The following is a 72,089-nucleotide window of genomic DNA, read 5'->3' as shown; positions in this document are numbered from 1 at the left end:
AGGACACTTCATATTCATCAAAGAAAAAATCCACCAGGATGAACTCTCAATCCTAAATATCTATGCCCCAAATACAAGGGCACCTACATACGTAAAAGAAACATTACTAAAGCTCAAAACACACATTGCAACTCACACAATAATAGTAGGAGATTTCAACACCCCACTCTCTTCAATGGACAGATCATGGAAACAGAAACTGAACAGAGACGTAGACAGACTAAGAGAAGTCATGAGCCAAATCGACTTAACGGATATTTATAGAACATTCTATCCTAAAGCAAAAGGATATAACTTCTTCTCAGCTCCTCATGGTACTTTTTCAAAAATTGACCATATAATTGGACAAAAACCGGGCCTCAACAGGTACAGAAAGATAGAAATAATCCCATGCGTGCTATCGGACCACCACGGCCTAAAACTGGTCTTCAATAACAAGAAGGGAAGAATGCCCACATATACGTGGAAATTGAACAATGCTCTACTCAATGATAACCTGGTCAAGGAAGAAATGAAGAAAGAACTTAAAAGACTTTTTAGAATTTAATGAAAATGAAGGTACAACATACCCAAACCTATGGGACACAATGAAAGCTGTGCTAAGAGGAAAACTCATAGCGCTGAGTGCCTGTAGAAAGAAACAGGAAAGAGCATATGTCAGCAGCTTGACAGCACACCTAAAAGCTCTAGAACAAAAAGAAGCAAATACACCCAGGAGGAGTAGAAGGCAGGAAATAATCAAACTCAGAGCTGAAATCAACCAAGTAGAAACAAAAAGGACCATAGAAAGAATCAAGAGAACCAAAAGTTGGTTCTTTGAGAAAATCAACAAGATAGATAAACCCTTAGCCAGACTAAAGAGAGGACACAGAGAGTGTGTCCAAATTAACAAAATCAGAAATGAAAAGGGAGACATAAGTACAGATTCAGAGGAAATTCAAAAAATCATCAGATCATACTATAAAAACCTATATTAAACAAAACTTGAAAATCTACAGGAAATGGACAATTTCCTAGACAGATACCAGGTACCGAAGTTAAATCAGGAACAGATAAACCAGTTAAACAACCACATAACTCCTAAGGAAATAGAAGCAGTCATTAAAGGTCTCCTAACCAAAAAGAGCCCAGGTCCAGACGGGTTTAGTGCAGAATTCTATCAGACCTTCATAGAAGACCTCATACCAATACTATCCAAACTATTCCACAAAATTGAAACGGATGGAGCCCTACCGAATTCCTTCTATGAAGCCACAATTACACTTATACCTAAACCACACAAAGACCCAACAAAGAAAGCGAACTTCAGACCAATTTCCCTTATGAATATTGACCCAAAAATACTCAATAAAATTTTGGCAAACCGAATCCAAGAGCACATCAAAACAATCATCCACCATGATCAAGTAGGCTTAATCCCAAGCATGCAGGGATGGTTTACTATATGGAAAACCATCAATGAGATCCATTATATAAACAAACTGAAAGAACAAAACCACATGATCATTTCAGTAGATACTGAGAAAGCATTTGACAAAATTCAACACCTGTTTATGATAAAAGTCCTGGAAATAATAGGAATTCGAGGCCCATACCTAAACATAGTAAAAGCCATGTACAGCAAACCAGTTTGTAACATTAAGCTAAATGGAGAGAAACTTGAAGCAATTCCACTAAAATCAGAGACTAGACAAGGCTGCCAACTCTCTCCCTACTTATTCAATATAGTTCTTGAAGTTCTAACCAGAGCAATCAGACAACCTAAGGAGGTCAAGGGGATACAGATCGGAAAAGAAGAAGTCAACATATCACTATTTGCAGATGATATGATAGTATATTTAAGTGATCCCAAAAGTTCCACCAGAGAACTACTACAGCTGATAAACAACTTCAGCAAAGTGGCTGGGTATAAAATTAACTCAAATAAATCAGTAGCCTTCCTCTACACAAAATAGAAACAAGCCGAGAAAGAAATTAGGGAAACGACACCCTTCATAATAGACCCAAATAATATAAAGTACCTCGGTGTGACTTTAACCAAGCAAGTAAAAGATCTGTACAATAAGAACTTCAAGACACTGAAGAAAGAAATTGAAGAAGACCTCAGAAGATGGAAAGATCTCCCATGCTCATGGATTGGCAGGATTAATATAGTAAAAATGGCAATTTTACCAAAAGCAATCTACAGATTCAATGCAATCCCCATCAAAATACCAATCCAATTCTTCAAAGAGTTAGACAGAACAATTTGCAAATTCATCTTGAATAACAAAAAACCCAGGATAGCTAAAGCTATCCTCAACAATAAAAGGACTTGAGGGGGAATCACTATCCCTGAACTCAAGCAGTATTACAGAGCGATAGTGGTAAAAACTGCATGGTATTGGTACAGAGACAGACAGATAGACCAATGGAATAGAATTGAAGACCCAGAAATGAACCCACACACCTATGGTCACTTGATTTTTGACAAAGGAGCCAAAACCATCCAATGGAAAAAAGATAGCATTTTCAGCAAATGGTGCTGGTTCAACTGGAGGTCAACATGTAGAAGAATGCAGATCGATCCATGCTTATCACCCTGTACAAAGCTTAAGTCCAAGTGGATGAAAGACCTCCACATCAAACCAGACACACTCAAACTAATAGAAGAAAAACTAGGGAAGCATCTGGAACACATGGGCACTGGAAAAAAAATTTCCTGAACAAAACACCAATGGCTTATGCTCTAAGATCAAGAATGGACAAATGGGATCTCATAAAACTGCAAAGCTTCTGTAAGGCAAAGGACGCTGTGGTTAGGACAAAACAGCAACCAACAGATTGGGAAAAGATCTTTACCAATCCTACAACAGATAGAGGCCTTATATCCAAAATATACAAAGAACTCAAGAAGTTAGACCGCAGGGAGACAAATAACCCTATTAAAAATGTGGTTCAGGGCCTCAAGATCTCCATGCCAAGATCCAGGTCAGAAACGTGTATCTCCCAGCCTCCAGATCAGGATCAAAGGTGAGCCTTCCAATTCTGGATTGTAGTTCATACCAGATACAGTCAAGTTGACAACCAGGAATAGCCACCACAGGAAGGAAGCAGAGACACTGGATTCCACCCTCTGTAAAGAATAGGAAAAGACCGGAAGTCCCACACCCGCGGATCCCGGCCCGCAGCAGCTCTCTGCTCCCAGACCCGGTGAGAGAGAGACCCAACCGCCTGGTCAGGTGGGCACTCCTGAGGCTGCAGAGCGGAAGAGACCACCAACACTGCTCACCTCTGCCCACATCCCTGGCCCAAGAGGAAACTGTATAAGGCCTCTGGGCTCCCGTGGGGGAGGGCCCAGGAGCGGCAGGACTCCTGCCTGAGACACCGCAGGAACCTGAAAGAAACAGACAGGATAAACAGTTCTCTGCACCCAAATCCCGTGGGAGGGAGAGCTAAACATTCAGAGAGGCAGACAAGCCTGGGAAACCAGAAGAGACTGCTCCCTGCACACACATCTTGGACGCAGGAGGAAAAAGCCAAAGACCATCTGGAACCCTGGTGCAATGAAGCTCCCGGAAGGGGCGGCACAGGTCTTCCTGGTTGCTGCCGCTGCAGAGAGCCCCTGGGCAGCACCCCACGAGCGAACCTGAGCCTCAGGACCACAGGTAAGACCAAATTTTGTGCTGCAAGAAAGCTGCCTGGTGAGCTTGGGACACACGGAAGCAGAATTTCTCTATGACCGGGCACATTCTGTGTTTACCGGAAGTCCCACACCCGCGGATCCTGGCCCGCAGCAGCTCTCTGCTCCCAGACCCGGTGAGAGAGAGACCCAACCGCCTGGTCAGGTGGGCACTCCTGAGGCTGCAGAGCGGAAGAGACCACCAACACTGCTCACCCCTGCCCACATCCCTGGCCCAAGAGGAAACTGTATAAGGCCTCTGGGCTCCCGTGGGGGAGGGCCCAGGAGCAGCAGGACACCTGCCTGAGACACCAACGGAACCTGAAAGAAACAGACCGGATAAACAGTTCTCTGTACCCAAATCCCGTGGGAGGGAGAGCTAAACCTTCAGAGAGGCAGACAAGCCTGGGAAACCAGAAGAGACTACTCCCTGCACACACATCTTGGACGCCAGAGGAAAAAGCCAAAGACCATCAGGAACCCTGGTGCAATGAAGCTCCCGGAAGGGGCGGCACAGGTCTTCCTGGTTGCTGCCGCTGCAGAGAGCCCCTGGGCAGCACCCCACGAGCGAACTTGAGCCTCGGGACCACAGGTAAGACCAAATTTTCTGCTGCAAGAAAGCTGCCTGGTAAACGCAAGACACAGGCCCACAGGAACAGCTGAAGACCTGTAGAGAGGAAAAACTACACGCCCGAAAGCAGAACACTCTGTCGCCATAACAGGCTGAAAGAGAGGAAAACAGGTCTACAGCACTCCCGACACACAGGCTTATACGACAGTCTAGCCACTGTCAGAAATAGCAGAACAAAGTAACACTAGAGTTAATCTAATGGCGAGAGGCAAGCGCAGGAACCCAAGCAACAGAAACCAAGACTATATGCCATCATCGGAGCCCAATTCTCCCACCAAAACAAACATGGAATATCCAAACACACCAGAAAAGCAAGATCAGGTTTCAAAATCATATTTGATCATGATGCTGGAGGACTTCAAGAAAGACATGAACACACTTAGGGAAACACAGGAAAACATTAATAAACAAGTAGAAGCCTACAAATAGGAATCGCAAAAATCCCTGAAAGAATTCCAGGAAAACACAATCAAACAGTTGAAGGAATTAAAAATGGAAATAGAAGCAATCAAGAAAGAACACATGGAAACAACCCTGGATATAGAAAACCAAAAGAAGAGACAAGGAGCTGTAGATACAAGCTTCACCAACAGAATACAAGAGATGGAAGAGAGAATCTCAGGAGCAGAAGATTCCATAGAAATCATTGACTCAACTGTCAAAGATAATGTAAAGCGGAAAAAGCTACTGGTCCAAAACATACAGGAAATCCAGGACTCAATGAGAAGATCAAACCTAAGGATAATAGGTATAGAAGAGAGTGAAGACTCCCAGCTCAAAGGACCAGTAAATATCTTCAACAAAATCATAGAAGAAAACTTCCCTAACCTAAAAAAAGAGATACCCATAGACATACAAGAAGCCTACAGAACTCCAAATAGATTGGACCAGAAAAGAAACACCTCCCGTCACATAATTGTCAAACACCAAACGCACAAAATAAAGAAAGAATATTAAAAGCAGTAAGGGAAAAAGGTCAAGTAACATATAAAGGGAGACCTATCAGAATCACACCAGACTTCTCGCCAGAAACTATGAAGGCCAGAAGATCCTGGACTGATGTCATACAGACCCTAAGAGAACACAAATGCCAGCCCAGGTTACTGTATCCAGCAAAACTCTCAATTAACATTGATGGAGAAACCAAGATATTCCATGACAAAAACAAATTTACACAATATCTTTCTACAAATCCAGCACTACAAAGGATAATAAATGGTAAAGCGCAACATAAGGAGGCAAGCTATACCCTAGAAGAAGCAAGAAACTAATCGTCTTGGCAACAAAACAAAGAGAATGAAAGCACACAAACATAAACTCACATCCAAATATGAATATAATGGGAAACAATAATCACTATTCCTTAATATCTCTCAATATCAATGGCCTCAACTCCCCAATAAAAAGACATAGATTAACAAACTGGATACGCAACGAGGACCCTGCATTCTGCTGCCTACAGGAAACACACCTCAGAGACAAAGACAGATACTACCTCAGAGTGAAAGGCTGGAAAACAACTTTCCAAGCAAATGGTCGGAAGAAGCAAGCTGGAGTAGCCATTCTAATATCAGAAAAAATCAATTTTCAACTAAAAGTCATCAAAAAAGATAAGGAAGGACACTTCATATTCATCAAAGAAAAAATCCACCAGGATGAACTCTCAATCCTAAATATCTATGCCCCAAATACAAGGGCACCTACATACGTAAAAGAAACATTACTAAAGCTCAAAACACACATTGCAACTCACACAATAATAGTAGGAGATTTCAACACCCCACTCTCTTCAATGGACAGATCATGGAAACAGAAACTGAACAGAGACGTAGACAGACTAAGAGAAGTCATGAGCCAAATCGACTTAACGGATATTTATAGAACATTCTATCCTAAAGCAAAAGGATATAACTTCTTCTCAGCTCCTCATGGTACTTTTTCAAAAATTGACCATATAATTGGACAAAAACCGGGCCTCAACAGGTACAGAAAGATAGAAATAATCCCATGCGTGCTATCGGACCACCACGGCCTAAAACTGGTCTTCAATAACAAGAAGGGAAGAATGCCCACATATACGTGGAAATTGAACAATGCTCTACTCAATGATAACCTGGTCAAGGAAGAAATGAAGAAAGAACTTAAAAGACTTTTTAGAATTTAATGAAAATGAAGGTACAACATACCCAAACCTATGGGACACAATGAAAGCTGTGCTAAGAGGAAAACTCATAGCGCTGAGTGCCTGCAGAAAGAAACAGGAAAGAGCATATGTCAGCAGCTTGACAGCACACCTAAAAGCTCTAGAACAAAAAGAAGCAAATACACCCAGGAGGAGTAGAAGGCAGGAAATAATCAAACTCAGAGCTGAAATCAACCAAGTAGAAACAAAAAGGACCATAGAAAGAATCAAGAGAACCAAAAGTTGGTTCTTTGAGAAAATCAACAAGATAGATAAACCCTTAGCCAGACTAAAGAGAGGACACAGAGAGTGTGTCCAAATTAACAAAATCAGAAATGAAAAGGGAGACATAAGTACAGATTCAGAGGAAATTCAAAAAATCATCAGATCATACTATAAAAACCTATATTAAACAAAACTTGAAAATCTACAGGAAATGGACAATTTCCTAGACAGATACCAGGTACCGAAGTTAAATCAGGAACAGATAAACCAGTTAAACAACCACATAACTCCTAAGGAAATAGAAGCAGTCATTAAAGGTCTCCTAACCAAAAAGAGCCCAGGTCCAGACGGGTTTAGTGCAGAATTCTATCAGACCTTCATAGAAGACCTCATACCAATACTATCCAAACTATTCCACAAAATTGAAACGGATGGAGCCCTACCGAATTCCTTCTATGAAGCCACAATTACACTTATACCTAAACCACACAAAGACCCAACAAAGAAAGCGAACTTCAGACCAATTTCCCTTATGAATATTGACCCAAAAATACTCAATAAAATTTTGGCAAACCGAATCCAAGAGCACATCAAAACAATCATCCACCATGATCAAGTAGGCTTAATCCCAAGCATGCAGGGATGGTTTACTATATGGAAAACCATCAATGAGATCCATTATATAAACAAACTGAAAGAACAAAACCACATGATCATTTCAGTAGATACTGAGAAAGCATTTGACAAAATTCAACACCTGTTTATGATAAAAGTCCTGGAAATAATAGGAATTCGAGGCCCATACCTAAACATAGTAAAAGCCATGTACAGCAAACCAGTTTGTAACATTAAGCTAAATGGAGAGAAACTTGAAGCAATTCCACTAAAATCAGAGACTAGACAAGGCTGCCAACTCTCTCCCTACTTATTCAATATAGTTCTTGAAGTTCTAACCAGAGCAATCAGACAACCTAAGGAGGTCAAGGGGATACAGATCGGAAAAGAAGAAGTCAACATATCACTATTTGCAGATGATATGATAGTATATTTAAGTGATCCCAAAAGTTCCACCAGAGAACTACTACAGCTGATAAACAACTTCAGCAAAGTGGCTGGGTATAAAATTAACTCAAATAAATCAGTAGCCTTCCTCTACACAAAATAGAAACAAGCCGAGAAAGAAATTAGGGAAACGACACCCTTCATAATAGACCCAAATAATATAAAGTACCTCGGTGTGACTTTAACCAAGCAAGTAAAAGATCTGTACAATAAGAACTTCAAGACACTGAAGAAAGAAATTGAAGAAGACCTCAGAAGATGGAAAGATCTCCCATGCTCATGGATTGGCAGGATTAATATAGTAAAAATGGCAATTTTACCAAAAGCAATCTACAGATTCAATGCAATCCCCATCAAAATACCAATCCAATTCTTCAAAGAGTTAGACAGAACAATTTGCAAATTCATCTTGAATAACAAAAAACCCAGGATAGCTAAAGCTATCCTCAACAATAAAAGGACTTGAGGGGGAATCACTATCCCTGAACTCAAGCAGTATTACAGAGCGATAGTGGTAAAAACTGCATGGTATTGGTACAGAGACAGACAGATAGACCAATGGAATAGAATTGAAGACCCAGAAATGAACCCACACACCTATGGTCACTTGATTTTTGACAAAGGAGCCAAAACCATCCAATGGAAAAAAGATAGCATTTTCAGCAAATGGTGCTGGTTCAACTGGAGGTCAACATGTAGAAGAATGCAGATCGATCCATGCTTATCACCCTGTACAAAGCTTAAGTCCAAGTGGATGAAAGACCTCCACATCAAACCAGACACACTCAAACTAATAGAAGAAAAACTAGGGAAGCATCTGGAACACATGGGCACTGGAAAAAAAATTTCCTGAACAAAACACCAATGGCTTATGCTCTAAGATCAAGAATGGACAAATGGGATCTCATAAAACTGCAAAGCTTCTGTAAGGCAAAGGACGCTGTGGTTAGGACAAAACAGCAACCAACAGATTGGGAAAAGATCTTTACCAATCCTACAACAGATAGAGGCCTTATATCCAAAATATACAAAGAACTCAAGAAGTTAGACCGCAGGGAGACAAATAACCCTATTAAAAATGTGGTTCAGGGCCTCAAGATCTCCATGCCAAGATCCAGGTCAGAAACGTGTATCTCCCAGCCTCCAGATCAGGATCAAAGGTGAGCCTTCCAATTCTGGATTGTAGTTCATACCAGATACAGTCAAGTTGACAACCAGGAATAGCCACCACAGGAAGGAAGCAGAGACACTGGATTCCACCCTCTGTAAAGAATAGGAAAAGACCGGAAGTCCCACACCCGCGGATCCCGGCCCGCAGCAGCTCTCTGCTCCCAGACCCGGTGAGAGAGAGACCCAACCGCCTGGTCAGGTGGGCACTCCTGAGGCTGCAGAGCGGAAGAGACCACCAACACTGCTCACCTCTGCCCACATCCCTGGCCCAAGAGGAAACTGTATAAGGCCTCTGGGCTCCCGTGGGGGAGGGCCCAGGAGCGGCAGGACTCCTGCCTGAGACACCGCAGGAACCTGAAAGAAACAGACAGGATAAACAGTTCTCTGCACCCAAATCCCGTGGGAGGGAGAGCTAAACATTCAGAGAGGCAGACAAGCCTGGGAAACCAGAAGAGACTGCTCCCTGCACACACATCTTGGACGCAGGAGGAAAAAGCCAAAGACCATCTGGAACCCTGGTGCAATGAAGCTCCCGGAAGGGGCGGCACAGGTCTTCCTGGTTGCTGCCGCTGCAGAGAGCCCCTGGGCAGCACCCCACGAGCGAACCTGAGCCTCAGGACCACAGGTAAGACCAAATTTTGTGCTGCAAGAAAGCTGCCTGGTGAGCTTGGGACACACGGAAGCAGAATTTCTCTATGACCGGGCACATTCTGTGTTTACCGGAAGTCCCACACCCGCGGATCCTGGCCCGCAGCAGCTCTCTGCTCCCAGACCCGGTGAGAGAGAGACCCAACCGCCTGGTCAGGTGGGCACTCCTGAGGCTGCAGAGCGGAAGAGACCACCAACACTGCTCACCCCTGCCCACATCCCTGGCCCAAGAGGAAACTGTATAAGGCCTCTGGGCTCCCGTGGGGGAGGGCCCAGGAGCAGCAGGACACCTGCCTGAGACACCAACGGAACCTGAAAGAAACAGACCGGATAAACAGTTCTCTGTACCCAAATCCCGTGGGAGGGAGAGCTAAACCTTCAGAGAGGCAGACAAGCCTGGGAAACCAGAAGAGACTACTCCCTGCACACACATCTTGGACGCCAGAGGAAAAAGCCAAAGACCATCAGGAACCCTGGTGCAATGAAGCTCCCGGAAGGGGCGGCACAGGTCTTCCTGGTTGCTGCCGCTGCAGAGAGCCCCTGGGCAGCACCCCACGAGCGAACTTGAGCCTCGGGACCACAGGTAAGACCAAATTTTCTGCTGCAAGAAAGCTGCCTGGTAAACGCAAGACACAGGCCCACAGGAACAGCTGAAGACCTGTAGAGAGGAAAAACTACACGCCCGAAAGCAGAACACTCTGTCGCCATAACAGGCTGAAAGAGAGGAAAACAGGTCTACAGCACTCCCGACACACAGGCTTATACGACAGTCTAGCCACTGTCAGAAATAGCAGAACAAAGTAACACTAGAGTTAATCTGATGGCGAGAGGCAAGCGCAGGAACCCAAGCAACAGAAACCAAGACTATATGCCATCATCGGAGCCCAATTCTCCCACCAAAACAAACATGGAATATCCAAACACACCAGAAAAGCAAGATCAGGTTTCAAAATCATATTTGATCATGATGCTGGAGGACTTCAAGAAAGACATGAACACACTTAGGGAAACACAGGAAAACATTAATAAACAAGTAGAAGCCTACAAATAGGAATCGCAAAAATCCCTGAAAGAATTCCAGGAAAACACAATCAAACAGTTGAAGGAATTAAAAATGGAAATAGAAGCAATCAAGAAAGAACACATGGAAACAACCCTGGATATAGAAAACCAAAAGAAGAGACAAGGAGCTGTAGATACAAGCTTCACCAACAGAATACAAGAGATGGAAGAGAGAATCTCAGGAGCAGAAGATTCCATAGAAATCATTGACTCAACTGTCAAAGATAATGTAAAGCGGAAAAAGCTACTGGTCCAAAACATACAGGAAATCCAGGACTCAATGAGAAGATCAAACCTAAGGATAATAGGTATAGAAGAGAGTGAAGACTCCCAGCTCAAAGGACCAGTAAATATCTTCAACAAAATCATAGAAGAAAACTTCCCTAACCTAAAAAAAGAGATACCCATAGACATACAAGAAGCCTACAGAACTCCAAATAGATTGGACCAGAAAAGAAACACCTCCCGTCACATAATTGTCAAACACCAAACGCACAAAATAAAGAAAGAATATTAAAAGCAGTAAGGGAAAAAGGTCAAGTAACATATAAAGGGAGACCTATCAGAATCACACCAGACTTCTCGCCAGAAACTATGAAGGCCAGAAGATCCTGGACTGATGTTATACAGACCCTAAGAGAACACAAATGCCAGCCCAGGTTACTGTATCCAGCAAAACTCTCAATTAACATTGATGGAGAAACCAAGATATTCCATGACAAAAACAAATTTACACAATATCTTTCTACAAATCCAGCACTACAAAGGATAATAAATGGTAAAGCGCAACATAAGGAGGCAAGCTATACCCTAGAAGAAGCAAGAAACTAATCGTCTTGGCAACAAAACAAAGAGAATGAAAGCACACAAACATAAACTCACATCCAAATATGAATATAATGGGAAACAATAATCACTATTCCTTAATATCTCTCAATATCAATGGCCTCAACTCCCCAATAAAAAGACATAGATTAACAAACTGGATACGCAACGAGGACCCTGCATTCTGCTGCCTACAGGAAACACACCTCAGAGACAAAGACAGATACTACCTCAGAGTGAAAGGCTGGAAAACAACTTTCCAAGCAAATGGTCGGAAGAAGCAAGCTGGAGTAGCCATTCTAATATCAGAAAAAATCAATTTTCAACTAAAAGTCATCAAAAAAGATAAGGAAGGACACTTCATATTCATCAAAGAAAAAATCCACCAGGATGAACTCTCAATCCTAAATATCTATGCCCCAAATACAAGGGCACCTACATACGTAAAAGAAACATTACTAAAGCTCAAAACACACATTGCAACTCACACAATAATAGTAGGAGATTTCAACACCCCACTCTCTTCAATGGACAGATCATGGAAACAGAAACTGAACAGAGACGTAGACAGACTAAGAGAAGTCATGAGCCAAATCGACTTAACGGATATTTATAGAACATTCTATCCTAAAGCAAAAGGATATAACTTCTTCTCAGCTCCTCATGGTACTTTTTCAAAAATTGACCATATAATTGGACAAAAACCGGGCCTCAACAGGTACAGAAAGATAGAAATAATCCCATGCGTGCTATCGGACCACCACGGCCTAAAACTGGTCTTCAATAACAAGAAGGGAAGAATGCCCACATATACGTGGAAATTGAACAATGCTCTACTCAATGATAACCTGGTCAAGGAAGAAATGAAGAAAGAACTTAAAAGACTTTTTAGAATTTAATGAAAATGAAGGTACAACATACCCAAACCTATGGGACACAATGAAAGCTGTGCTAAGAGGAAAACTCATAGCGCTGAGTGCCTGCAGAAAGAAACAGGAAAGAGCATATGTCAGCAGCTTGACAGCACACCTAAAAGCTCTAGAACAAAAAGAAGCAAATACACCCAGGAGGAGTAGAAGGCAGGAAATAATCAAACTCAGAGCTGAAATCAACCAAGTAGAAACAAAAAGGACCATAGAAAGAATCAAGAGAACCAAAAGTTGGTTCTTTGAGAAAATCAACAAGATAGATAAACCCTTAGCCAGACTAAAGAGAGGACACAGAGAGTGTGTCCAAATTAACAAAATCAGAAATGAAAAGGGAGACATAAGTACAGATTCAGAGGAAATTCAAAAAATCATCAGATCATACTATAAAAACCTATATTAAACAAAACTTGAAAATCTACAGGAAATGGACAATTTCCTAGACAGATACCAGGTACCGAAGTTAAATCAGGAACAGATAAACCAGTTAAACAACCACATAACTCCTAAGGAAATAGAAGCAGTCATTAAAGGTCTCCCAACCAAAAAGAGCCCAGGTCCAGACGGGTTTAGTGCAGAATTCTATCAGACCTTCATAGAAGACCTCATACCAATACTATCCAAACTATTCCACAAAATTGAAACGGATGGAGCCCTACCGAATTCCTTCTATGAAGCCACAATTACACTTATACCTAAACCACACAAAGACCCAACAAAGAAAGCGAACTTCAGACCAATTTCCCTTATGAATATTGACCCAAAAATACTCAATAAAATTCTGGCAAACCGAATCCAAGAGCACATCAAAACAATCATCCACCATGATCAAGTAGGCTTAATCCCAAGCATGCAGGGATGGTTTACTATATGGAAAACCATCAATGAGATCCATTATATAAACAAACTGAAAGAACAAAACCACATGATCATTTCAGTAGATACTGAGAAAGCATTTGACAAAATTCAACACCTGTTTATGATAAAAGTCCTGGAAATAATAGGAATTCGAGGCCCATACCTAAACATAGTAAAAGCCATGTACAGCAAACCAGTTTGTAACATTAAGCTAAATGGAGAGAAACTTGAAGCAATTCCACTAAAATCAGAGACTAGACAAGGCTGCCAACTCTCTCCCTACTTATTCAATATAGTTCTTGAAGTTCTAACCAGAGCAATCAGACAACCTAAGGAGGTCAAGGGGATACAGATCGGAAAAGAAGAAGTCAACATATCACTATTTGCAGATGATATGATAGTATATTTAAGTGATCCCAAAAGTTCCACCAGAGAACTACTAAAGCTGATAAACAACTTCAGCAAAGTGGCTGGGTATAAAATTAACTCAAATAAATCAGTAGCCTTCCTCTACACAAAATAGAAACAAGCCGAGAAAGAAATTAGGGAAACGACACCCTTCATAATAGACCCAAATAATATAAAGTACCTCGGTGTGACTTTAACCAAGCAAGTAAAAGATCTGTACAATAAGAACTTCAAGACACTGAAGAAAGAAATTGAAGAAGACCTCAGAAGATGGAAAGATCTCCCATGCTCATGGATTGGCAGGATTAATATAGTAAAAATGGCAATTTTACCAAAAGCAATCTACAGATTCAATGCAATCCCCATCAAAATACCAATCCAATTCTTCAAAGAGTTAGACAGAACAATTTGCAAATTCATCTTGAATAACAAAAAACCCAGGATAGCTAAAGCTATCCTCAACAATAAAAGGACTTGAGGGGGAATCACTATCCCTGAACTCAAGCAGTATTACAGAGCGATAGTGGTAAAAACTGCATGGTATTGGTACAGAGACAGACAGATAGACCAATGGAATAGAATTGAAGACCCAGAAATGAACCCACACACCTATGGTCACTTGATTTTTGACAAAGGAGCCAAAACCATCCAATGGAAAAAAGATAGCATTTTCAGCAAATGGTGCTGGTTCAACTGGAGGTCAACATGTAGAAGAATGCAGATCGATCCATGCTTATCACCCTGTACAAAGCTTAAGTCCAAGTGGATGAAAGACCTCCACATCAAACCAGACACACTCAAACTAATAGAAGAAAAACTAGGGAAGCATCTGGAACACATGGGCACTGGAAAAAAAATTTCCTGAACAAAACACCAATGGCTTATGCTCTAAGATCAAGAATGGACAAATGGGATCTCATAAAACTGCAAAGCTTCTGTAAGGCAAAGGACGCTGTGGTTAGGACAAAACAGCAACCAACAGATTGGGAAAAGATCTTTACCAATCCTACAACAGATAGAGGCCTTATATCCAAAATATACAAAGAACTCAAGAAGTTAGACCGCAGGGAGACAAATAACCCTATTAAAAATGTGGTTCAGGGCCTCAAGATCTCCATGCCAAGATCCAGGTCAGAAACGTGTATCTCCCAGCCTCCAGATCAGGATCAAAGGTGAGCCTTCCAATTCTGGATTGTAGTTCATACCAGATACAGTCAAGTTGACAACCAGGAATAGCCACCACAGGAAGGAAGCAGAGACACTGGATTCCACCCTCTGTAAAGAATAGGAAAAGACCGGAAGTCCCACACCCGCGGATCCCGGCCCGCAGCAGCTCTCTGCTCCCAGACCCGGTGAGAGAGAGACCCAACCGCCTGGTCAGGTGGGCACTCCTGAGGCTGCAGAGCGGAAGAGACCACCAACACTGCTCACCTCTGCCCACATCCCTGGCCCAAGAGGAAACTGTATAAGGCCTCTGGGCTCCCGTGGGGGAGGGCCCAGGAGCGGCAGGACTCCTGCCTGAGACACCGCAGGAACCTGAAAGAAACAGACAGGATAAACAGTTCTCTGCACCCAAATCCCGTGGGAGGGAGAGCTAAACATTCAGAGAGGCAGACAAGCCTGGGAAACCAGAAGAGACTGCTCCCTGCACACACATCTTGGACGCAGGAGGAAAAAGCCAAAGACCATCTGGAACCCTGGTGCAATGAAGCTCCCGGAAGGGGCGGCACAGGTCTTCCTGGTTGCTGCCGCTGCAGAGAGCCCCTGGGCAGCACCCCACGAGCGAACCTGAGCCTCAGGACCACAGGTAAGACCAAATTTTGTGCTGCAAGAAAGCTGCCTGGTGAGCTTGGGACACACGGAAGCAGAATTTCTCTATGACCGGGCACATTCTGTGTTTACCAGAAGTCCCACACCCGCGGATCCTGGCCCGCAGCAGCTCTCTGCTCCCAGACCCGGTGAGAGAGAGACCCAACCGCCTGGTCAGGTGGGCACTCCTGAGGCTGCAGAGCGGAAGAGACCACCAACACTGCTCACCCCTGCCCACATCCCTGGCCCAAGAGGAAACTGTATAAGGCCTCTGGGCTCCCGTGGGGGAGGGCCCAGGAGCAGCAGGACACCTGCCTGAGACACCAACGGAACCTGAAAGAAACAGACCGGATAAACAGTTCTCTGTACCCAAATCCCGTGGGAGGGAGAGCTAAACCTTCAGAGAGGCAGACAAGCCTGGGAAACCAGAAGAGACTACTCCCTGCACACACATCTTGGACGCCAGAGGAAAAAGCCAAAGACCATCAGGAACCCTGGTGCAATGAAGCTCCCGGAAGGGGCGGCACAGGTCTTCCTGGTTGCTGCCGCTGCAGAGAGCCCCTGGGCAGCACCCCACGAGCGAACTTGAGCCTCGGGACCACAGGTAAGACCAAATTTTCTGCTGCAAGAAAGCTGCCTGGTAAACGCAAGACACAGGCCCACAGGAACAGCTGAAGACCTGTAGAGAGGAAAAACTACACGCCCGAAAGCAGAACACTCTGTCGCCATAACAGGCTGAAAGAGAGGAAAACAGGTCTACAGCACTCCCGACACACAGGCTTATACGACAGTCTAGCCACTGTCAGAAATAGAAGAACAAAGTAACACTAGAGATAATCTGATGGCGAGAGGCAAGCGCAGGAACCCAAGCAACAGAAACCAAGACTATATGCCATCATCGGAGCCCAATTCTCCCACCAAAACAAACATGGAATATCCAAACACACCAGAAAAGCAAGATCAGGTTTCAAAATCATATTTGATCATGATGCTGGAGGACTTCAAGAAAGACATGAACACACTTAGGGAAACACAGGAAAACATTAATAAACAAGTAGAAGCCTACAAATAGGAATCGCAAAAATCCCTGAAAGAATTCCAGGAAAACACAATCAAACAGTTGAAGGAATTAAAAATGGAAATAGAAGCAATCAAGAAAGAACACATGGAAACAACCCTGGATATAGAAAACCAAAAGAAGAGACAAGGAGCTGTAGATACAAGCTTCACCAACAGAATACAAGAGATGGAAGAGAGAATCTCAGGAGCAGAAGATTCCATAGAAATCATTGACTCAACTGTCAAAGATAATGTAAAGCGGAAAAAGCTACTGGTCCAAAACATACAGGAAATCCAGGACTCAATGAGAAGATCAAACCTAAGGATAATAGGTATAGAAGAGAGTGAAGACTCCCAGCTCAAAGGACCAGTAAATATCTTCAACAAAATCATAGAAGAAAACTTCCCTAACCTAAAAAAAGAGATACCCATAGACATACAAGAAGCCTACAGAACTCCAAATAGATTGGACCAGAAAAGAAACACCTCCCGTCACATAATTGTCAAACACCAAACGCACAAAATAAAGAAAGAATATTAAAAGCAGTAAGGGAAAAAGGTCAAGTAACATATAAAGGGAGACCTATCAGAATCACACCAGACTTCTCGCCAGAAACTATGAAGGCCAGAAGATCCTGGACTGATGTTATACAGACCCTAAGAGAACACAAATGCCAGCCCAGGTTACTGTATCCAGCAAAACTCTCAATTAACATTGATGGAGAAACCAAGATATTCCATGACAAAAACAAATTTACACAATATCTTTCTACAAATCCAGCACTACAAAGGATAATAAATGGTAAAGCGCAACATAAGGAGGCAAGCTATACCCTAGAAGAAGCAAGAAACTAATCGTCTTGGCAACAAAACAAAGAGAATGAAAGCACACAAACATAAACTCACATCCAAATATGAATATAATGGGAAACAATAATCACTATTCCTTAATATCTCTCAATATCAATGGCCTCAACTCCCCAATAAAAAGACATAGATTAACAAACTGGATACGCAACGAGGACCCTGCATTCTGCTGCCTACAGGAAACACACCTCAGAGACAAAGACAGATACTACCTCAGAGTGAAAGGCTGGAAAACAACTTTCCAAGCAAATGGTCGGAAGAAGCAAGCTGGAGTAGCCATTCTAATATCAGAAAAAATCAATTTTCAACTAAAAGTCATCAAAAAAGATAAGGAAGGACACTTCATATTCATCAAAGAAAAAATCCACCAGGATGAACTCTCAATCCTAAATATCTATGCCCCAAATACAAGGGCACCTACATACGTAAAAGAAACATTACTAAAGCTCAAAACACACATTGCAACTCACACAATAATAGTAGGAGATTTCAACACCCCACTCTCTTCAATGGACAGATCATGGAAACAGAAACTGAACAGAGACGTAGACAGACTAAGAGAAGTCATGAGCCAAATCGACTTAACGGATATTTATAGAACATTCTATCCTAAAGCAAAAGGATATAACTTCTTCTCAGCTCCTCATGGTACTTTTTCAAAAATTGACCATATAATTGGACAAAAAACGGGCCTCAACAGGTACAGAAAGATAGAAATAATCCCATGCGTGCTATCGGACCACCACGGCCTAAAACTGGTCTTCAATAACAAGAAGGGAAGAATGCCCACATATACGTGGAAATTGAACAATGCTCTACTCAATGATAACCTGGTCAAGGAAGAAATGAAGAAAGAACTTAAAAGACTTTTTAGAATTTAATGAAAATGAAGGTACAACATACCCAAACCTATGGGACACAATGAAAGCTGTGCTAAGAGGAAAACTCATAGCGCTGAGTGCCTGCAGAAAGAAACAGGAAAGAGCATATGTCAGCAGCTTGACAGCACACCTAAAAGCTCTAGAACAAAAAGAAGCAAATACACCCAGGAGGAGTAGAAGGCAGGAAATAATCAAACTCAGAGCTGAAATCAACCAAGTAGAAACAAAAAGGACCATAGAAAGAATCAAGAGAACCAAAAGTTGGTTCTTTGAGAAAATCAACAAGATAGATAAACCCTTAGCCAGACTAAAGAGAGGACACAGAGAGTGTGTCCAAATTAACAAAATCAGAAATGAAAAGGGAGACATAAGTACAGATTCAGAGGAAATTCAAAAAATCATCAGATCATACTATAAAAACCTATATTAAACAAAACTTGAAAATCTACAGGAAATGGACAATTTCCTAGACAGATACCAGGTACCGAAGTTAAATCAGGAACAGATAAACCAGTTAAACAACCACATAACTCCTAAGGAAATAGAAGCAGTCATTAAAGGTCTCCCAACCAAAAAGAGCCCAGGTCCAGACGGGTTTAGTGCAGAATTCTATCAGACCTTCATAGAAGACCTCATACCAATACTATCCAAACTATTCCACAAAATTGAAACGGATGGAGCCCTACCGAATTCCTTCTATGAAGCCACAATTACACTTATACCTAAACCACACAAAGACCCAACAAAGAAAGCGAACTTCAGACCAATTTCCCTTATGAATATTGACCCAAAAATACTCAATAAAATTCTGGCAAACCGAATCCAAGAGCACATCAAAACAATCATCCACCATGATCAAGTAGGCTTAATCCCAAGCATGCAGGGATGGTTTACTATATGGAAAACCATCAATGAGATCCATTATATAAACAAACTGAAAGAACAAAACCACATGATCATTTCAGTAGATACTGAGAAAGCATTTGACAAAATTCAACACCTGTTTATGATAAAAGTCCTGGAAATAATAGGAATTCGAGGCCCATACCTAAACATAGTAAAAGCCATGTACAGCAAACCAGTTTGTAACATTAAGCTAAATGGAGAGAAACTTGAAGCAATTCCACTAAAATCAGAGACTAGACAAGGCTGCCAACTCTCTCCCTACTTATTCAATATAGTTCTTGAAGTTCTAACCAGAGCAATCAGACAACCTAAGGAGGTCAAGGGGATACAGATCGGAAAAGAAGAAGTCAACATATCACTATTTGCAGATGATATGATAGTATATTTAAGTGATCCCAAAAGTTCCACCAGAGAACTACTAAAGCTGATAAACAACTTCAGCAAAGTGGCTGGGTATAAAATTAACTCAAATAAATCAGTAGCCTTCCTCTACACAAAATAGAAACAAGCCGAGAAAGAAATTAGGGAAACGACACCCTTCATAATAGACCCAAATAATATAAAGTACCTCGGTGTGACTTTAACCAAGCAAGTAAAAGATCTGTACAATAAGAACTTCAAGACACTGAAGAAAGAAATTGAAGAAGACCTCAGAAGATGGAAAGATCTCCCATGCTCATGGATTGGCAGGATTAATATAGTAAAAATGGCAATTTTACCAAAAGCAATCTACAGATTCAATGCAATCCCCATCAAAATACCAATCCAATTCTTCAAAGAGTTAGACAGAACAATTTGCAAATTCATCTTGAATAACAAAAAACCCAGGATAGCTAAAGCTATCCTCAACAATAAAAGGACTTGAGGGGGAATCACTATCCCTGAACTCAAGCAGTATTACAGAGCGATAGTGGTAAAAACTGCATGGTATTGGTACAGAGACAGACAGATAGACCAATGGAATAGAATTGAAGACCCAGAAATGAACCCACACACCTATGGTCACTTGATTTTTGACAAAGGAGCCAAAACCATCCAATGGAAAAAAGATAGCATTTTCAGCAAATGGTGCTGGTTCAACTGGAGGTCAACATGTAGAAGAATGCAGATCGATCCATGCTTATCACCCTGTACAAAGCTTAAGTCCAAGTGGATGAAAGACCTCCACATCAAACCAGACACACTCAAACTAATAGAAGAAAAACTAGGGAAGCATCTGGAACACATGGGCACTGGAAAAAAAATTTCCTGAACAAAACACCAATGGCTTATGCTCTAAGATCAAGAATGGACAAATGGGATCTCATAAAACTGCAAAGCTTCTGTAAGGCAAAGGACGCTGTGGTTAGGACAAAACAGCAACCAACAGATTGGGAAAAGATCTTTACCAATCCTACAACAGATAGAGGCCTTATATCCAAAATATACAAAGAACTCAAGAAGTTAGACCGCAGGGAGACAAATAACCCTATTAAAAATGTGGTTCAGGGCCTCAAGATCTCCATGCCAAGATCCAGGTCAGAAACGTGTATCTCCCAGCCTCCAGATCAGGATCAAAGGTGAGCCTTCCAATTCTGGATTGTAGTTCATACCAGATACAGTCAAGTTGACAACCAGGAATAGCCACCACAGGAAGGAAGCAGAGACACTGGATTCCACCCTCTGTAAAGAATAGGAAAAGACCGGAAGTCCCACACCCGCGGATCCCGGCCCGCAGCAGCTCTCTGCTCCCAGACCCGGTGAGAGAGAGACCCAACCGCCTGGTCAGGTGGGCACTCCTGAGGCTGCAGAGCGGAAGAGACCACCAACACTGCTCACCTCTGCCCACATCCCTGGCCCAAGAGGAAACTGTATAAGGCCTCTGGGCTCCCGTGGGGGAGGGCCCAGGAGCGGCAGGACTCCTGCCTGAGACACCGCAGGAACCTGAAAGAAACAGACAGGATAAACAGTTCTCTGCACCCAAATCCCGTGGGAGGGAGAGCTAAACATTCAGAGAGGCAGACAAGCCTGGGAAACCAGAAGAGACTGCTCCCTGCACACACATCTTGGACGCAGGAGGAAAAAGCCAAAGACCATCTGGAACCCTGGTGCAATGAAGCTCCCGGAAGGGGCGGCACAGGTCTTCCTGGTTGCTGCCGCTGCAGAGAGCCCCTGGGCAGCACCCCACGAGCGAACCTGAGCCTCAGGACCACAGGTAAGACCAAATTTTGTGCTGCAAGAAAGCTGCCTGGTGAGCTTGGGACACACGGAAGCAGAATTTCTCTATGACCGGGCACATTCTGTGTTTACCAGAAGTCCCACACCCGCGGATCCTGGCCCGCAGCAGCTCTCTGCTCCCAGACCCGGTGAGAGAGAGACCCAACCGCCTGGTCAGGTGGGCACTCCTGAGGCTGCAGAGCGGAAGAGACCACCAACACTGCTCACCCCTGCCCACATCCCTGGCCCAAGAGGAAACTGTATAAGGCCTCTGGGCTCCCGTGGGGGAGGGCCCAGGAGCAGCAGGACACCTGCCTGAGACACCAACGGAACCTGAAAGAAACAGACCGGATAAACAGTTCTCTGTACCCAAATCCCGTGGGAGGGAGAGCTAAACCTTCAGAGAGGCAGACAAGCCTGGGAAACCAGAAGAGACTACTCCCTGCACACACATCTTGGACGCCAGAGGAAAAAGCCAAAGACCATCAGGAACCCTGGTGCAATGAAGCTCCCGGAAGGGGCGGCACAGGTCTTCCTGGTTGCTGCCGCTGCAGAGAGCCCCTGGGCAGCACCCCACGAGCGAACTTGAGCCTCGGGACCACAGGTAAGACCAAATTTTCTGCTGCAAGAAAGCTGCCTGGTAAACGCAAGACACAGGCCCACAGGAACAGCTGAAGACCTGTAGAGAGGAAAAACTACACGCCCGAAAGCAGAACACTCTGTCGCCATAACAGGCTGAAAGAGAGGAAAACAGGTCTACAGCACTCCCGACACACAGGCTTATACGACAGTCTAGCCACTGTCAGAAATAGAAGAACAAAGTAACACTAGAGATAATCTGATGGCGAGAGGCAAGCGCAGGAACCCAAGCAACAGAAACCAAGACTATATGCCATCATCGGAGCCCAATTCTCCCACCAAAACAAACATGGAATATCCAAACACACCAGAAAAGCAAGATCAGGTTTCAAAATCATATTTGATCATGATGCTGGAGGACTTCAAGAAAGACATGAACACACTTAGGGAAACACAGGAAAACATTAATAAACAAGTAGAAGCCTACAAATAGGAATCGCAAAAATCCCTGAAAGAATTCCAGGAAAACACAATCAAACAGTTGAAGGAATTAAAAATGGAAATAGAAGCAATCAAGAAAGAACACATGGAAACAACCCTGGATATAGAAAACCAAAAGAAGAGACAAGGAGCTGTAGATACAAGCTTCACCAACAGAATACAAGAGATGGAAGAGAGAATCTCAGGAGCAGAAGATTCCATAGAAATCATTGACTCAACTGTCAAAGATAATGTAAAGCGGAAAAAGCTACTGGTCCAAAACATACAGGAAATCCAGGACTCAATGAGAAGATCAAACCTAAGGATAATAGGTATAGAAGAGAGTGAAGACTCCCAGCTCAAAGGACCAGTAAATATCTTCAACAAAATCATAGAAGAAAACTTCCCTAACCTAAAAAAAGAGATACCCATAGACATACAAGAAGCCTACAGAACTCCAAATAGATTGGACCAGAAAAGAAACACCTCCCGTCACATAATTGTCAAACACCAAACGCACAAAATAAAGAAAGAATATTAAAAGCAGTAAGGGAAAAAGGTCAAGTAACATATAAAGGGAGACCTATCAGAATCACACCAGACTTCTCGCCAGAAACTATGAAGGCCAGAAGATCCTGGACTGATGTTATACAGACCCTAAGAGAACACAAATGCCAGCCCAGGTTACTGTATCCAGCAAAACTCTCAATTAACATTGATGGAGAAACCAAGATATTCCATGACAAAAACAAATTTACACAATATCTTTCTACAAATCCAGCACTACAAAGGATAATAAATGGTAAAGCGCAACATAAGGAGGCAAGCTATACCCTAGAAGAAGCAAGAAACTAATCGTCTTGGCAACAAAACAAAGAGAATGAAAGCACACAAACATAAACTCACATCCAAATATGAATATAATGGGAAACAATAATCACTATTCCTTAATATCTCTCAATATCAATGGCCTCAACTCCCCAATAAAAAGACATAGATTAACAAACTGGATACGCAACGAGGACCCTGCATTCTGCTGCCTACAGGAAACACACCTCAGAGACAAAGACAGATACTACCTCAGAGTGAAAGGCTGGAAAACAACTTTCCAAGCAAATGGTCGGAAGAAGCAAGCTGGAGTAGCCATTCTAATATCAGAAAAAATCAATTTTCAACTAAAAGTCATCAAAAAAGATAAGGAAGGACACTTCATATTCATCAAAGAAAAAATCCACCAGGATGAACTCTCAATCCTAAATATCTATGCCCCAAATACAAGGGCACCTACATACGTAAAAGAAACATTACTAAAGCTCAAAACACACATTGCAACTCACACAATAATAGTAGGAGATTTCAACACCCCACTCTCTTCAATGGACAGATCATGGAAACAGAAACTGAACAGAGACGTAGACAGACTAAGAGAAGTCATGAGCCAAATGGACTTAGCGGACATTTATAGAACATTCTATCCTAAAGCAAAAGGATATACCTTCTTCTCAGCTCCTCATGGTACTTTCTCCAAAATTGACCATATAATTGGTCAAAAAACGGGCCTCAACAGGTACAGAAAGTTAGAAATAATCCCATGCGTGCTATCGGACCACCACGGCCTAAGACTGGTCTTCAATAACAGTAAGGGAAGAATGCCCACATATACGTGGAAATTGAACAATGCTCTACTCAATGATAACCCAGTCAAGGAAGAAATAAAGAAAGAAATTAAAAACTTTTTAGAATTTAATGAAAATGAAGATACAACATACTCAAACTTATGGGACACAATGAAAGCTGTGCTAAGAGGAAAACTCATAGCGCTGAGTGCCTGCAGAAAGAAACAGGAAAGAGCATATGTCAGCAGCTTGACAGCACACCTAAAAGCTCTAGAACAAAAAGAAGCAAATATACCCAGGAGGAGTAGAAGGCAGGAAATAATCAAACTCAGAGCTGAAATCAACCAAGTAGAAACAAAAAGGACCATAGAAAGAATCAAGAGAACCAAAAGTTGGTTCTTTGAGAAAATCAACAAGATAGATAAACCCTTAGCCAGACTAACGAGAGGACACAGAGAGTGCATCCAAATTAACAAAATCAGAAATGAAAAGGGAGACATAACTACAGATTCAGAGGAAATTCAAAAAATCATCAGATCTTACTATAAAAACCTATATTCAACAAAATTTGAAAATCTTCAGGAAATGGACAATTTCCTAGACAGTTACCAGGTATCGAAGTTAAATCAGGAACAGATAAACCAGTTAAACAACCCCATAACTCCTAAGGAAATAGAAGCAGTCATTAAAGGTCTCCCAACCAAAAAGAGCCCAGGTGCAGACGGGTTTAGTGCAGAATTCTATCAAACCTTCATAGAAGACCTCATACCAATATTATCCAAACTTTTCCACAAAATTGAAACAGATGGAGCCCTACCGAATTCCTTCTACGAAGCCACAATTACTTTTATACCTAAACCACACAAAGACACAACAAAGAAAGAGAACTTCAGACCAATTTCCCTTATGAATATCGACGCAAAAATACTCAATAAAATTCTGGCAAACCGAATCCAAGAGCACATCAAAACAATCATCCACCATGATCAAGTAGGCTTCATCCCAGGCATGCAGGGATGGTTTAATATACGGAAAACCATCAACGTGATCCATTATATAAACAAACTGAAAGAACAGAACCACATGATCATTTCATTAGATGCTGAGAAAGCATTTGACAAAATTCAACACCCCTTCATGATAAAAGTCCTGGAAAGAATAGGAATTCAAGGCCCATACCTAAACATAGTAAAAGCCATATACAGCAAACCAGTTGCTAACATTAAACTAAATGGAGAGAAACTTGAAGCAATCCCACTAAAATCAGGGACTAGACAAGGCTGCCCACTCTCTCCCTACTTATTCAATATAGTTCTTGAAGTTCTAGCCAGAGCAATCATACAACAAAAGGACATCAAAGGGATACAGATCGGAAAAGAAGAGGTCAAAATATCACTATTTGCAGATGACATGATAGTATATTTAAGTGATCCCAAAAGTTCCACCAGAGAACTACTAAAGCTGATAAACAACCTCAGGAAAGTGGCTGGGTATAAAATTAACTCAAATAAATCAGTTGCCTTCCTCTATACAAAAGAGAAACAAGCCGAGAAAGAAATTAGGGAAACGACACCCTTCATAATAGACCCAAATAATATAAAGTACCTCGGTGTGACTTTAACCAAGCAAGTAAAAGATCTGTACAATAAGAACTTCAAGACACTGAAGAAAGAAATTGAAGAAGACCTCAGAAGATGGAAAGATCTCCCATGCTCATGGATTGGCAGGATTAATATAGTAAAAATGGCAATTTTACCAAAAGCAATCTACAGATTCAATGCAATCCCCATCAAAATACCAATCCAATTCTTCAAAGAGTTAGACAGAACAATTTGCAAATTCATCTTGAATAACAAAAAACCCAGGATAGCTAAAGCTATCCTCAACAATAAAAGGACTTGAGGGGGAATCACTATCCCTGAACTCAAGCAGTATTACAGAGCGATAGTGATAAAAACTGCATGGTATTGGTACAGAGACAGACAGATAGACCAATGGAATAGAATTGAAGACCCAGAAATGAACCCACACACCTATGGTCACTTGATTTTTGACAAAGGAGCCAAAACCATCCAATGGAAAAAAGATAGCATTTTCAGCAAATGGTGCTGGTTCAACTGGAGGTCAACATGTAGAAGAATGCAGATCGATCCATGCTCATCACCCTGTACAAAGCTTAAGTCCAAGTGGATGAAAGACCTCCACATCAAACCAGACACACTCAAACTAATAGAAGAAAAACTAGGGAAGCATCTGGAACACATGGGCACTGGAAAAAAAATTTCCTGAACAAAACACCAATGGCTTATGCTCTAAGATAAGAATGGACAAATGGGATCTCATAAAACTGCAAAGCTTCTGTAAGGCAAAGGACGCTGTGGTTAGGACAAAATAGCAACCAACAGATTGGGAAAAGATCTTTACCAATCCTACAACAGATAGAGGCCTTATATCCAAAATATACAAAGAACTCAAGAAGTTAGACCGCAGGGAGACAAATAACCCTATTAAAAATGTGGTTCAGGGCCTCAAGATCTCCATGCCAAGATCCAGGTCAGAAACTTGTATCTCCCAGCCTCCAGATCAGGATCAAAGGTGAGCCTTCCAATTCTGGATTGTAGTTCATACCAGATACAGTCAAGTTGACAACCAGGAATAGCCACCACAGGAAGGAAGCAGAGACACTGGATTCCACCCTCTGTAAAGAATAGGAAAAGACCGGAAGTCCCACACCCGCGGATCCCGGCCCCCAGCAGCTCTCTGCTCCCAGACCCGGTGAGAGAGAGACCCAACCGCCTGGTCAGGTGGGCACTCCTGAGGCTGCAGAGCAGAAGAGACCACCAACACTGCTCACCTCTGCCCACATCCCTGGCCCAAGAGGAAACTGTATAAGGCCTCTGGGCTCCCGTGGGGGAGGGCCCAGGAGCGGCAGGACACCTGCCTGAGACACCGCAGGAACCTGAAAGAAACAGACAGGATAAACAGTTCTCTGCACCCAAATCCCGTGGGAGGGAGAGCTAAACATTCAGAGAGGCAGACAAGCCTGGGAAACCAGAAGAGACTGCTCCCTGCACACACATCTTGGACGCAGGAGGAAAAAGCCAAAGACCATCTGGAACCCTGGTGCAATGAAGCTCCCGGAAGGGGCGGCACAGGTCTTCCTGGTTGCTGCCGCTGCAGAGAGCCCCTGGGCAGCACCCCACGAGCGAACCTGAGCCTCAGGACCACAGGTAAGACCAAATTTTGTGCTGCAAGAAAGCTGCCTGGTGAGCTTGGGACACACGGAAGCAGAATTTCTCTATGACCGGGCACATTCTGTGTTTACCGGAAGTCCCACACCCGCGGATCCTGGCCCGCAGCAGCTCTCTGCTCCCAGACCCGGTGAGAGAGAGACCCAACCGCCTGGTCAGGTGGGCACTCCTGAGGCTGCAGAGCGGAAGAGACCACCAACACTGCTCACCCCTGCCCACATCCCTGGCCCAAGAGGAAACTGTATAAGGCCTCTGGGCTCCCGTGGGGGAGGGCCCAGGAGCAGCAGGACACCTGCCTGAGACACCAACGGAACCTGAAAGAAACAGACTGGATAAACAGTTCTCTGTACCCAAATCCCGTGGGAGGGAGAGCTAAACCTTCACAGAGGCAGACAAGCCTGGGAAACCAGAAGAGACTACTCCCTGCACACACATCTTGGACGCCAGAGGAAAAAGCCAAAGACCATCAGGAACCCTGGTGCAATGAAGCTCCCGGAAGGGGCGGCACAGGTCTTCCTGGTTGCTGCCGCTGCAGAGAGCCCCTGGGCAGCACCCCACGAGCGAACTTGAGCCTCGGGACCACAGGTAAGACCAAATTTTCTGCTGCAAGAAAGCTGCCTGGTAAACGCAAGACACAGGCCCACAGGAACAGCTGAAGACCTGTTGAGAGGAAAAACTACACGCCCGAAAGCAGAACACTCTGTCGCCATAACAGGCTGAAAGAGAGGAAAACAGGTCTACAGCACTCCCGACACACAGGCTTATACGACAGTCTAGCCACTGTCAGAAATAGCAGAACAAAGTAACACTAGAGATAATCTGATGGCGAGAGGCAAGCGCAGGAACCCAAGCAACAGAAACCAAGACTATATGCCATCATCGGAGCCCAATTCTCCCACCAAAACAAACATGGAATATCCAAACACACCAGAAAAGCAAGATCAGGTTTCAAAATCATATTTGATCATGATGCTGGAGGACTTCAAGAAAGACATGAACACACTTAGGGAAACACAGGAAAACATTAATAAACAAGTAGAAGCCTACAAATAGGAATCGCAAAAATCCCTGAAAGAATTCCAGGAAAACACAATCAAACAGTTGAAGGAATTAAAAATGGAAATAGAAGCAATCAAGAAAGAACACATGGAAACAACCCTGGATATAGAAAACCAAAAGAAGAGACAAGGAGCTGTAGATACAAGCTTCACCAACAGAATACAAGAGATGGAAGAGAGAATCTCAGGAGCAGAAGATTCCATAGAAATCATTGACTCAACTGTCAAAGATAATGTAAAGCGGAAAAAGCTACTGGTCCAAAACATACAGGAAATCCAGGACTCAATGAGAAGATCAAACCTAAGGATAATAGGTATAGAAGAGAGTGAAGACTCCCAGCTCAAAGGACCAGTAAATATCTTCAACAAAATCATAGAAGAAAACTTCCCTAACCTAAAAAAAGAGATACCCATAGACATACAAGAAGCCTACAGAACTCCAAATAGATTGGACCAGAAAAGAAACACCTCCCGTCACATAATTGTCAAACACCAAACGCACAAAATAAAGAAAGAATATTAAAAGCAGTAAGGGAAAAAGGTCAAGTAACATATAAAGGGAGACCTATCAGAATCACACCAGACTTCTCGCCAGAAACTATGAAGGCCAGAAGATCCTGGACTGATGTCATACAGACCCTAAGAGAACACAAATGCCAGCCCAGGTTACTGTATCCAGCAAAACTCTCAATTAACATTGATGGAGAAACCAAGATATTCCATGACAAAAACAAATTTACACAATATCTTTCTACAAATCCAGCACTACAAAGGATAATAAATGGTAAAGCGCAACATAAGGAGGCAAGCTATACCCTAGAAGAAGCAAGAAACTAATCGTCTTGGCAACAAAACAAAGAGAATGAAAGCACACAAACATAAACTCACATCCAAATATGAATATAATGGGAAACAATAATCACTATTCCTTAATATCTCTCAATATCAATGGCCTCAACTCCCCAATAAAAAGACATAGATTAACAAACTGGATACGCAACGAGGACCCTGCATTCTGCTGCCTACAGGAAACACACCTCAGAGACAAAGACAGATACTACCTCAGAGTGAAAGGCTGGAAAACAACTTTCCAAGCAAATGGTCGGAAGAAGCAAGCTGGAGTAGCCATTCTAATATCAGAAAAAATCAATTTTCAACTAAAAGTCATCAAAAAAGATAAGGAAGGACACTTCATATTCATCAAAGAAAAAATCCACCAGGATGAACTCTCAATCCTAAATATCTATGCCCCAAATACAAGGGCACCTACATACGTAAAAGAAACATTACTAAAGCTCAAAACACACATTGCAACTCACACAATAATAGTAGGAGATTTCAACACCCCACTCTCTTCAATGGACAGATCATGGAAACAGAAACTGAACAGAGACGTAGACAGACTAAGAGAAGTCATGAGCCAAATCGACTTAACGGATATTTATAGAACATTCTATCCTAAAGCAAAAGGATATAACTTCTTCTCAGCTCCTCATGGTACTTTTTCAAAAATTGACCATATAATTGGACAAAAAACGGGCCTCAACAGGTACAGAAAGATAGAAATAATCCCATGCGTGCTATCGGACCACCACGGCCTAAGACTGGTCTTCAATAACAGTAAGGGAAGAATGCCCACATATACGTGGAAATTGAACAATGCTCTACTCAATGATAACCCAGTCAAGGAAGAAATAAAGAAAGAAATTAAAAACTTTTTAGAATTTAATGAAAATGAAGATACAACATACTCAAACTTATGGGACACAATGAAAGCTGTGCTAAGAGGAAAACTCATAGCGCTGAGTGCCTGCAGAAAGAAACAGGAAAGAGCATATGTCAGCAGCTTGACAGCACACCTAAAAGCTCTAGAACAAAAAGAAGCAAATACACCCAGGAGGAGTAGAAGGCAGGAAATAATCAAACTCAGAGCTGAAATCAACCAAGTAGAAACAAAAAGGACCATAGAAAGAATCAAGAGAACCAAAAGTTGGTTCTTTGAGAAAATCAACAAGATAGATAAACCCTTAGCCAGACTAAAGAGAGGACACAGAGAGTGTGTCCAAATTAACAAAATCAGAAATGAAAAGGGAGACATAAGTACAGATTCAGAGGAAATTCAAAAAATCATCAGATCATACTATAAAAACCTATATTAAACAAAACTTGAAAATCTACAGGAAATGGACAATTTCCTAGACAGATACCAGGTACCGAAGTTAAATCAGGAACAGATAAACCAGTTAAACAACCACATAACTCCTAAGGAAATAGAAGCAGTCATTAAAGGTCTCCCAACCAAAAAGAGCCCAGGTCCAGACGGGTTTAGTGCAGAATTCTATCAGACCTTCATAGAAGACCTCATACCAATACTATCCAAACTATTCCACAAAATTGAAACGGATGGAGCCCTACCGAATTCCTTCTATGAAGCCACAATTACACTTATACCTAAACCACACAAAGACCCAACAAAGAAAGCGAACTTCAGACCAATTTCCCTTATGAATATTGACCCAAAAATACTCAATAAAATTCTGGCAAACCGAATCCAAGAGCACATCAAAACAATCATCCACCATGATCAAGTAGGCTTAATCCCAAGCATGCAGGGATGGTTTACTATATGGAAAACCATCAATGAGATCCATTATATAAACAAACTGAAAGAACAAAACCACATGATCATTTCAGTAGATACTGAGAAAGCATTTGACAAAATTCAACACCTGTTTATGATAAAAGTCCTGGAAATAATAGGAATTCGAGGCCCATACCTAAACATAGTAAAAGCCATGTACAGCAAACCAGTTTGTAACATTAAGCTAAATGGAGAGAAACTTGAAGCAATTCCACTAAAATCAGAGACTAGACAAGGCTGCCAACTCTCTCCCTACTTATTCAATATAGTTCTTGAAGTTCTAACCAGAGCAATCAGACAACCTAAGGAGGTCAAGGGGATACAGATCGGAAAAGAAGAAGTCAACATATCACTATTTGCAGATGATATGATAGTATATTTAAGTGATCCCAAAAGTTCCACCAGAGAACTACTAAAGCTGATAAACAACTTCAGCAAAGTGGCTGGGTATAAAATTAACTCAAATAAATCAGTAGCCTTCCTCTACACAAAATAGAAACAAGCCGAGAAAGAAATTAGGGAAACGACACCCTTCATAATAGACCCAAATAATATAAAGTACCTCGGTGTGACTTTAACCAAGCAAGTAAAAGATCTGTACAATAAGAACTTCAAGACACTGAAGAAAGAAATTGAAGAAGACCTCAGAAGATGGAAAGATCTCCCATGCTCATGGATTGGCAGGATTAATATAGTAAAAATGGCAATTTTACCAAAAGCAATCTACAGATTCAATGCAATCCCCATCAAAATACCAATCCAATTCTTCAAAGAGTTAGACAGAACAATTTGCAAATTCATCTTGAATAACAAAAAACCCAGGATAGCTAAAGCTATCCTCAACAATAAAAGGACTTGAGGGGGAATCACTATCCCTGAACTCAAGCAGTATTACAGAGCGATAGTGATAAAAACTGCATGGTATTGGTACAGAGACAGACAGATAGACCAATGGAATAGAATTGAAGACCCAGAAATGAACCCACACACCTATGGTCACTTGATTTTTGACAAAGGAGCCAAAACCATCCAATGGAAAAAAGATAGCATTTTCAGCAAATGGTGCTGGTTCAACTGGAGGTCAACATGTAGAAGAATGCAGATCGATCCATGCTTATCACCCTGTACAAAGCTTAAGTCCAAGTGGATGAAAGACCTCCACATCAAACCAGACACACTCAAACTAATAGAAGAAAAACTAGGGAAGCATCTGGAACACATGGGCACTGGAAAAAAAATTTCCTGAACAAAACACCAATGGCTTATGCTCTAAGATCAAGAATGGACAAATGGGATCTCATAAAACTGCAAAGCTTCTGTAAGGCAAAGGACGCTGTGGTTAGGACAAAACAGCAACCAACAGATTGGGAAAAGATCTTTACCAATCCTACAACAGATAGAGGCCTTATATCCAAAATATACAAAGAACTCAAGAAGTTAGACCGCAGGGAGACAAATAACCCTATTAAAAATGTGGTTCAGGGCCTCAAGATCTCCATGCCAAGATCCAGGTCAGAAACGTGTATCTCCCAGCCTCCAGATCAGGATCAAAGGTGAGCCTTCCAATTCTGGATTGTAGTTCATACCAGATACAGTCAAGTTGACAACCAGGAATAGCCACCACAGGAAGGAAGCAGAGACACTGGATTCCACCCTCTGTAAAGAATAGGAAAAGACCGGAAGTCCCACACCCGCGGATCCCGGCCCCCAGCAGCTCTCTGCTCCCAGACCCGGTGAGAGAGAGACCCAACCGCCTGGTCAGGTGGGCACTCCTGAGGCTGCAGAGCGGAAGAGACCACCAACACTGCTCACCTCTGCCCACATCCCTGGCCCAAGAGGAAACTGTATAAGGCCTCTGGGCTCCCGTGGGGGAGGGCCCAGGAGCGGCAGGACACCTGCCTGAGACACCGCAGGAACCTGAAAGAAACAGACAGGATAAACAGTTCTCTGCACCCAAATCCCGTGGGAGGGAGAGCTAAACATTCAGAGAGGCAGACAAGCCTGGGAAACCAGAAGAGACTGCTCCCTGCACACACATCTTGGACGCAGGAGGAAAAAGCCAAAGACCATCTGGAACCCTGGTGCAATGAAGCTCCCGGAAGGGGCGGCACAGGTCTTCCTGGTTGCTGCCGCTGCAGAGAGCCCCTGGGCAGCACCCCACGAGCGAACCTGAGCCTCAGGACCACAGGTAAGACCAAATTTTGTGCTGCAAGAAAGCTGCCTGGTGAGCTTGGGACACACGGAAGCAGAATTTCTCTATGACCGGGCACATTCTGTGTTAACCGGAAGTCCCACACCCGCGGATCCTGGCCCGCAGCAGCTCTCTGCTCCCAGACCCGGTGAGAGAGAGACCCAACCGCCTGGTCAGGTGGGCACTCCTGAGGCTGCAGAGCGGAAGAGACCACCAACACTGCTCACCCCTGCCCACATCCCTGGCCCAAGAGGAAACTGTATAAGGCCTCTGGGCTCCCGTGGGGGAGGGCCCAGGAGCAGCAGGACACCTGCCTGAGACACCAATGGAACCTGAAAGAAACAGACTGGATAAACAGTTCTCTGTACCCAAATCCCGTGGGAGGGAGAGCTAAACCTTCAGAGAGGCAGACAAGCCTGGGAAACCAGAAGAGACTACTCCCTGCACACACATCTTGGACGCCAGAGGAAAAAGCCAAAGACCATCAGGAACCCTGGTGCAATGAAGCTCCCGGAAGGGGCGGCACAGGTCTTCCTGGTTGCTGCCGCTGCAGAGAGCCCCTGGGCAGCACCCCACGAGCGAACTTGAGCCTCGGGACCACAGGTAAGACCAAATTTTCTGCTGCAAGAAAGCTGCCTGGTAAACGCAAGACACAGGCCCACAGGAACAGCTGAAGACCTGTTGAGAGGAAAAACTACACGCCCGAAAGCAGAACACTCTGTCGCCATAACAGGCTGAAAGAGAGGAAAACAGGTCTACAGCACTCCCGACACACAGGCTTATACGACAGTCTAGCCACTGTCAGAAATAGCAGAACAAAGTAACACTAGAGATAATCTGATGGCGAGAGGCAAGCGCAGGAACCCAAGCAACAGAAACCAAGACTATATGCCATCATCGGAGCCCAATTCTCCCACCAAAACAAACATGGAATATCCAAACACACCAGAAAAGCAAGATCAGGTTTCAAAATCATATTTGATCATGATGCTGGAGGACTTCAAGAAAGACATGAACACACTTAGGGAAACACAGGAAAACATTAATAAACAAGTAGAAGCCTACAAATAGGAATCGCAAAAATCCCTGAAAGAATTCCAGGAAAACACAATCAAACAGTTGAAGGAATTAAAAATGGAAATAGAAGCAATCAAGAAAGAACACATGGAAACAACCCTGGATATAGAAAACCAAAAGAAGAGACAAGGAGCTGTAGATACAAGCTTCACCAACAGAATACAAGAGATGGAAGAGAGAATCTCAGGAGCAGAAGATTCCATAGAAATCATTGACTCAACTGTCAAAGATAATGTAAAGCGGAAAAAGCTACTGGTCCAAAACATACAGGAAATCCAGGACTCAATGAGAAGATCAAACCTAAGGATAATAGGTATAGAAGAGAGTGAAGACTCCCAGCTCAAAGGACCAGTAAATATCTTCAACAAAATCATAGAAGAAAACTTCCCTAACCTAAAAAAAGAGATACCCATAGACATACAAGAAGCCTACAGAACTCCAAATAGATTGGACCAGAAAAGAAACACCTCCCGTCACATAATTGTCAAACACCAAACGCACAAAATAAAGAAAGAATATTAAAAGCAGTAAGGGAAAAAGGTCAAGTAACATATAAAGGGAGACCTATCAGAATCACACCAGACTTCTCGCCAGAAACTATGAAGGCCAGAAGATCCTGGACTGATGTCATACAGACCCTAAGAGAACACAAATGCCAGCCCAGGTTACTGTATCCAGCAAAACTCTCAATTAACATTGATGGAGAAACCAAGATATTCCATGACAAAAACAAATTTACACAATATCTTTCTACAAATCCAGCACTACAAAGGATAATAAATGGTAAAGCGCAACATAAGGAGGCAAGCTATACCCTAGAAGAAGCAAGAAACTAATCGTCTTGGCAACAAAACAAAGAGAATGAAAGCACACAAACATAAACTCACATCCAAATATGAATATAATGGGAAACAATAATCACTATTCCTTAATATCTCTCAATATCAATGGCCTCAACTCCCCAATAAAAAGACATAGATTAACAAACTGGATACGCAACGAGGACCCCGCATTCTGCTGCCTACAGGAAACACACCTCAGAGACAAAGACAGATACTACCTCAGAGTGAAAGGCTGGAAAACAACTTTCCAAGCAAATGGTCGGAAGAAGCAAGCTGGAGTAGCCATTCTAATATCAGAAAAAATCAATTTTCAACTAAAAGTCATCAAAAAAGATAAGGAAGGACACTTCATATTCATCAAAGAAAAAATCCACCAGGATGAACTCTCAATCCTAAATATCTATGCCCCAAATACAAGGGCACCTACATACGTAAAAGAAACATTACTAAAGCTCAAAACACACATTGCAACTCACACAATAATAGTAGGAGATTTCAACACCCCACTCTCTTCAATGGACAGATCATGGAAACAGAAACTGAACAGAGACGTAGACAGACTAAGAGAAGTCATGAGCCAAATCGACTTAACGGATATTTATAGAACATTCTATCCTAAAGCAAAAGGATATAACTTCTTCTCAGCTCCTCATGGTACTTTTTCAAAAATTGACCATATAATTGGACAAAAAACGGGCCTCAACAGGTACAGAAAGATAGAAATAATCCCATGCGTGCTATCGGACCACCACGGCCTAAAACTGGTCTTCAATAACAAGAAGGGAAGAATGCCCACATATACGTGGAAATTGAACAATGCTCTACTCAATGATAACCTGGTCAAGGAAGAAATGAAGAAAGAACTTAAAAGACTTTTTAGAATTTAATGAAAATGAAGGTACAACATACCCAAACCTATGGGACACAATGAAAGCTGTGCTTAGAGGAAAACTCATAGCGCTGAGTGCCTGCAGAAAGAAACAGGAAAGAGCATATGTCAGCAGCTTGACAGCACACCTAAAAGCTCTAGAACAAAAAGAAGCAAATACACCCAGGAGGAGTAGAAGGCAGGAAATAATCAAACTCAGAGCTGAAATCAACCAAGTAGAAACAAAAAGGACCATAGAAAGAATCAAGAGAACCAAAAGTTGGTTCTTTGAGAAAATCAACAAGATAGATAAACCCTTAGCCAGACTAAAGAGAGGACACAGAGAGTGTGTCCAAATTAACAAAATCAGAAATGAAAAGGGAGACATAAGTACAGATTCAGAGGAAATTCAAAAAATCATCAGATCATACTATAAAAACCTATATTAAACAAAACTTGAAAATCTACAGGAAATGGACAATTTCCTAGACAGATACCAGGTACCGAAGTTAAATCAGGAACAGATAAACCAGTTAAACAACCACATAACTCCTAAGGAAATAGAAGCAGTCATTAAAGGTCTCCCAACCAAAAAGAGCCCAGGTCCAGACGGGTTTAGTGCAGAATTCTATCAGACCTTCATAGAAGACCTCATACCAATACTATCCAAACTATTCCACAAAATTGAAACGGATGGAGCCCTACCGAATTCCTTCTATGAAGCCACAATTACACTTATACCTAAGCCACACAAAGACCCAACAAAGAAAGCGAACTTCAGACCAATTTCCCTTATGAATATTGACCCAAAAATACTCAATAAAATTCTGGCAAACCGAATCCAAGAGCACATCAAAACAATCATCCACCATGATCAAGTAGGCTTAATCCCAAGCATGCAGGGATGGTTTACTATATGGAAAACCATCAATGAGATCCATTATATAAACAAACTGAAAGAACAAAACCACATGATCATTTCAGTAGATACTGAGAAAGCATTTGACAAAATTCAACACCTGTTTATGATAAAAGTCCTGGAAATAATAGGAATTCGAGGCCCATACCTAAACATAGTAAAAGCCATGTACAGCAAACCAGTTTGTAACATTAAGCTAAATGGAGAGAAACTTGAAGCAATTCCACTAAAATCAGAGACTAGACAAGGCTGCCAACTCTCTCCCTACTTATTCAATATAGTTCTTGAAGTTCTAACCAGAGCAATCAGACAACCTAAGGAGGTCAAGGGGATACAGATCGGAAAAGAAGAAGTCAACATATCACTATTTGCAGATGATATGATAGTATATTTAAGTGATCCCAAAAGTTCCACCAGAGAACTACTAAAGCTGATAAACAACTTCAGCAAAGTGGCTGGGTATAAAATTAACTCAAATAAATCAGTAGCCTTCCTCTACACAAAATAGAAACAAGCCGAGAAAGAAATTAGGGAAACGACACCCTTCATAATAGACCCAAATAATATAAAGTACCTCGGTGTGACTTTAACCAAGCAAGTAAAAGATCTGTACAATAAGAACTTCAAGACACTGAAGAAAGAAATTGAAGAAGACCTCAGAAGATGGAAAGATCTCCCATGCTCATGGATTGGCAGGATTAATATAGTAAAAATGGCAATTTTACCAAAAGCAATCTACAGATTCAATGCAATCCCCATCAAAATACCAATCCAATTCTTCAAAGAGTTAGACAGAACAATTTGCAAATTCATCTTGAATAACAAAAAACCCAGGATAGCTAAAGCTATCCTCAACAATAAAAGGACTTGAGGGGGAATCACTATCCCTGAACTCAAGCAGTATTACAGAGCGATAGTGATAAAAACTGCATGGTATTGGTACAGAGACAGACAGATAGACCAATGGAATAGAATTGAAGACCCAGAAATGAACCCACACACCTATGGTCACTTGATTTTTGACAAAGGAGCCAAAACCATCCAATGGAAAAAAGATAGCATTTTCAGCAAATGGTGCTGGTTCAACTGGAGGTCAACATGTAGAAGAATGCAGATCGATCCATGCTTATCACCCTGTACAAAGCTTAAGTCCAAGTGGATGAAAGACCTCCACATCAAACCAGACACACTCAAACTAATAGAAGAAAAACTAGGGAAGCATCTGGAACACATGGGCACTGGAAAAAAAATTTCCTGAACAAAACACCAATGGCTTATGCTCTAAGATCAAGAATGGACAAATGGGATCTCATAAAACTGCAAAGCTTCTGTAAGGCAAAGGACGCTGTGGTTAGGACAAAACAGCAACCAACAGATTGGGAAAAGATCTTTACCAATCCTACAACAGATAGAGGCCTTATATCCAAAATATACAAAGAACTCAAGAAGTTAGACCGCAGGGAGACAAATAACCCTATTAAAAATGTGGTTCAGGGCCTCAAGATCTCCATGCCAAGATCCAGGTCAGAAACGTGTATCTCCCAGCCTCCAGATCAGGATCAAAGGTGAGCCTTCCAATTCTGGATTGTAGTTCATACCAGATACAGTCAAGTTGACAACCAGGAATAGCCACCACAGGAAGGAAGCAGAGACACTGGATTCCACCCTCTGTAAAGAATAGGAAAAGACCGGAAGTCCCACACCCGCGGATCCCGGCCCCCAGCAGCTCTCTGCTCCCAGACCCGGTGAGAGAGAGACCCAACCGCCTGGTCAGGTGGGCACTCCTGAGGCTGCAGAGCGGAAGAGACCACCAACACTGCTCACCTCTGCCCACATCCCTGGCCCAAGAGGAAACTGTATAAGGCCTCTGGGCTCCCGTGGGGGAGGGCCCAGGAGCGGCAGGACACCTGCCTGAGACACCGCAGGAACCTGAAAGAAACAGACAGGATAAACAGTTCTCTGCACCCAAATCCCGTGGGAGGGAGAGCTAAACATTCAGAGAGGCAGACAAGCCTGGGAAACCAGAAGAGACTGCTCCCTGCACACACATCTTGGACGCAGGAGGAAAAAGCCAAAGACCATCTGGAACCCTGGTGCAATGAAGCTCCCGGAAGGGGCGGCACAGGTCTTCCTGGTTGCTGCCGCTGCAGAGAGCCCCTGGGCAGCACCCCACGAGCGAACCTGAGCCTCAGGACCACAGGTAAGACCAAATTTTGTGCTGCAAGAAAGCTGCCTGGTGAGCTTGGGACACACGGAAGCAGAATTTCTCTATGACCGGGCACATTCTGTGTTAACCGGAAGTCCCACACCCGCGGATCCTGGCCCGCAGCAGCTCTCTGCTCCCAGACCCGGTGAGAGAGAGACCCAACCGCCTGGTCAGGTGGGCACTCCTGAGGCTGCAGAGCGGAAGAGACCACCAACACTGCTCACCCCTGCCCACATCCCTGGCCCAAGAGGAAACTGTATAAGGCCTCTGGGCTCCCGTGGGGGAGGGCCCAGGAGCAGCAGGACACCTGCCTGAGACACCAACGGAACCTGAAAGAAACAGACTGGATAAACAGTTCTCTGTACCCAAATCCCGTGGGAGGGAGAGCTAAACCTTCACAGAGGCAGACAAGCCTGGGAAACCAGAAGAGACTACTCCCTGCACACACATCTTGGACGCCAGAGGAAAAAGCCAAAGACCATCAGGAACCCTGGTGCAATGAAGCTCCCGGAAGGGGCGGCACAGGTCTTCCTGGTTGCTGCCGCTGCAGAGAGCCCCTGGGCAGCACCCCACGAGCGAACTTGAGCCTCGGGACCACAGGTAAGACCAAATTTTCTGCTGCAAGAAAGCTGCCTGGTAAACGCAAGACACAGGCCCACAGGAACAGCTGAAGACCTGTTGAGAGGAAAAACTACACGCCCGAAAGCAGAACACTCTGTCGCCATAACAGGCTGAAAGAGAGGAAAACAGGTCTACAGCACTCCCGACACACAGGCTTATACGACAGTCTAGCCACTGTCAGAAATAGCAGAACAAAGTAACACTAGAGATAATCTGATGGCGAGAGGCAAGCGCAGGAACCCAAGCAACAGAAACCAAGACTATATGCCATCATCGGAGCCCAATTCTCCCACCAAAACAAACATGGAATATCCAAACACACCAGAAAAGCAAGATCAGGTTTCAAAATCATATTTGATCATGATGCTGGAGGACTTCAAGAAAGACATGAACACACTTAGGGAAACACAGGAAAACATTAATAAACAAGTAGAAGCCTACAAATAGGAATCGCAAAAATCCCTGAAAGAATTCCAGGAAAACACAATCAAACAGTTGAAGGAATTAAAAATGGAAATAGAAGCAATCAAGAAAGAACACATGGAAACAACCCTGGATATAGAAAACCAAAAGAAGAGACAAGGAGCTGTAGATACAAGCTTCACCAACAGAATACAAGAGATGGAAGAGAGAATCTCAGGAGCAGAAGATTCCATAGAAATCATTGACTCAACTGTCAAAGATAATGTAAAGCGGAAAAAGCTACTGGTCCAAAACATACAGGAAATCCAGGACTCAATGAGAAGATCAAACCTAAGGATAATAGGTATAGAAGAGAGTGAAGACTCCCAGCTCAAAGGACCAGTAAATATCTTCAACAAAATCATAGAAGAAAACTTCCCTAACCTAAAAAAAGAGATACCCATAGACATACAAGAAGCCTACAGAACTCCAAATAGATTGGACCAGAAAAGAAACACCTCCCGTCACATAATTGTCAAACACCAAACGCACAAAATAAAGAAAGAATATTAAAAGCAGTAAGGGAAAAAGGTCAAGTAACATATAAAGGGAGACCTATCAGAATCACACCAGACTTCTCGCCAGAAACTATGAAGGCCAGAAGATCCTGGACTGATGTCATACAGACCCTAAGAGAACACAAATGCCAGCCCAGGTTACTGTATCCAGCAAAACTCTCAATTAACATTGATGGAGAAACCAAGATATTCCATGACAAAAACAAATTTACACAATATCTTTCTACAAATCCAGCACTACAAAGGATAATAAATGGTAAAGCGCAACATAAGGAGGCAAGCTATACCCTAGAAGAAGCAAGAAACTAATCGTCTTGGCAACAAAACAAAGAGAATGAAAGCACACAAACATAAACTCACATCCAAATATGAATATAATGGGAAACAATAATCACTATTCCTTAATATCTCTCAATATCAATGGCCTCAACTCCCCAATAAAAAGACATAGATTAACAAACTGGATACGCAACGAGGACCCCGCATTCTGCTGCCTACAGGAAACACACCTCAGAGACAAAGACAGATACTACCTCAGAGTGAAAGGCTGGAAAACAACTTTCCAAGCAAATGGTCGGAAGAAGCAAGCTGGAGTAGCCATTCTAATATCAGAAAAAATCAATTTTCAACTAAAAGTCATCAAAAAAGATAAGGAAGGACACTTCATATTCATCAAAGAAAAAATCCACCAGGATGAACTCTCAATCCTAAATATCTATGCCCCAAATACAAGGGCACCTACATACGTAAAAGAAACATTACTAAAGCTCAAAACACACATTGCAACTCACACAATAATAGTAGGAGATTTCAACACCCCACTCTCTTCAATGGACAGATCATGGAAACAGAAACTGAACAGAGACGTAGACAGACTAAGAGAAGTCATGAGCCAAATCGACTTAACGGATATTTATAGAACATTCTATCCTAAAGCAAAAGGATATAACTTCTTCTCAGCTCCTCATGGTACTTTTTCAAAAATTGACCATATAATTGGACAAAAAACGGGCCTCAACAGGTACAGAAAGATAGAAATAATCCCATGCGTGCTATCGGACCACCACGGCCTAAAACTGGTCTTCAATAACAAGAAGGGAAGAATGCCCACATATACGTGGAAATTGAACAATGCTCTACTCAATGATAACCTGGTCAAGGAAGAAATGAAGAAAGAACTTAAAAGACTTTTTAGAATTTAATGAAAATGAAGGTACAACATACCCAAACCTATGGGACACAATGAAAGCTGTGCTTAGAGGAAAACTCATAGCGCTGAGTGCCTGCAGAAAGAAACAGGAAAGAGCATATGTCAGCAGCTTGACAGCACACCTAAAAGCTCTAGAACAAAAAGAAGCAAATACACCCAGGAGGAGTAGAAGGCAGGAAATAATCAAACTCAGAGCTGAAATCAACCAAGTAGAAACAAAAAGGACCATAGAAAGAATCAAGAGAACCAAAAGTTGGTTCTTTGAGAAAATCAACAAGATAGATAAACCCTTAGCCAGACTAAAGAGAGGACACAGAGAGTGTGTCCAAATTAACAAAATCAGAAATGAAAAGGGAGACATAAGTACAGATTCAGAGGAAATTCAAAAAATCATCAGATCATACTATAAAAACCTATATTAAACAAAACTTGAAAATCTACAGGAAATGGACAATTTCCTAGACAGATACCAGGTACCGAAGTTAAATCAGGAACAGATAAACCAGTTAAACAACCACATAACTCCTAAGGAAATAGAAGCAGTCATTAAAGGTCTCCCAACCAAAAAGAGCCCAGGTCCAGACGGGTTTAGTGCAGAATTCTATCAGACCTTCATAGAAGACCTCATACCAATACTATCCAAACTATTCCACAAAATTGAAACGGATGGAGCCCTACCGAATTCCTTCTATGAAGCCACAATTACACTTATACCTAAGCCACACAAAGACCCAACAAAGAAAGCGAACTTCAGACCAATTTCCCTTATGAATATTGACCCAAAAATACTCAATAAAATTCTGGCAAACCGAATCCAAGAGCACATCAAAACAATCATCCACCATGATCAAGTAGGCTTAATCCCAAGCATGCAGGGATGGTTTACTATATGGAAAACCATCAATGAGATCCATTATATAAACAAACTGAAAGAACAAAACCACATGATCATTTCAGTAGATACTGAGAAAGCATTTGACAAAATTCAACACCTGTTTATGATAAAAGTCCTGGAAATAATAGGAATTCGAGGCCCATACCTAAACATAGTAAAAGCCATGTACAGCAAACCAGTTTGTAACATTAAGCTAAATGGAGAGAAACTTGAAGCAATTCCACTAAAATCAGAGACTAGACAAGGCTGCCAACTCTCTCCCTACTTATTCAATATAGTTCTTGAAGTTCTAACCAGAGCAATCAGACAACCTAAGGAGGTCAAGGGGATACAGATCGGAAAAGAAGAAGTCAACATATCACTATTTGCAGATGATATGATAGTATATTTAAGTGATCCCAAAAGTTCCACCAGAGAACTACTAAAGCTGATAAACAACTTCAGCAAAGTGGCTGGGTATAAAATTAACTCAAATAAATCAGTAGCCTTCCTCTACACAAAATAGAAACAAGCCGAGAAAGAAATTAGGGAAACGACACCCTTCATAATAGACCCAAATAATATAAAGTACCTCGGTGTGACTTTAACCAAGCAAGTAAAAGATCTGTACAATAAGAACTTCAAGACACTGAAGAAAGAAATTGAAGAAGACCTCAGAAGATGGAAAGATCTCCCATGCTCATGGATTGGCAGGATTAATATAGTAAAAATGGCAATTTTACCAAAAGCAATCTACAGATTCAATGCAATCCCCATCAAAATACCAATCCAATTCTTCAAAGAGTTAGACAGAACAATTTGCAAATTCATCTTGAATAACAAAAAACCCAGGATAGCTAAAGCTATCCTCAACAATAAAAGGACTTGAGGGGGAATCACTATCCCTGAACTCAAGCAGTATTACAGAGCGATAGTGATAAAAACTGCATGGTATTGGTACAGAGACAGACAGATAGACCAATGGAATAGAATTGAAGACCCAGAAATGAACCCACACACCTATGGTCACTTGATTTTTGACAAAGGAGCCAAAACCATCCAATGGAAAAAAGATAGCATTTTCAGCAAATGGTGCTGGTTCAACTGGAGGTCAACATGTAGAAGAATGCAGATCGATCCATGCTTATCACCCTGTACAAAGCTTAAGTCCAAGTGGATGAAAGACCTCCACATCAAACCAGACACACTCAAACTAATAGAAGAAAAACTAGGGAAGCATCTGGAACACATGGGCACTGGAAAAAAAATTTCCTGAACAAAACACCAATGGCTTATGCTCTAAGATCAAGAATGGACAAATGGGATCTCATAAAACTGCAAAGCTTCTGTAAGGCAAAGGACGCTGTGGTTAGGACAAAACAGCAACCAACAGATTGGGAAAAGATCTTTACCAATCCTACAACAGATAGAGGCCTTATATCCAAAATATACAAAGAACTCAAGAAGTTAGACCGCAGGGAGACAAATAACCCTATTAAAAATGTGGTTCAGGGCCTCAAGATCTCCATGCCAAGATCCAGGTCAGAAACGTGTATCTCCCAGCCTCCAGATCAGGATCAAAGGTGAGCCTTCCAATTCTGGATTGTAGTTCATACCAGATACAGTCAAGTTGACAACCAGGAATAGCCACCACAGGAAGGAAGCAGAGACACTGGATTCCACCCTCTGTAAAGAATAGGAAAAGACCGGAAGTCCCACACCCGCGGATCCCGGCCCCCAGCAGCTCTCTGCTCCCAGACCCGGTGAGAGAGAGACCCAACCGCCTGGTCAGGTGGGCACTCCTGAGGCTGCAGAGCGGAAGAGACCACCAACACTGCTCACCTCTGCCCACATCCCTGGCCCAAGAGGAAACTGTATAAGGCCTCTGGGCTCCCGTGGGGGAGGGCCCAGGAGCGGCAGGACACCTGCCTGAGACACCGCAGGAACCTGAAAGAAACAGACAGGATAAACAGTTCTCTGCACCCAAATCCCGTGGGAGGGAGAGCTAAACATTCAGAGAGGCAGACAAGCCTGGGAAACCAGAAGAGACTGCTCCCTGCACACACATCTTGGACGCAGGAGGAAAAAGCCAAAGACCATCTGGAACCCTGGTGCAATGAAGCTCCCGGAAGGGGCGGCACAGGTCTTCCTGGTTGCTGCCGCTGCAGAGAGCCCCTGGGCAGCACCCCACGAGCGAACCTGAGCCTCAGGACCACAGGTAAGACCAAATTTTGTGCTGCAAGAAAGCTGCCTGGTGAGCTTGGGACACACGGAAGCAGAATTTCTCTATGACCGGGCACATTCTGTGTTAACCGGAAGTCCCACACCCGCGGATCCTGGCCCGCAGCAGCTCTCTGCTCCCAGACCCGGTGAGAGAGAGACCCAACCGCCTGGTCAGGTGGGCACTCCTGAGGCTGCAGAGCGGAAGAGACCACCAACACTGCTCACCCCTGCCCACATCCCTGGCCCAAGAGGAAACTGTATAAGGCCTCTGGGCTCCCGTGGGGGAGGGCCCAGGAGCAGCAGGACACCTGCCTGAGACACCAATGGAACCTGAAAGAAACAGACTGGATAAACAGTTCTCTGTACCCAAATCCCGTGGGAGGGAGAGCTAAACCTTCAGAGAGGCAGACAAGCCTGGGAAACCAGAAGAGACTACTCCCTGCACACACATCTTGGACGCCAGAGGAAAAAGCCAAAGACCATCAGGAACCCTGGTGCAATGAAGCTCCCGGAAGGGGCGGCACAGGTCTTCCTGGTTGCTGCCGCTGCAGAGAGCCCCTGGGCAGCACCCCACGAGCGAACTTGAGCCTCGGGACCACAGGTAAGACCAAATTTTCTGCTGCAAGAAAGCTGCCTGGTAAACGCAAGACACAGGCCCACAGGAACAGCTGAAGACCTGTTGAGAGGAAAAACTACACGCCCGAAAGCAGAACACTCTGTCGCCATAACAGGCTGAAAGAGAGGAAAACAGGTCTACAGCACTCCCGACACACAGGCTTATACGACAGTCTAGCCACTGTCAGAAATAGCAGAACAAAGTAACACTAGAGATAATCTGATGGCGAGAGGCAAGCGCAGGAACCCAAGCAACAGAAACCAAGACTATATGCCATCATCGGAGCCCAATTCTCCCACCAAAACAAACATGGAATATCCAAACACACCAGAAAAGCAAGATCAGGTTTCAAAATCATATTTGATCATGATGCTGGAGGACTTCAAGAAAGACATGAACACACTTAGGGAAACACAGGAAAACATTAATAAACAAGTAGAAGCCTACAAATAGGAATCGCAAAAATCCCTGAAAGAATTCCAGGAAAACACAATCAAACAGTTGAAGGAATTAAAAATGGAAATAGAAGCAATCAAGAAAGAACACATGGAAACAACCCTGGATATAGAAAACCAAAAGAAGAGACAAGGAGCTGTAGATACAAGCTTCACCAACAGAATACAAGAGATGGAAGAGAGAATCTCAGGAGCAGAAGATTCCATAGAAATCATTGACTCAACTGTCAAAGATAATGTAAAGCGGAAAAAGCTACTGGTCCAAAACATACAGGAAATCCAGGACTCAATGAGAAGATCAAACCTAAGGATAATAGGTATAGAAGAGAGTGAAGACTCCCAGCTCAAAGGACCAGTAAATATCTTCAACAAAATCATAGAAGAAAACTTCCCTAACCTAAAAAAAGAGATACCCATAGACATACAAGAAGCCTACAGAACTCCAAATAGATTGGACCAGAAAAGAAACACCTCCCGTCACATAATTGTCAAACACCAAACGCACAAAATAAAGAAAGAATATTAAAAGCAGTAAGGGAAAAAGGTCAAGTAACATATAAAGGGAGACCTATCAGAATCACACCAGACTTCTCGCCAGAAACTATGAAGGCCAGAAGATCCTGGACTGATGTCATACAGACCCTAAGAGAACACAAATGCCAGCCCAGGTTACTGTATCCAGCAAAACTCTCAATTAACATTGATGGAGAAACCAAGATATTCCATGACAAAAACAAATTTACACAATATCTTTCTACAAATCCAGCACTACAAAGGATAATAAATGGTAAAGCGCAACATAAGGAGGCAAGCTATACCCTAGAAGAAGCAAGAAACTAATCGTCTTGGCAACAAAACAAAGAGAATGAAAGCACACAAACATAAACTCACATCCAAATATGAATATAATGGGAAACAATAATCACTATTCCTTAATATCTCTCAATATCAATGGCCTCAACTCCCCAATAAAAAGACATAGATTAACAAACTGGATACGCAACGAGGACCCCGCATTCTGCTGCCTACAGGAAACACACCTCAGAGACAAAGACAGATACTACCTCAGAGTGAAAGGCTGGAAAACAACTTTCCAAGCAAATGGTCGGAAGAAGCAAGCTGGAGTAGCCATTCTAATATCAGAAAAAATCAATTTTCAACTAAAAGTCATCAAAAAAGATAAGGAAGGACACTTCATATTCATCAAAGAAAAAATCCACCAGGATGAACTCTCAATCCTAAATATCTATGCCCCAAATACAAGGGCACCTACATACGTAAAAGAAACATTACTAAAGCTCAAAACACACATTGCAACTCACACAATAATAGTAGGAGATTTCAACACCCCACTCTCTTCAATGGACAGATCATGGAAACAGAAACTGAACAGAGACGTAGACAGACTAAGAGAAGTCATGAGCCAAATCGACTTAACGGATATTTATAGAACATTCTATCCTAAAGCAAAAGGATATAACTTCTTCTCAGCTCCTCATGGTACTTTTTCAAAAATTGACCATATAATTGGACAAAAAACGGGCCTCAACAGGTACAGAAAGATAGAAATAATCCCATGCGTGCTATCGGACCACCACGGCCTAAAACTGGTCTTCAATAACAAGAAGGGAAGAATGCCCACATATACGTGGAAATTGAACAATGCTCTACTCAATGATAACCTGGTCAAGGAAGAAATGAAGAAAGAACTTAAAAGACTTTTTAGAATTTAATGAAAATGAAGGTACAACATACCCAAACCTATGGGACACAATGAAAGCTGTGCTAAGAGGAAAACTCATAGCGCTGAGTGCCTGCAGAAAGAAACAGGAAAGAGCATATGTCAGCAGCTTGACAGCACACCTAAAAGCTCTAGAACAAAAAGAAGCAAATACACCCAGGAGGAGTAGAAGGCAGGAAATAATCAAACTCAGAGCTGAAATCAACCAAGTAGAAACAAAAAGGACCATAGAAAGAATCAAGAGAACCAAAAGTTGGTTCTTTGAGAAAATCAACAAGATAGATAAACCCTTAGCCAGACTAAAGAGAGGACACAGAGAGTGTGTCCAAATTAACAAAATCAGAAATGAAAAGGGAGACATAAGTACAGATTCAGAGGAAATTCAAAAAATCATCAGATCATACTATAAAAACCTATATTAAACAAAACTTGAAAATCTACAGGAAATGGACAATTTCCTAGACAGATACCAGGTACCGAAGTTAAATCAGGAACAGATAAACCAGTTAAACAACCACATAACTCCTAAGGAAATAGAAGCAGTCATTAAAGGTCTCCCAACCAAAAAGAGCCCAGGTCCAGACGGGTTTAGTGCAGAATTCTATCAGACCTTCATAGAAGACCTCATACCAATACTATCCAAACTATTCCACAAAATTGAAACGGATGGAGCCCTACCGAATTCCTTCTATGAAGCCACAATTACACTTATACCTAAACCACACAAAGACCCAACAAAGAAAGCGAACTTCAGACCAATTTCCCTTATGAATATTGACCCAAAAATACTCAATAAAATTCTGGCAAACCGAATCCAAGAGCACATCAAAACAATCATCCACCATGATCAAGTAGGCTTAATCCCAAGCATGCAGGGATGGTTTACTATATGGAAAACCATCAATGAGATCCATTATATAAACAAACTGAAAGAACAAAACCACATGATCATTTCAGTAGATACTGAGAAAGCATTTGACAAAATTCAACACCTGTTTATGATAAAAGTCCTGGAAATAATAGGAATTCGAGGCCCATACCTAAACATAGTAAAAGCCATGTACAGCAAACCAGTTTGTAACATTAAGCTAAATGGAGAGAAACTTGAAGCAATTCCACTAAAATCAGAGACTAGACAAGGCTGCCAACTCTCTCCCTACTTATTCAATATAGTTCTTGAAGTTCTAACCAGAGCAATCAGACAACCTAAGGAGGTCAAGGGGATACAGATCGGAAAAGAAGAAGTCAACATATCACTATTTGCAGATGATATGATAGTATATTTAAGTGATCCCAAAAGTTCCACCAGAGAACTACTAAAGCTGATAAACAACTTCAGCAAAGTGGCTGGGTATAAAATTAACTCAAATAAATCAGTAGCCTTCCTCTACACAAAATAGAAACAAGCCGAGAAAGAAATTAGGGAAACGACACCCTTCATAATAGACCCAAATAATATAAAGTACCTCGGTGTGACTTTAACCAAGCAAGTAAAAGATCTGTACAATAAGAACTTCAAGACACTGAAGAAAGAAATTGAAGAAGACCTCAGAAGATGGAAAGATCTCCCATGCTCATGGATTGGCAGGATTAATATAGTAAAAATGGCAATTTTACCAAAAGCAATCTACAGATTCAATGCAATCCCCATCAAAATACCAATCCAATTCTTCAAAGAGTTAGACAGAACAATTTGCAAATTCATCTTGAATAACAAAAAACCCAGGATAGCTAAAGCTATCCTCAACAATAAAAGGACTTGAGGGGGAATCACTATCCCTGAACTCAAGCAGTATTACAGAGCGATAGTGATAAAAACTGCATGGTATTGGTACAGAGACAGACAGATAGACCAATGGAATAGAATTGAAGACCCAGAAATGAACCCACACACCTATGGTCACTTGATTTTTGACAAAGGAGCCAAAACCATCCAATGGAAAAAAGATAGCATTTTCAGCAAATGGTGCTGGTTCAACTGGAGGTCAACATGTAGAAGAATGCAGATCGATCCATGCTTATCACCCTGTACAAAGCTTAAGTCCAAGTGGATGAAAGACCTCCACATCAAACCAGACACACTCAAACTAATAGAAGAAAAACTAGGGAAGCATCTGGAACACATGGGCACTGGAAAAAAAATTTCCTGAACAAAACACCAATGGCTTATGCTCTAAGATCAAGAATGGACAAATGGGATCTCATAAAACTGCAAAGCTTCTGTAAGGCAAAGGACGCTGTGGTTAGGACAAAACACCAACCAACAGATTGGGAAAAGATCTTTACCAATCCTACAACAGATAGAGGCCTTATATCCAAAATATACAAAGAACTCAAGAAGTTAGACCGCAGGGAGACAAATAACCCTATTAAAAATGTGGTTCAGGGCCTCAAGATCTCCATGCCAAGATCCAGGTCAGAAACGTGTATCTCCCAGCCTCCAGATCAGGATCAAAGGTGAGCCTTCCAATTCTGGATTGTAGTTCATACCAGATACAGTCAAGTTGACAACCAGGAATAGCCACCACAGGAAGGAAGCAGAGACACTGGATTCCACCCTCTGTAAAGAATAGGAAAAGACCGGAAGTCCCACACCCGCGGATCCCGGCCCCCAGCAGCTCTCTGCTCCCAGACCCGGTGAGAGAGAGACCCAACCGCCTGGTCAGGTGGGCACTCCTGAGGCTGCAGAGCGGAAGAGACCACCAACACTGCTCACCTCTGCCCACATCCCTGGCCCAAGAGGAAACTGTATAAGGCCTCTGGGCTCCCGTGGGGGAGGGCCCAGGAGCGGCAGGACTCCTGCCTGAGACACCGCAGGAACCTGAAAGAAACAGACAGGATAAACAGTTCTCTGCACCCAAATCCCGTGGGAGGGAGAGCTAAACATTCAGAGAGGCAGACAAGCCTGGGAAACCAGAAGAGACTGCTCCCTGCACACACATCTTGGACGCAGGAGGAAAAAGCCAAAGACCATCTGGAACCCTGGTGCAATGAAGCTCCCGGAAGGGGCGGCACAGGTCTTCCTGGTTGCTGCCGCTGCAGAGAGCCCCTGGGCAGCACCCCACGAGCGAACCTGAGCCTCAGGACCACAGGTAAGACCAAATTTTCTGCTGCAAGAAAGCTGCCTGGTGAGCTTGGGACACACGGAAGCAGAATTTCTCTATGACCGGGCACATTCTGTGTTTACCGGAAGTCCCACACCCGCGGATCCTGGCCCGCAGCAGCTCTCTGCTCCCAGACCCGGTGAGAGAGAGACCCAACCGCCTGGTCAGGTGGGCACTCCTGAGGCTGCAGAGCGGAAGAGACCACCAACACTGCTCACCCCTGCCCACATCCCTGGCCCAAGAGGAAACTGTATAAGGCCTCTGGGCTCCCGTGGGGGAGGGCCCAGGAGCAGCAGGACACCTGCCTGAGACACCAACGGAACCTGAAAGAAACAGACCGGATAAACAGTTCTCTGTACCCAAATCCCGTGGGAGGGAGAGCTAAACCTTCAGAGAGGCAGACAAGCCTGGGAAACCAGAAGAGACTACTCCCTGCACACACATCTTGGACGCCAGAGGAAAAAGCCAAAGACCATCAGGAACCCTGGTGCAATGAAGCTCCCGGAAGGGGCGGCACAGGTCTTCCTGGTTGCTGCCGCTGCAGAGAGCCCCTGGGCAGCACCCCACGAGCGAACTTGAGCCTCGGGACCACAGGTAAGACCAAATTTTCTGCTGCAAGAAAGCTGCCTGGTAAACGCAAGACACAGGCCCACAGGAACAGCTGAAGACCTGTAGAGAGGAAAAACTACACGCCCGAAAGCAGAACACTCTGTCGCCATAACAGGCTGAAAGAGAGGAAAACAGGTCTACAGCACTCCCGACACACAGGCTTATACGACAGTCTAGCCACTGTCAGAAATAGAAGAACAAAGTAACACTAGAGATAATCTGATGGCGAGAGGCAAGCGCAGGAACCCAAGCAACAGAAACCAAGACTATATGCCATCATCGGAGCCCAATTCTCCCACCAAAACAAACATGGAATATCCAAACACACCAGAAAAGCAAGATCAGGTTTCAAAATCATATTTGATCATGATGCTGGAGGACTTCAAGAAAGACATGAACACACTTAGGGAAACACAGGAAAACATTAATAAACAAGTAGAAGCCTACAAATAGGAATCGCAAAAATCCCTGAAAGAATTCCAGGAAAACACAATCAAACAGTTGAAGGAATTAAAAATGGAAATAGAAGCAATCAAGAAAGAACACATGGAAACAACCCTGGATATAGAAAACCAAAAGAAGAGACAAGGAGCTGTAGATACAAGCTTCACCAACAGAATACAAGAGATGGAAGAGAGAATCTCAGGAGCAGAAGATTCCATAGAAATCATTGACTCAACTGTCAAAGATAATGTAAAGCGGAAAAAGCTACTGGTCCAAAACATACAGGAAATCCAGGACTCAATGAGAAGATCAAACCTAAGGATAATAGGTATAGAAGAGAGTGAAGACTCCCAGCTCAAAGGACCAGTAAATATCTTCAACAAAATCATAGAAGAAAACTTCCCTAACCTAAAAAAAGAGATACCCATAGACATGCAAGAAGCCTACAGAACTCCAAATAGATTGGACCAGAAAAGAAACACCTCCCGTCACATAATTGTCAAACACCAAACGCACAAAATAAAGAAAGAATATTAAAAGCAGTAAGGGAAAAAGGTCAAGTAACATATAAAGGGAGACCTATCAGAATCACACCAGACTTCTCGCCAGAAACTATGAAGGCCAGAAGATCCTGGACTGATGTCATACAGACCCTAAGAGAACACAAATGCCAGCCCAGGTTACTGTATCCAGCAAAACTCTCAATTAACATTGATGGAGAAACCAAGATATTCCATGACAAAAACAAATTTACACAATATCTTTCTACAAATCCAGCACTACAAAGGATAATAAATGGTAAAGCGCAACATAAGGAGGCAAGCTATACCCTAGAAGAAGCAAGAAACTAATCGTCTTGGCAACAAAACAAAGAGAATGAAAGCACACAAACATAAACTCACATCCAAATATGAATATAATGGGAAACAATAATCACTATTCCTTAATATCTCTCAATATCAATGGCCTCAACTCCCCAATAAAAAGACATAGATTAACAAACTGGATACGCAACGAGGACCCTGCATTCTGCTGCCTACAGGAAACACACCTCAGAGACAAAGACAGATACTACCTCAGAGTGAAAGGCTGGAAAACAACTTTCCAAGCAAATGGTCGGAAGAAGCAAGCTGGAGTAGCCATTCTAATATCAGAAAAAATCAATTTTCAACTAAAAGTCATCAAAAAAGATAAGGAAGGACACTTCATATTCATCAAAGAAAAAATCCACCAGGATGAACTCTCAATCCTAAATATCTATGCCCCAAATACAAGGGCACCTACATACGTAAAAGAAACATTACTAAAGCTCAAAACACACATTGCAACTCACACAATAATAGTAGGAGATTTCAACACCCCACTCTCTTCAATGGACAGATCATGGAAACAGAAATTAAACAGTGATGTCGACAGACTAAGAGAAGTCATGAGCCAAATGGACTTAGCGGACATTTATAGAACATTCTATCCTAAAGCAAAAGGATATACCTTCTTCTCAGCTCCTCATGGTACTTTCTCCAAAATTGACCATATAATTGGTCAAAAAACGGGCCTCAACAGGTACAGAAAGATAGAAATAATCCCATGCGTGCTATCGGACCACCACGGCCTAAGACTGGTCTTCAATAACAGTAAGGGAAGAATGCCCACATATACGTGGAAATTGAACAATGCTATACTCAATGATAACCCAGTCAAGGAAGAAATAAAGAAAGAAATTAAAAACTTTTTAGAATTTAATGAAAATGAAGATACAACATACTCAAACTTATGGGACACAATGAAAGCTGTGCTAAGAGGAAAACTCATAGCGCTGAGTGCCTGCAGAAAGAAACAGGAAAGAGCATATGTCAGCAGCTTGACAGCACACCTAAAAGCTCTAGAACAAAAAGAAGCAAATATACCCAGGAGGAGTAGAAGGCAGGAAATAATCAAACTCAGAGCTGAAATCAACCAAGTAGAAACAAAAAGGACCATAGAAAGAATCAAGAGAACCAAAAGTTGGTTCTTTGAGAAAATCAACAAGATAGATAAACCCTTAGCCAGACTAACGAGAGGACACAGAGAGTGCATCCAAATTAACAAAATCAGAAATGAAAAGGGAGACATAACTACAGATTCAGAGGAAATTCAAAAAATCATCAGATCTTACTATAAAAACCTATATTCAACAAAATTTGAAAATCTTCAGGAAATGGACAATTTCCTAGACAGTTACCAGGTATCGAAGTTAAATCAGGAACAGATAAACCAGTTAAACAACCCCATAACTCCTAAGGAAATAGAAGCAGTCATTAAAGGTCTCCCAACCAAAAAGAGCCCAGGTGCAGACGGGTTTAGTGCAGAATTCTATCAAACCTTCATAGAAGACCTCATACCAATATTATCCAAACTTTTCCACAAAATTGAAACAGATGGAGCCCTACCGAATTCCTTCTACGAAGCCACAATTACTTTTATACCTAAACCACACAAAGACACAACAAAGAAAGAGAACTTCAGACCAATTTCCCTTATGAATATCGACGCAAAAATACTCAATAAAATTCTGGCAAACCGAATCCAAGAGCACATCAAAACAATCATCCACCATGATCAAGTAGGCTTCATCCCAGGCATGCAGGGATGGTTTAATATACGGAAAACCATCAACGTGATCCATTATATAAACAAACTGAAAGAACAGAACCACATGATCATTTCATTAGATGCTGAGAAAGCATTTGACAAAATTCAACACCCCTTCATGATAAAAGTCCTGGAAAGAATAGGAATTCAAGGCCCATACCTAAACATAGTAAAAGCCATATACAGCAAACCAGTTGCTAACATTAAACTAAATGGAGAGAAACTTGAAGCAATCCCACTAAAATCAGGGACTAGACAAGGCTGCCCACTCTCTCCCTACTTATTCAATATAGTTCTTGAAGTTCTAGCCAGAGCAATCAGACAACAAAAGGAGATCCAAGGGATAGAGATCGGAAAAGAAGAGGTCAAAATATCACTATTTGCAGATGACATGATAGTATATTTAAGTGATCCCAAAAGTTCCACCAGAGAACTACTAAAGCTGATAAACAACCTCAGGAAAGTGGCTGGGTATAAAATTAACTCAAATAAATCAGTTGCCTTCCTCTATACAAAAGAGAAACAAGCCGAGAAAGAAATTAGGGAAACGACACCCTTCATAATAGACCCAAATAATATAAAGTACCTCGGTGTGACTTTAACCAAGCAAGTAAAAGACATGTACAATAAGAACTTCAAGACACTGAGGAAAGAAATTGAAGAAGACCTCAGAAGATGGAAAGATCTCCCATGCTCATGGATTGGCAGGATTAATATAGTAAAAATGGCAATTTTACCAAAAGCAATCTACAGATTCAATGCAATCCCCATCAAAATACCAATCCAATTCTTCAAAGAGTTAGACAGAACAATTTGAAAATTCATCTTGAATAACAAAAAACCCAGGATAGCTAAAGCTATCCTCAACAATAAAAGGACTTGAGGGGGAATCACTATCCCTGAACTCAAGCAGTATTACAGAGCGATAGTGATAAAAACTGCATGGTATTGGTACAGAGACAGACAGATAGACCAATGGAATAGAATTGAAGACCCAGAAATGAACCCACACACCTATGGTCACTTGATTTTTGACAAAGGAGCCAAAACCATCCAATGGAAAAAAGATAGCATTTTCAGCAAATGGTGCTGGTTCAACTGGAGGTCAACATGTAGAAGAATGCAGATCGATCCATGCTTATCACCCTGTACAAAGCTTAAGTCCAAGTGGATGAAAGACCTCCACATCAAACCAGACACACTCAAACTAATAGAAGAAAAACTAGGGAAGCATCTGGAACACATGGGCACTGGAAAAAAAATTTCCTGAACAAAACACCAATGGCTTATGCTCTAAGATCAAGAATGGACAAATGGGATCTCATAAAACTGCAAAGCTTCTGTAAGGCAAAGGACGCTGTGGTTAGGACAAAACAGCAACCAACAGATTGGGAAAAGATCTTTACCAATCCTACAACAGATAGAGGCCTTATATCCAAAATATACAAAGAACTCAAGAAGTTAGACCGCAGGGAGACAAATAACCCTATTAAAAATGTGGTTCAGGGCCTCAAGATCTCCATGCCAAGATCCAGGTCAGAAACGTGTATCTCCCAGCCTCCAGATCAGGATCAAAGGTGAGCCTTCCAATTCTGGATTGTAGTTCATACCAGATACAGTCAAGTTGACAACCAGGAATAGCCACCACAGGAAGGAAGCAGAGACACTGGATTCCACCCTCTGTAAAGAATAGGAAAAGACCGGAAGTCCCACACCCGCGGATCCCGGCCCCCAGCAGCTCTCTGCTCCCAGACCCGGTGAGAGAGAGACCCAACCGCCTGGTCAGGTGGGCACTCCTGAGGCTGCAGAGCGGAAGAGACCACCAACACTGCTCACCTCTGCCCACATCCCTGGCCCAAGAGGAAACTGTATAAGGCCTCTGGGCTCCCGTGGGGGAGGGCCCAGGAGCGGCAGGACACCTGCCTGAGACACCGCAGGAACCTGAAAGAAACAGACAGGATAAACAGTTCTCTGCACCCAAATCCCGTGGGAGGGAGAGCTAAACATTCAGAGAGGCAGACAAGCCTGGGAAACCAGAAGAGACTGCTCCCTGCACACACATCTTGGACGCAGGAGGAAAAAGCCAAAGACCATCTGGAACCCTGGTGCAATGAAGCTCCCGGAAGGGGCGGCACAGGTCTTCCTGGTTGCTGCCGCTGCAGAGAGCCCCTGGGCAGCACCCCACGAGCGAACCTGAGCCTCAGGACCACAGGTAAGACCAAATTTTGTGCTGCAAGAAAGCTGCCTGGTGAGCTTGGGACACACGGAAGCAGAATTTCTCTATGACCGGGCACATTCTGTGTTAACCGGAAGTCCCACACCCGCGGATCCTGGCCCGCAGCAGCTCTCTGCTCCCAGACCCGGTGAGAGAGAGACCCAACCGCCTGGTCAGGTGGGCACTCCTGAGGCTGCAGAGCGGAAGAGACCACCAACACTGCTCACCCCTGCCCACATCCCTGGCCCAAGAGGAAACTGTATAAGGCCTCTGGGCTCCCGTGGGGGAGGGCCCAGGAGCAGCAGGACACCTGCCTGAGACACCAATGGAACCTGAAAGAAACAGACTGGATAAACAGTTCTCTGTACCCAAATCCCGTGGGAGGGAGAGCTAAACCTTCAGAGAGGCAGACAAGCCTGGGAAACCAGAAGAGACTACTCCCTGCACACACATCTTGGACGCCAGAGGAAAAAGCCAAAGACCATCAGGAACCCTGGTGCAATGAAGCTCCCGGAAGGGGCGGCACAGGTCTTCCTGGTTGCTGCCGCTGCAGAGAGCCCCTGGGCAGCACCCCACGAGCGAACTTGAGCCTCGGGACCACAGGTAAGACCAAATTTTCTGCTGCAAGAAAGCTGCCTGGTAAACGCAAGACACAGGCCCACAGGAACAGCTGAAGACCTGTTGAGAGGAAAAACTACACGCCCGAAAGCAGAACACTCTGTCGCCATAACAGGCTGAAAGAGAGGAAAACAGGTCTACAGCACTCCCGACACACAGGCTTATACGACAGTCTAGCCACTGTCAGAAATAGCAGAACAAAGTAACACTAGAGATAATCTGATGGCGAGAGGCAAGCGCAGGAACCCAAGCAACAGAAACCAAGACTATATGCCATCATCGGAGCCCAATTCTCCCACCAAAACAAACATGGAATATCCAAACACACCAGAAAAGCAAGATCAGGTTTCAAAATCATATTTGATCATGATGCTGGAGGACTTCAAGAAAGACATGAACACACTTAGGGAAACACAGGAAAACATTAATAAACAAGTAGAAGCCTACAAATAGGAATCGCAAAAATCCCTGAAAGAATTCCAGGAAAACACAATCAAACAGTTGAAGGAATTAAAAATGGAAATAGAAGCAATCAAGAAAGAACACATGGAAACAACCCTGGATATAGAAAACCAAAAGAAGAGACAAGGAGCTGTAGATACAAGCTTCACCAACAGAATACAAGAGATGGAAGAGAGAATCTCAGGAGCAGAAGATTCCATAGAAATCATTGACTCAACTGTCAAAGATAATGTAAAGCGGAAAAAGCTACTGGTCCAAAACATACAGGAAATCCAGGACTCAATGAGAAGATCAAACCTAAGGATAATAGGTATAGAAGAGAGTGAAGACTCCCAGCTCAAAGGACCAGTAAATATCTTCAACAAAATCATAGAAGAAAACTTCCCTAACCTAAAAAAAGAGATACCCATAGACATACAAGAAGCCTACAGAACTCCAAATAGATTGGACCAGAAAAGAAACACCTCCCGTCACATAATTGTCAAACACCAAACGCACAAAATAAAGAAAGAATATTAAAAGCAGTAAGGGAAAAAGGTCAAGTAACATATAAAGGGAGACCTATCAGAATCACACCAGACTTCTCGCCAGAAACTATGAAGGCCAGAAGATCCTGGACTGATGTCATACAGACCCTAAGAGAACACAAATGCCAGCCCAGGTTACTGTATCCAGCAAAACTCTCAATTAACATTGATGGAGAAACCAAGATATTCCATGACAAAAACAAATTTACACAATATCTTTCTACAAATCCAGCACTACAAAGGATAATAAATGGTAAAGCGCAACATAAGGAGGCAAGCTATACCCTAGAAGAAGCAAGAAACTAATCGTCTTGGCAACAAAACAAAGAGAATGAAAGCACACAAACATAAACTCACATCCAAATATGAATATAATGGGAAACAATAATCACTATTCCTTAATATCTCTCAATATCAATGGCCTCAACTCCCCAATAAAAAGACATAGATTAACAAACTGGATACGCAACGAGGACCCCGCATTCTGCTGCCTACAGGAAACACACCTCAGAGACAAAGACAGATACTACCTCAGAGTGAAAGGCTGGAAAACAACTTTCCAAGCAAATGGTCGGAAGAAGCAAGCTGGAGTAGCCATTCTAATATCAGAAAAAATCAATTTTCAACTAAAAGTCATCAAAAAAGATAAGGAAGGACACTTCATATTCATCAAAGAAAAAATCCACCAGGATGAACTCTCAATCCTAAATATCTATGCCCCAAATACAAGGGCACCTACATACGTAAAAGAAACATTACTAAAGCTCAAAACACACATTGCAACTCACACAATAATAGTAGGAGATTTCAACACCCCACTCTCTTCAATGGACAGATCATGGAAACAGAAACTGAACAGAGACGTAGACAGACTAAGAGAAGTCATGAGCCAAATCGACTTAACGGATATTTATAGAACATTCTATCCTAAAGCAAAAGGATATAACTTCTTCTCAGCTCCTCATGGTACTTTTTCAAAAATTGACCATATAATTGGACAAAAAACGGGCCTCAACAGGTACAGAAAGATAGAAATAATCCCATGCGTGCTATCGGACCACCACGGCCTAAAACTGGTCTTCAATAACAAGAAGGGAAGAATGCCCACATATACGTGGAAATTGAACAATGCTCTACTCAATGATAACCTGGTCAAGGAAGAAATGAAGAAAGAACTTAAAAGACTTTTTAGAATTTAATGAAAATGAAGGTACAACATACCCAAACCTATGGGACACAATGAAAGCTGTGCTAAGAGGAAAACTCATAGCGCTGAGTGCCTGCAGAAAGAAACAGGAAAGAGCATATGTCAGCAGCTTGACAGCACACCTAAAAGCTCTAGAACAAAAAGAAGCAAATACACCCAGGAGGAGTAGAAGGCAGGAAATAATCAAACTCAGAGCTGAAATCAACCAAGTAGAAACAAAAAGGACCATAGAAAGAATCAAGAGAACCAAAAGTTGGTTCTTTGAGAAAATCAACAAGATAGATAAACCCTTAGCCAGACTAAAGAGAGGACACAGAGAGTGTGTCCAAATTAACAAAATCAGAAATGAAAAGGGAGACATAAGTACAGATTCAGAGGAAATTCAAAAAATCATCAGATCATACTATAAAAACCTATATTAAACAAAACTTGAAAATCTACAGGAAATGGACAATTTCCTAGACAGATACCAGGTACCGAAGTTAAATCAGGAACAGATAAACCAGTTAAACAACCACATAACTCCTAAGGAAATAGAAGCAGTCATTAAAGGTCTCCCAACCAAAAAGAGCCCAGGTCCAGACGGGTTTAGTGCAGAATTCTATCAGACCTTCATAGAAGACCTCATACCAATACTATCCAAACTATTCCACAAAATTGAAACGGATGGAGCCCTACCGAATTCCTTCTATGAAGCCACAATTACACTTATACCTAAACCACACAAAGACCCAACAAAGAAAGCGAACTTCAGACCAATTTCCCTTATGAATATTGACCCAAAAATACTCAATAAAATTCTGGCAAACCGAATCCAAGAGCACATCAAAACAATCATCCACCATGATCAAGTAGGCTTAATCCCAAGCATGCAGGGATGGTTTACTATATGGAAAACCATCAATGAGATCCATTATATAAACAAACTGAAAGAACAAAACCACATGATCATTTCAGTAGATACTGAGAAAGCATTTGACAAAATTCAACACCTGTTTATGATAAAAGTCCTGGAAATAATAGGAATTCGAGGCCCATACCTAAACATAGTAAAAGCCATGTACAGCAAACCAGTTTGTAACATTAAGCTAAATGGAGAGAAACTTGAAGCAATTCCACTAAAATCAGAGACTAGACAAGGCTGCCAACTCTCTCCCTACTTATTCAATATAGTTCTTGAAGTTCTAACCAGAGCAATCAGACAACCTAAGGAGGTCAAGGGGATACAGATCGGAAAAGAAGAAGTCAACATATCACTATTTGCAGATGATATGATAGTATATTTAAGTGATCCCAAAAGTTCCACCAGAGAACTACTAAAGCTGATAAACAACTTCAGCAAAGTGGCTGGGTATAAAATTAACTCAAATAAATCAGTAGCCTTCCTCTACACAAAATAGAAACAAGCCGAGAAAGAAATTAGGGAAACGACACCCTTCATAATAGACCCAAATAATATAAAGTACCTCGGTGTGACTTTAACCAAGCAAGTAAAAGATCTGTACAATAAGAACTTCAAGACACTGAAGAAAGAAATTGAAGAAGACCTCAGAAGATGGAAAGATCTCCCATGCTCATGGATTGGCAGGATTAATATAGTAAAAATGGCAATTTTACCAAAAGCAATCTACAGATTCAATGCAATCCCCATCAAAATACCAATCCAATTCTTCAAAGAGTTAGACAGAACAATTTGCAAATTCATCTTGAATAACAAAAAACCCAGGATAGCTAAAGCTATCCTCAACAATAAAAGGACTTGAGGGGGAATCACTATCCCTGAACTCAAGCAGTATTACAGAGCGATAGTGATAAAAACTGCATGGTATTGGTACAGAGACAGACAGATAGACCAATGGAATAGAATTGAAGACCCAGAAATGAACCCACACACCTATGGTCACTTGATTTTTGACAAAGGAGCCAAAACCATCCAATGGAAAAAAGATAGCATTTTCAGCAAATGGTGCTGGTTCAACTGGAGGTCAACATGTAGAAGAATGCAGATCGATCCATGCTTATCACCCTGTACAAAGCTTAAGTCCAAGTGGATGAAAGACCTCCACATCAAACCAGACACACTCAAACTAATAGAAGAAAAACTAGGGAAGCATCTGGAACACATGGGCACTGGAAAAAAAATTTCCTGAACAAAACACCAATGGCTTATGCTCTAAGATCAAGAATGGACAAATGGGATCTCATAAAACTGCAAAGCTTCTGTAAGGCAAAGGACGCTGTGGTTAGGACAAAACAGCAACCAACAGATTGGGAAAAGATCTTTACCAATCCTACAACAGATAGAGGCCTTATATCCAAAATATACAAAGAACTCAAGAAGTTAGACCGCAGGGAGACAAATAACCCTATTAAAAATGTGGTTCAGGGCCTCAAGATCTCCATGCCAAGATCCAGGTCAGAAACGTGTATCTCCCAGCCTCCAGATCAGGATCAAAGGTGAGCCTTCCAATTCTGGATTGTAGTTCATACCAGATACAGTCAAGTTGACAACCAGGAATAGCCACCACAGGAAGGAAGCAGAGACACTGGATTCCACCCTCTGTAAAGAATAGGAAAAGACCGGAAGTCCCACACCCGCGGATCCCGGCCCCCAGCAGCTCTCTGCTCCCAGACCCGGTGAGAGAGAGACCCAACCGCCTGGTCAGGTGGGCACTCCTGAGGCTGCAGAGCGGAAGAGACCACCAACACTGCTCACCTCTGCCCACATCCCTGGCCCAAGAGGAAACTGTATAAGGCCTCTGGGCTCCCGTGGGGGAGGGCCCAGGAGCGGCAGGACTCCTGCCTGAGACACCGCAGGAACCTGAAAGAAACAGACAGGATAAACAGTTCTCTGCACCCAAATCCCGTGGGAGGGAGAGCTAAACATTCAGAGAGGCAGACAAGCCTGGGAAACCAGAAGAGACTGCTCCCTGCACACACATCTTGGACGCAGGAGGAAAAAGCCAAAGACCATCTGGAACCCTGGTGCAATGAAGCTCCCGGAAGGGGCGGCACAGGTCTTCCTGGTTGCTGCCGCTGCAGAGAGCCCCTGGGCAGCACCCCACGAGCGAACCTGAGCCTCAGGACCACAGGTAAGACCAAATTTTCTGCTGCAAGAAAGCTGCCTGGTGAGCTTGGGACACACGGAAGCAGAATTTCTCTATGACCGGGCACATTCTGTGTTTACCGGAAGTCCCACACCCGCGGATCCTGGCCCGCAGCAGCTCTCTGCTCCCAGACCCGGTGAGAGAGAGACCCAACCGCCTGGTCAGGTGGGCACTCCTGAGGCTGCAGAGCGGAAGAGACCACCAACACTGCTCACCCCTGCCCACATCCCTGGCCCAAGAGGAAACTGTATAAGGCCTCTGGGCTCCCGTGGGGGAGGGCCCAGGAGCAGCAGGACACCTGCCTGAGACACCAACGGAACCTGAAAGAAACAGACCGGATAAACAGTTCTCTGTACCCAAATCCCGTGGGAGGGAGAGCTAAACCTTCAGAGAGGCAGACAAGCCTGGGAAACCAGAAGAGACTACTCCCTGCACACACATCTTGGACGCCAGAGGAAAAAGCCAAAGACCATCAGGAACCCTGGTGCAATGAAGCTCCCGGAAGGGGCGGCACAGGTCTTCCTGGTTGCTGCCGCTGCAGAGAGCCCCTGGGCAGCACCCCACGAGCGAACTTGAGCCTCGGGACCACAGGTAAGACCAAATTTTCTGCTGCAAGAAAGCTGCCTGGTAAACGCAAGACACAGGCCCACAGGAACAGCTGAAGACCTGTAGAGAGGAAAAACTACACGCCCGAAAGCAGAACACTCTGTCGCCATAACAGGCTGAAAGAGAGGAAAACAGGTCTACAGCACTCCCGACACACAGGCTTATACGACAGTCTAGCCACTGTCAGAAATAGAAGAACAAAGTAACACTAGAGATAATCTGATGGCGAGAGGCAAGCGCAGGAACCCAAGCAACAGAAACCAAGACTATATGCCATCATCGGAGCCCAATTCTCCCACCAAAACAAACATGGAATATCCAAACACACCAGAAAAGCAAGATCAGGTTTCAAAATCATATTTGATCATGATGCTGGAGGACTTCAAGAAAGACATGAACACACTTAGGGAAACACAGGAAAACATTAATAAACAAGTAGAAGCCTACAAATAGGAATCGCAAAAATCCCTGAAAGAATTCCAGGAAAACACAATCAAACAGTTGAAGGAATTAAAAATGGAAATAGAAGCAATCAAGAAAGAACACATGGAAACAACCCTGGATATAGAAAACCAAAAGAAGAGACAAGGAGCTGTAGATACAAGCTTCACCAACAGAATACAAGAGATGGAAGAGAGAATCTCAGGAGCAGAAGATTCCATAGAAATCATTGACTCAACTGTCAAAGATAATGTAAAGCGGAAAAAGCTACTGGTCCAAAACATACAGGAAATCCAGGACTCAATGAGAAGATCAAACCTAAGGATAATAGGTATAGAAGAGAGTGAAGACTCCCAGCTCAAAGGACCAGTAAATATCTTCAACAAAATCATAGAAGAAAACTTCCCTAACCTAAAAAAAGAGATACCCATAGACATGCAAGAAGCCTACAGAACTCCAAATAGATTGGACCAGAAAAGAAACACCTCCCGTCACATAATTGTCAAACACCAAACGCACAAAATAAAGAAAGAATATTAAAAGCAGTAAGGGAAAAAGGTCAAGTAACATATAAAGGGAGACCTATCAGAATCACACCAGACTTCTCGCCAGAAACTATGAAGGCCAGAAGATCCTGGACTGATGTCATACAGACCCTAAGAGAACACAAATGCCAGCCCAGGTTACTGTATCCAGCAAAACTCTCAATTAACATTGATGGAGAAACCAAGATATTCCATGACAAAAACAAATTTACACAATATCTTTCTACAAATCCAGCACTACAAAGGATAATAAATGGTAAAGCGCAACATAAGGAGGCAAGCTATACCCTAGAAGAAGCAAGAAACTAATCGTCTTGGCAACAAAACAAAGAGAATGAAAGCACACAAACATAAACTCACATCCAAATATGAATATAATGGGAAACAATAATCACTATTCCTTAATATCTCTCAATATCAATGGCCTCAACTCCCCAATAAAAAGACATAGATTAACAAACTGGATACGCAACGAGGACCCTGCATTCTGCTGCCTACAGGAAACACACCTCAGAGACAAAGACAGATACTACCTCAGAGTGAAAGGCTGGAAAACAACTTTCCAAGCAAATGGTCGGAAGAAGCAAGCTGGAGTAGCCATTCTAATATCAGAAAAAATCAATTTTCAACTAAAAGTCATCAAAAAAGATAAGGAAGGACACTTCATATTCATCAAAGAAAAAATCCACCAGGATGAACTCTCAATCCTAAATATCTATGCCCCAAATACAAGGGCACCTACATACGTAAAAGAAACATTACTAAAGCTCAAAACACACATTGCAACTCACACAATAATAGTAGGAGATTTCAACACCCCACTCTCTTCAATGGACAGATCATGGAAACAGAAATTAAACAGTGATGTCGACAGACTAAGAGAAGTCATGAGCCAAATGGACTTAGCGGACATTTATAGAACATTCTATCCTAAAGCAAAAGGATATACCTTCTTCTCAGCTCCTCATGGTACTTTCTCCAAAATTGACCATATAATTGGTCAAAAAACGGGCCTCAACAGGTACAGAAAGATAGAAATAATCCCATGCGTGCTATCGGACCACCACGGCCTAAGACTGGTCTTCAATAACAGTAAGGGAAGAATGCCCACATATACGTGGAAATTGAACAATGCTATACTCAATGATAACCCAGTCAAGGAAGAAATAAAGAAAGAAATTAAAAACTTTTTAGAATTTAATGAAAATGAAGATACAACATACTCAAACTTATGGGACACAATGAAAGCTGTGCTAAGAGGAAAACTCATAGCGCTGAGTGCCTGCAGAAAGAAACAGGAAAGAGCATATGTCAGCAGCTTGACAGCACACCTAAAAGCTCTAGAACAAAAAGAAGCAAATATACCCAGGAGGAGTAGAAGGCAGGAAATAATCAAACTCAGAGCTGAAATCAACCAAGTAGAAACAAAAAGGACCATAGAAAGAATCAAGAGAACCAAAAGTTGGTTCTTTGAGAAAATCAACAAGATAGATAAACCCTTAGCCAGACTAACGAGAGGACACAGAGAGTGCATCCAAATTAACAAAATCAGAAATGAAAAGGGAGACATAACTACAGATTCAGAGGAAATTCAAAAAATCATCAGATCTTACTATAAAAACCTATATTCAACAAAATTTGAAAATCTTCAGGAAATGGACAATTTCCTAGACAGTTACCAGGTATCGAAGTTAAATCAGGAACAGATAAACCAGTTAAACAACCCCATAACTCCTAAGGAAATAGAAGCAGTCATTAAAGGTCTCCCAACCAAAAAGAGCCCAGGTGCAGACGGGTTTAGTGCAGAATTCTATCAAACCTTCATAGAAGACCTCATACCAATATTATCCAAACTTTTCCACAAAATTGAAACAGATGGAGCCCTACCGAATTCCTTCTACGAAGCCACAATTACTTTTATACCTAAACCACACAAAGACACAACAAAGAAAGAGAACTTCAGACCAATTTCCCTTATGAATATCGACGCAAAAATACTCAATAAAATTCTGGCAAACCGAATCCAAGAGCACATCAAAACAATCATCCACCATGATCAAGTAGGCTTCATCCCAGGCATGCAGGGATGGTTTAATATACGGAAAACCATCAACGTGATCCATTATATAAACAAACTGAAAGAACAGAACCACATGATCATTTCATTAGATGCTGAGAAAGCATTTGACAAAATTCAACACCCCTTCATGATAAAAGTCCTGGAAAGAATAGGAATTCAAGGCCCATACCTAAACATAGTAAAAGCCATATACAGCAAACCAGTTGCTAACATTAAACTAAATGGAGAGAAACTTGAAGCAATCCCACTAAAATCAGGGACTAGACAAGGCTGCCCACTCTCTCCCTACTTATTCAATATAGTTCTTGAAGTTCTAGCCAGAGCAATCAGACAACAAAAGGAGATCCAAGGGATAGAGATCGGAAAAGAAGAGGTCAAAATATCACTATTTGCAGATGACATGATAGTATATTTAAGTGATCCCAAAAGTTCCACCAGAGAACTACTAAAGCTGATAAACAACCTCAGGAAAGTGGCTGGGTATAAAATTAACTCAAATAAATCAGTTGCCTTCCTCTATACAAAAGAGAAACAAGCCGAGAAAGAAATTAGGGAAACGACACCCTTCATAATAGACCCAAATAATATAAAGTACCTCGGTGTGACTTTAACCAAGCAAGTAAAAGACATGTACAATAAGAACTTCAAGACACTGAGGAAAGAAATTGAAGAAGACCTCAGAAGATGGAAAGATCTCCCATGCTCATGGATTGGCAGGATTAATATAGTAAAAATGGCAATTTTACCAAAAGCAATCTACAGATTCAATGCAATCCCCATCAAAATACCAATCCAATTCTTCAAAGAGTTAGACAGAACAATTTGAAAATTCATCTTGAATAACAAAAAACCCAGGATAGCTAAAGCTATCCTCAACAATAAAAGGACTTGAGGGGGAATCACTATCCCTGAACTCAAGCAGTATTACAGAGCGATAGTGATAAAAACTGCATGGTATTGGTACAGAGACAGACAGATAGACCAATGGAATAGAATTGAAGACCCAGAAATGAACCCACACACCTATGGTCACTTGATTTTTGACAAAGGAGCCAAAACCATCCAATGGAAAAAAGATAGCATTTTCAGCAAATGGTGCTGGTTCAACCTGAGGTCAACATGTAGAAGAATGCAGATCGATCCATGCTTATCACCCTGTACAAAGCTTAAGTCCAAGTGGATCAAGGACCTCCACATCAAACCAGACACACTCAAACTAATAGAAGAAAAACTAGGGAAGCATCTGGAACACATGGGCACTGGAAAAAATTTCCTGAACAAAACACCAATGGCTTATGCTCTAAGATCAAGAATGGACAAATGGGATCTCATAAAACTGCAAAGCTTCTGTAAGGCAAAGGACACTGTGGTTAGGACAAACGGCAACGAACAGATTGGGAAAAGATCTTTACCAATCCTACAACAGATAGAGGCCTTATATCCAAAATATACAAAGAACTCAAGAAGTTAGACCGCAGGGAAACAAATAACCCTATTAAAAATGGGGTTCAGAGCTAAACAAAGAATTCACAGCTGAGGAATGCCGAATGGCTGAGAACACCTAAAGAAATGTTCATCACCTTATTCTTAAGGGAAATGCAAATCAAAGCAACCCTGAGATTTCACCTCACACCAGTGAGAATGGCTAAGATCAAAAACTCAGGTGACAGCAGATGCTGGCGAGGATGTGGAGAAAGAGGAACACTCCTCCATTGTTGGTGGGATTGCAGACTGGTAAAACCATTCTGGAAATCAGTCTGGAGGTTCCTCAGAAAATTGGACATTGAACTGCCTGAGGATCCAGCTATACCTCTCTTGGGCATATACCCAAAAGATGCCTCAACATATAAAAGAGACACGTGCTCCACTATGTTCATCGCAGCCTTATTTATAATAGCCAGAAAATGGAAAGAACCCAGATGCCCTTCAACAGAGGAATGGATACAGAAAATGTGGTACATCTACACAATGGAATATTACTCAGCTATCAAAAACAATGAGTTTATGAAATTCGTAGGCAAATGGTTGGAACTGGAAAATATCATCCTGAGTGAGCTAACCCAATCACAGAAAGACATACATGGTATGCACTCATTGATAAGTGGCTATTAGCCCAAATGCTTGAATTACCCTAGATCCCTAGAACAAACGAAACTCAAGACGGATGATCAAAATGTGAATGCTTCACTCCTTCTTTAAATGAGGAAAAAGAATACCCTTGGCAGGGAAGGGAGAGGCAAAGATTAAAACAGAGACTTAAGGAACACCCATTCAGAGCCTGCCCCACATGTGGCCCATACATATACAGCCACCCAATTAGACAAGATGGATGAAGAAAAGAAGTGCAGACCGACAGGAGCCGGATGTAGATCGCTCCTGAGAGACACAGCCAGAATACAGCAAATACAGAGGCGAATGCCAGCAGCAAACCACTGAACTGAGAATAGGTCCTCTATTGAAAGAATCAGAGAAAGAACTGGAAGAGCTTGAAGGGGCTCGAGACCCCAAAAGTACAACAATGTCAAGCAACCAGAGCTTCCCTGGACTAAGCCACTACCTAAAGACTATACATGGACTGACCCTGGACTCTGACCCCATAGGTAGCAATGAATATCCTAGTAAGAGCACCAGTGGAAGGGGAAGCCCTGGGTCCTGCTAAGACTGAACCCCCAGTGAACTAGTCTATGGGGGGAAGGCGGCAATGGGGGGAGGGTTGGGAGGGGAACACCCATAAGGAAGGGGAGGGGGGAGGGGGATGTTTGCCCGGAAACCGGGAAAGGGAATAACACTCGAAATGTATATAAGAAATACTCAAGTTAATAAAAAAAAATGTGGTTCAGAGCTAAACAAAGAATTCACAGCTGAGGAATGCCGAATGGCTGAGAAACACCTAAAGAAATGTTCAACATCTTTAGTCATAAGGGAAATGCAAATCAAAACAACCCTGAGATTTCACCTCACACCAGTGAGAATGGCTAAGATCAAAAACTCAGGTGACAGCAGATGCTGGCGAGGATGTGGAGAAAGAGGAACACTCCTCCATTGTTGGTGGGATTGCAGACTGGTAAAACCATTCTGGAAATCAGTCTGGAGGTTCCTCAGAAAATTGACATTGAACTGCCTGAGGATCCAGCTATACCTCTCTTGGGCATATACCCAAAAGATGCCTCAACATATAAAAGAGACACGTGCTCCACTATGTTCATCGCAGCCTTATTTATAATAGCCAGAAAATGGAAAGAACCCAGATGCCATTCAACAGAGGAATGGATACAGAAAATGTGGTACATCTACACAATGGAATATTACTCAGCTATCAAAAACAACGAGTTTATGAAACTCGTAGGCAAATGGTTGGAACTGGAAAATATCATCCTGAGTGAGCTAACCCAATCACAGAAAGACATACATGGTATGCACTCATTGATAAGTGGCTATTAGCCCAAATGCTTGAATTACCCTAGATCCCTAGAACAAACGAAACTCAAGACGGATGATCAAAATGTGAATGCTTCACTCCTTCTTTAAATGAGGAAAAAGAATACCCTTGGCAGGGAAGGGAGAGGCAAAGATTAAAACAGAGACTTAAGGAACACCCATTCAGAGCCTGCCCCACATGTGGCCCATACATATACAGCCACCCAATTAGACAAGATGGATGAAGAAAAGAAGTGCAGACCGACAGGAGCCGGATGTAGATCGCTCCTGAGAGACACAGCCAGAATACAGCAAATACAGAGGCGAATGCCAGCAGCAAACCACTGAACTGAGAATAGGTCCTCTATTGAAAGAATCAGAGAAAGAACTGGAAGAGCTTGAAGGGGCTCGAGACCCCAAAAGTACAACAATGTCAAGCAACCAGAGCTTCCAGGGACTAAGCCACTACCTAAAGACTATACATGGACTGACCCTGGACTCTGACCCCATAGGTAGCAATGAATATCCTAGTAAGAGCACCAGTGGAAGGGGAAGCCCTGGGTCCTGCTAAGACTGAACCCCCAGTGAACTAGTCTATGGGGGGAAGGCGGCAATGGGGGGAGGGTTGGGAGGGGAACACCCATAAGGAAGGGGAGGGGGGAGGGGGATGTTTGCCCGGAAACCGGGAAAGGGAATAACACTCGAAATGTATATAAGAAATACTCAAGTTAATAAAAAAAAAAATGTGGTTCAGAGCTAAACAAAGAATTCACAGCTGAGGAATGCCGAATGGCTGAGAAACACCTAAAGAAATGTTCAACATCTTTAGTCATAAGGGAAATGCAAATCAAAACAACCCTGAGATTTCACCTCACACCAGTGAGAATGGCTAAGATCAAAAACTCAGGTGACAGCAGATGCTGGCGAGGATGTGGAGAAAGAGGAACACTCCTCCATTGTTGGTGGGATTGCAGACTGGTAAAACCATTCTGGAAATCAGTCTGGAGGTTCCTCAGAAAATTGACATTGAACTGCCTGAGGATCCAGCTATACCTCTCTTGGGCATATACCCAAAAGATGCCTCAACATATAAAAGAGACACGTGCTCCACTATGTTCATCGCAGCCTTATTTATAATAGCCAGAAAATGGAAAGAACCCAGATGCCATTCAACAGAGGAATGGATACAGAAAATGTGGTACATCTACACAATGGAATATTACTCAGCTATCAAAAACAACGAGTTTATGAAACTCGTAGGCAAATGGTTTGAACTGGAAAATATCATCCTGAGTGAGCTAACCCAATCACAGAAAGACATACATGGTATGCACTCATTGATAAGTGGCTATTAGCCCAAATGCTTGAATTACCCTAGATCCCTAGAACAAACGAAACTCAAGACGGATGATCAAAATGTGAATGCTTCACTCCTTCTTTAAATGAGGAAAAAGAATACCCTTGGCAGGGAAGGGAGAGGCAAAGATTAAAACAGAGACTTAAGGAACACCCATTCAGAGCCTGCCCCACATGTGGCCCATACATATACAGCCACCCAATTAGACAAGATGGATGAAGCAAAGAAGTGCAGACCGACAGGAGCCGGATGGAGATCGCTCCTGAGAGACACAGCCAGAATACAGCAAATATAGAGGCGAATGCCAGCAGCAAACCACTGAACTGAGAATAGGTTCCCTATTGAAGGAATCAGAGAAAGAACTGGAAGAGCTTGAAGGGGATCGAGACCCCAAAAGTACAACAATGCCAAGCAACCAGAGCTTCCAGGGTCTAAGCCACTACCTAAAGACTATACATGGACTGACCCTGGACTCTGACCCCATAGGTAGCAATGAATATCCTAGTAAGAGCACCAGTGGAAGGGGAAGCCCTGGGTCCTGCTAAGACTGAACCCCCAGTGAACTAGTCTATGGGGGGAGGGCGGCAATGGGGGGAGGGTTGGGAGGGGAACACCCATAAGGAAGGGGAGGGGGGAGGGGGATGTTTGCCCGGAAACCGGGAAAGGGAATAACACTCGAAATGTATATAAGAAATACTCAAGTTAATAAAAAAAAAATGTGGTTCAGAGCTAAACAAAGAATTCACAGCTGAGGAATGCCGAATGGCTGAGAAACACCTAAAGAAATGTTCAACATCTTTAGTCATAAGGGAAATGCAAATCAAAACAACCCTGAGATTTCACCTCACACCAGTGAGAATGGCTAAGATCAAAAACTCAGGTGACAGCAGATGCT

Source organism: Rattus norvegicus, chromosome X (genome assembly GCF_036323735.1).
Source record: "Rattus norvegicus strain BN/NHsdMcwi chromosome X, GRCr8, whole genome shotgun sequence".
NCBI lineage: Eukaryota > Metazoa > Chordata > Mammalia > Rodentia > Muridae > Rattus > Rattus norvegicus.
The sequence above is the reverse complement of the archived record's forward strand: the minus strand, read 5'-3'. Positions refer to the sequence as shown.